At 35.4% G+C, this 50,987-nt stretch overlaps 2 pseudogenes; one reads left to right on the top strand and one right to left on the bottom strand.

Annotated features, from left to right (window-relative positions):
• Positions 1 to 2,522: 2,522 nt before the first annotated feature.
• LOC112480438 lies at positions 2,523 to 2,641 on the top strand (annotated as a pseudogene).
• Positions 2,642 to 18,436: 15,795 nt separating this feature from the next.
• LOC112480371 lies at positions 18,437 to 18,552 on the bottom strand (annotated as a pseudogene).
• Between the last annotated feature and the right edge of the window lie 32,435 nt (positions 18,553 to 50,987).

The raw sequence follows: 50,987 nt of genomic DNA, 5'->3' as shown, positions 1-50,987 counted from the left end.
TTATATTAATTATTTTTATTATTTATTTTTGTTCCTTTTTTATTATGAATCTTGTCATTCTTTTATCCCATCCTTTCTTCACTATCATCCATTTTTATCTTTATTTCCAATGTCAGAACTCATTCTTTCCTCCCTGTAATGACAAATTGACTCTTTCATTAATAGATTATCACCACTTTAAATGTCAAGCTACCTCCCAGGAATCAGAGTTACATTTTATTAATTCCAAATATAATTGTTCAGTTCCTACTACATAGCAAGCTCTGTCTCATATGGGCCTGGCAGCAAAGACCAAGATAAGCAAAATCCCTGTCTTCAGAGAACTTACATCCTTGTAAAATTAGACAATATAAATACAAGTATAACAATTTCAGATTGTGGTAAGTGCTATGAAGAATAGAAAATAGAAAAATTTGGGAGTCAATGATGTGGGTTTTAGAAAAGTCTAGAGAATGAAGACTTTTAAGCTGAAATCTGAATGAATGAAACCAGGCATATGAAGTGCTGGGGAAAGTGCTCAAAGCAGAGAGACCAGCAGATAAAATGGCGTGAATGCACTTGTCAGCACATTGAGGAATGGCCAGGTCATAGGGCTGGAGCCTAGAAAGCATGGGGGAGAGCGGTACGGTCGTGGTTGGAGAGCATTGGCTTTGAGGTCAGATAGACCCACATTAGAATGGCTGACTCTCTTTATTTCATTGGTATGACCTAGGCATGTTATTTAGATTCTCTGAGACTACTTTTCAGAGTTGATGTGAGGATTAAACAAGATAAATGAATGTGAAGGGTCCTACATGTAGTAAATACCATATAAATGGGAGGTGCTATCAAGCCACAAAATTACTTTAAGTTTCTCAAGTGAATGGTCTTAATATAATCATAAATAGCTGTATTTGTAAAGTAATAACCCAAAAACCAGACTTAAAATTAAAACTACTATCATCTTTAAGTTTTGTTTTGTTTTTATATTTCCCTGATGGTCACTGAAAATTCATGTATTCAATCTGCATATAGATTGGGCGGACTAAAGACTAAAGTAAGTCACATCATTTCTGGAAACTCCTCTGGTATCCCAGGCCTGGTGCCCTATACCCGTTCCCTAATCCCCTTGTCTCAGTGCCCCTTATATATCGCTACTAATACAAGCAGTGCTCAGTCACCAGTTTCTCTATCCTCTTTTTAACCCTCTCCACATCCTACTTTGTATCTTTCACAGAATAAAACACTGCTGTTTATAAAGAAATCCCAAGCTAGTCAGTCCATGGTGAAAGAGTTTAAGCTTTCTAGTTAGAACTTGGCTCTTTTGTGCTCGTCTTGAGCTGCACCTGTTGTACAGGTGCCAGTCCAGCTGCTCTCCACTGAAATGGACAGCGTATGAAGTCCTTTGTGCAGCTCTACAGGTACATTAATTATAGACTACCTGGATCCATCTAGAACACTTGGCGGTAGCAAGACGGTAGTTAATGTTCTGTTAAACAATGTCTCCAATAGTGTGTTTTGTGGAGGATTATTAGAGATAGTCAGATAATGGTTTAGTATGATCAGGAGTCATTTGATCACCCCAATTGTGTCCATACTCAATTTTGTTGCAAAATAAATCTTTTTCCTTGATAATAATCCTCCAAAATTGATAATAGGTATCAGCCTTGGAACAAGGAATGAAGAGAGTTATATTTACTGCCATGAAAATAATCTCCAGTCAGGGAAATTCATTAGCATTACTGAAATGTTGGCTTTTGCATGGATGAGCCCCTAGTTCCTCTCTGAAGCCAGCGATCCCAAAGGCATTTTCTTACTTTGATTTCAAATGTGGAAAAACTCAGTACTGCCAAAGATTGCATTTTTTGAAAAAGACGAATGTGAGTAGATTTTTTTTTTTTTTTACCAAATGCAGAACAAACGGAAGCAATTTGAATGACCTATGTTGAAAATTAAAAAGCACTCATGTAAAAGAATCAGCATGTGGATCTTTCATTTAAAAAAGAATGAAGGTAATTAAATCATCCTTTTTTAGTGTGCCCAAGGAAAACCTACTAAGATGAAACCAGTTTGCCAGCTCATTAGGTAAAATACATAAAGGTGGTCAGAATTATCTTAGCTTCCTTAAAGCTCAGGGTAAGGGAATGGACCAACCAGTATAGAAAAGACTGGTCAGGTACATGACCCCACTCCTTGGAGAATATCATCTCTAACAGAGGGATAGCCTGTTTTTCTAGTCTTATTTTTATTTTAACTGAGTAATTCCTTGACTCACGGAGGAGGACGCGGATGATGGCAAGGGCTGGGAGTTTTCTTAGTAGAAAGAAAAGAAACCTAAGGAATTACACTGTTGTCATCACCAGTTCCAGGGAAAACTGGTTTTCGATTATTTAATGTCATTCATCTTGTAATAACAACAAAGAGATATCAAGGAAGGATCTACAAAAGAAAGTTTTTTATGGCTGAGTTTTAGTAGCTCCTTCAGTTCCCTCATCAGGCCCTTAGTAACTAATGAAAACAGCAATTTAGATCATGAAAAAGTAGTCTACAGCCATGTCACCCTGTACACACCCAATCTCATCTGATCTCAGAAGCTAAGCAGGGTCAGACCTGGTTAGTACTTGGATGGGAGACTACCTAGGAATACCAGGTATTGTAGGCTTAAAAATGTAGGCATTAATTAATTAATTAATTAATTAATTTAAAAAATATGAAAAGGGGTAAAGTAGAGAAAACTGGAAAGAAATTTCTTAGGAAGGGAAACAAACAGACCCATGCTAATACTTAATGTAATGCTCATTGTGAACTAGGTCCTTTTTTTGTCCCTCCATGTTTACTGCTTCCAAAGGACATAACCCAAGTTTCATGAGAACAAAGCTGCCTTTCATCCCTTTCAGTAATTTTATTTAAAATTCCATCACATGACTTGGGAAAATATGCTGACTTAAGGGAAATAGCATAACAGTATTCCATTTACCTCTGCACTCCCAGAATCACAAATATAAGAAAAGCATTTTTCTTAAAGTTAAATTTTTAAAGTGTCCATCATAAACCACAATCATATTCCCTAATCATTAGTACCTATCTTTATTGAGTCCCATGTGTACAATTTCCCATAGGATGTTGCCACTGAGAAGCCTCTTACACCTTAGAATTTAAACTAGATCCATAACCTCTTTAGTTTATGGCATAAATAGACTTCCAGATTCTTATCCTTCTACCCTCAGAATTATTTTGGAGCTATTTCTCTTCTTCTTTGTAGAGAATTCAATTCCATTTATTGCATAGAATATGTATTGGACCCTAATAAGTGCATGAGATATAAAGCTAAATAAAAGAACAATCCTACCTTCAAGAGACTCAAGAGTGTGGTGTGAAAGAAAGACACATATGCAAGTGACAACACAAGTTGGACTAAGATCAGTTCTAGCATAGACATGTAGAGTGAAATGACTGAGGAGTAGAGTTTCAACAGGCAGAATGTGAGGGAAAGCATTCAAAGCAACTGTGACAACATGAGCACAGCAAATATAGTGAGTATATTCAAGGAAATGAAAGCGATCAGGACAGGGAACGGATGGTGGAATGTGGTCAGAGATGAGGCTAGAAAGTGGATTCATTGCCCTTGATCAGCACAGATCAGCAATTGTGATTCTTCCTTTACCCTGAATTGTTTTAAAATATTTTTTTATCTTATTCATATTTCCAAGATATTTTTGTCAGTTCATCTCTTCATGTTTGAGCTGTTTAATTAGATTATAAATTCTTAAGAAAGAAAAAAACATGTCTTCTATATTTTTTGTGTACTCCAAATAAGAACAAGTATTGTACACAAAAAGCAGTCTCCAATTTCTTGGTGATTCTATGTTTCACTGCACACATTCCTTCAGTGCCCATGGTTTTACAGGCAATTTTCTTCACAAGTGAGGACTCCACAAAAGAAGTCAACATCTCTAGGAAGTATCATTAGTTACCAAGGTGGGGACAGAGGCAGGAACACAGATGAATAGGAGGTCTGGAAGATTATGACATTCACAATTCTCTGATTATCAGAAAATGGGAAATATATTAAGGTGCTAAGAAACTCCTCCTGCCCAGTCCAACAACCATCTCAAACTAGACACAATGGATTATGAAAGTCCAATTTCAAGATCTACTAAAAATCATCAGCCTGAGACATTTTATTCTTTTTTTATCTCCTCCTACAACAATATTTCACAGTTCAAGTTTTGTCTTTACTTGTCCTTTTTACAATCTTTTTCACAATTTTAAAGAATGCAACATGCATTCTGTGGAAGAAAAAAAAAGACAGGATAGCACCAGATTTACTCTGACCTTTTTAGGGTTCCAAATTTAGTTAGTTAGCCATTTCTATCCTCTTAGCTCTTCAGAAGCTCATGTGTTAGAGAGAACTAAAAATGGCAAACCCCTCCAAATTACCAGCATTTAAAAGGTTAAACAGTTTATTTTTATCCCACTAGCAGAGAATTAAAACTCCAATGTGTTCGGGCTTACCATGACAAAGATCACAGCGAAAATCTAGAAATTATTTGTTCTTAACCCTTTCCATTTACAGACCTCAGATCTTACTCTGAGGGGTTTCTTGCCAAATTTTACAAACTGTTGAACTGTAGCTTTCAGGATGCATCACAAGGCAGCACAGTTGCTACCTTTCTTCCTCAGAGTTGATCATCTCTGTCCACAGGAGCCCAGAGTGCAGGATTCAAAGACCCCGGAATACGGAACTCTCACCAGCAACAAATAAACTCCACCCTCTCAGCTGCTTCAGCAAGCATAGGATTTTTCTATATAGGCAGTTTAACCTCAAATGAACATCCTTATTCAGGTTGATGGATGGCTTTCTCTGTGACCAGAAATAACTATTTTCAGTAATATCAAGTGAAACAAGAAGCAGACTCACATACCTTTCGTGTAAAGAGGCACAAGGGCATACAAAGACAGCCAGGAACTTTGGATATAAATACTTTATCATTTATAGGTTATATGCTTTGCTACTCTCTCTTTCCTCTCCTCTCTTTCTCGGAATATTAACGGCATGAATTGCTTTTCTAAATACCCCACTTTGGGGCACACGTGCAGAAAGTGAGAATCCCAACAGTAGATAGTGGAGGATTTGTCTTATCACCGACGAACTAGGCCTGTGTGAGACTTCTCCTTGTTCAAGAGAAATGGGGTCACCAAGAAACATGGTTTAGCAAAGAAAGGGACCCGTCCAGTACTTAACAGCTTTGATCCTTTCTCCCTCTCCTCCAGACTACTCTCAATTTTCTAACAAAAATAGCCATGGCTTGTCTTTTCTTACCCGTTTCAAAACCTGCTTTGATAACACATAAATGGGTGGCATAATTTCCAAGCATGAGAAAAGTGAGCTATCCACTCTCACAAAACAAAGACAGCCCACTGGGCTGTTAAAAAAATGAAAGAATTAAAAATGGAGTTTTTTGTTTCTAACACAAGAACACTTGGTTTGGCCTTTGGAGGGGTAGTTTAGGCTTTTGTGACCTGCACTCTGAGAGCTAAACTGGAAAGCATAGTCAGAAGGTGTGGTTAAAATACAGGACTTAGATAAAGAAATTCACTACTTATGTAAAAGTGATATTCTCTAGGGTCCTAAAACTATACTCTATTCTCAGAAAATGAAAATGTAAGTGACACTAATGTGTTACATTCCTTGAATGTATCAGCCTTACAAAACCTGGCTAACCTAGGTTTTAAAAAATGTATTTGCTCTCTTCAAGGGATTTTCTTGCATAATATAAAAGTTCTCCTTTACGCCATCTTTAGAGCACAAAGATGATGGGAACACTGGGGAGTCAAATCTTATGTGGAGTTAAGTTTCAAATTCAGCATGTAAGGTGAAAATTACATAGTCAAAATTACCCTTGAAAATCCTTCAAATTATCTATAAAGTAGAGTATACATATTTTTGTATATATAACATTATATAGTAATTTTTATTCATGCTAAATTGTGGGAATTTTAATGCTGGATTAATGAAAGGAATAAAAGGAAAGTCTATGAAATCTGTACAGCTCTGTGGGCATTCAAACTAGGAAAGGCAGGAAAAGATAGAGAATTGTAAATCTGGTTTGTTCTATTCTTTATTCATATTTAGTCTCTATAACCTTAGTACATGTTAATAGAATTTTCTTTTGGCGGGCATTTAATAAGGTTAGTAGAGTCAAATCATAGCCCCAAAATTGCATATGTAGGCTTGTTGTGACTCTCCTGTAATCAATTATGATTTTACACTCCTAATCATTTTATAAATGTATTTGCACCTCTTATGTTATTGGACTCTTATTAGGTAGGTTACAGGGACAGATATGAGTGTTCTCAATTGAAGATGAAAAGATAACCTATAGTTTAAGCCATTTGTTCAAGGTCACTCTGCTCGTTAGGGTAGCACAGGGAATTCAAACCATGGATGAATATGCTGAGAATAGAGGAGAGAAAAAGATCATCTCATTCCCAGTGTAGTGTCTCTTCCCCAGGATCCCCCTGTTCAGAAGGTAGTCGACACAGGAAAAGTGTACCTTTATTCAGGAGACTGTAGGGTGTGAAAAATAAATAAATAAATGCAAAGAGGAGGGAAAGAAAAGCAATTCCTGATGTGGTCACCCACTTTGGAAAGAGAATGAGATTTGTGAATAGGCAAGAATAATATGGTTTTTAAAAAGTTATGGATGGTTTCTGAGAATTCTAGGGAAAAAGAGTAAATCAAATCCTAGTAACCTGGAAATATTTGGATCTTCAGTTACCTAGAAAGACTTCCCCTGACACTGACCACAGCTGAAAGACAAGATTTGCCCTTACTCTTAATACTTCAGAAAATATACCAAGGAGGAAGAAGAAGAAGGAGAAGAATGAATAAAAAAAGGAGGAATAGAAGAAAAACATACCAAAATATATTCAGGACTGGAGCTCACTCAGAACTGGAGCTCACTCAGAACTGGAGCTCACTCAGAACCCTCTCTCCACTCAACTCCTTTATAACTCAACACCCACACTTATGTTAAGACATGTGAAGTAAAGGGAACTCTGCTTTTGGACTATTGAATAAAAACAATAAAAATGGCATTATGAACTAGGCAGCCAAGGGGATTGTGTTTGATAGGATGGTTTTGTTTTAAAGATCCCAAAAGAAAAAGACTAACCTTTGATATTGAGGAAATCCATTTAGAGTTTTATATCCTGCTTTAATTTAAAGAGAAAACAGTTAGTGTTAAGAGTAACCAAAAGAATTTTTTTCCCCCAGATTGAGATGAGCTGGCAGCAGATGCTAATTCATTTTATAAATTAGCAGCAGATTTTTTCATTCTCGTTCCCCAAGTAAAATGGAAAAATTAGTTTTTTAAATAACAGAACAAAACTATGTTTTGATGAAAAAAATAATAAGATAAATACTTTATCACCCAAATAAGCAATTGCATTATAATTTGTCTTAACTTGGAGTTGAAGGGAATCTCTCACAAGTCAATGTTAACCACTTATATTTGTAAGGAGGTAAAGATTGTGTCAACTTTATCAGAGTGCTAGAATTCCTCTGACAAGAAATTGGAGGGGGGAAAAAAACCATGGATGAATATGCTGAGAATAGAGGAGGGAAAAAGAGGAATTAGCAAGAGATCAAGGCAGGGAATTCGTAAGGAAGTGGCCAGTGAAAATTCTACTATGGTAAACATTTAAGAGTTTAAAAAATTTCTTAAGATTTTAAGAACATTTTAAGAATGGAATTCTCTAATGTTCAATTTATCATTTCAATTTCTTCCGTAGTGAAGTTCTTCACTCTCTCCCTATCCCAGCGTGTGTGTGTGTGTGTGTGTGTGTGTGTGTGTGTGGTGGGGGCGGTAAAAGTTAAAGTCTATCATCTCTATGAATGTTCTGCATGAAAGAGTTTTCGGTTGAACTCAGTAAGGGTTGAGTTTCTCATCTTAGTTTTCCAAGTGTAGGATAAAGGAAGCAGATTCTCAGAGGCAATAATTAGCATTCATTTCTTCATTTAATCAGGGATTATTAATGGAATACTCACTATGGATTTGCTTTATTCTGGGCAAGGAAGATAGAACAGTGAACAAAAACACAAATTCCCTTTTCTCATGGAGCTTAGATTCTAACAGGTAAGAAAGATAACAATAAATCAAAATACAAAATAATGTTAGTGAATACTAAGATAGATAAAGAGAATGTTTTGAAAGAAAACCAAAAAAAATGATATATTATGTGCAACAATAAGTATTTACACTGACTTCTCTTCTGAAAAAGGGGATTCAGAAGACAATGGAACAATATCTCTGAAGTGCTAAAAGAAAATAATTGAAAAAATAATAATAATAGTCATTTCAGAATTTTTATCAGAAAAATATCCTTCAAAAATGAGGGTGACTAATTTGAGAAGGCTACATAGTGTATGGTTCCAACTATATGAAGTTCTGGAAAAAGCAAAACTTGGAGACAATACTAAGATCAGTAGTTTCTGAGGGTGGAGGGTAAAGGGATGACTAGAAACAGCACGGAGGAATTTTAGGGCAGTTAAAATACTCTGAAACCATAACTATGAATATCTGTTGTTATACATTTGTTCAAACCCATTCAGTGTGCAACACCAAGACTGAACCCCTTAGATAAATAAGAACTTTGGGTGGCTATGGTGTCTCAATGTAGGTTCATCTATGATTTTTAAAAAATGTGCCTTTCTGATGAATAAAGCTGATAATGGGAAAGACTATGCATGTTTGGGAGCAAACCTAAAACTGCTCTTAAAAATAAAATCTTTTTTTTTTTTTAACAATAAATAGGACTTAGTCTTAAACACCAAATGTGAGGCCATTTTAATGAGCAAAATGTGGAACCTCGAATCTAGTCCTGATGTTAAAAGACCCAAGACCCAATATCCAATGGGAAAATGGAGTTGACAAAACACAGTTAAAAGCTATGCTTAGGAAAATAAAAATAAAACCACTTCCTGTTTATACTTCTAACCAGTTTTTAAATTCTTCAATACATATATTACATATTCTAAAAATGGGGATGAAATAGAAACTTTTACAGATAAAAGAAAACTGGAAGAACTCATTGCCAGTAGACCTGCATTAAAAGTTTTTCAAGCTGAAGGGAAATGATAGCAGATGTAAAGTTAAATCTATATAAAGGAATGAAGAGCACCCAAAATGGTAATTAAGTGTGTAAAACAGGAGATTTTGTTGTTTTCTTACTGAAGTTTTTTAAAATGATGATTGACAGATTAAAAAGAAACTGTGGTAATGAAAGTCAGAAAATAGTAGTTATATTAAGCAAAGGAGTAATGGTACAAATGTTCTATATTTTTATATATAAATAGGATTATATGAATATATATGTTCATTAAAATCCATCAAACTTATGCAAGTCATATCTCATTTTGCTACAGGAAATTCAACTTCAGTAAAATAATGTTAAGATGAAAAACACATGAAGACACAGAAAGGTTTGAGGTCATGTGATGTACAAAGATCTAACAGGAAAATAATAATAAAAGAGTATAGCTACATTAATATTAGTCTAAATAGTTTTAAGGAAAAATCATTATAGATAAAAAGTATGCTATATAATAAAAAAAATGTTTAATATATCAAGAAGATTTTTAAATGCAGCCTCAAAATAGAAAGCGAAAATAGAATTACAGGAAAAAAAATAGAAAAATCTACCTTCAAGTAGGACATTTCAACATATTTTTCTCAGGAATCGATATTTCAAACAGAAAAAAAAAATCAGTAAGGTTTTATAACATTCGAACGGTAAGATTAATAAGCTTGATCTAATGGACGTAGATAGACCATTCAATCCAACAATTGGAGGTTCACATTCCATTCAAGTACAAAGGGTACATTTACAAAGGCCGACCATGTAAATGGTATTTCCTATCCTATTCTATTATTGTATCATGCCACAACTATAGCAAGTCTCAACCAATTCCATTTACACCAATAAAATTAAATTTAGAAGTCAATAATCAGAATCCTATAAGTTAAGCAATCTTTAAAAATGCATTTCTAAATGACTCAGTCAAAGAAGAAATAATAATGGAAATAAGGTTATCAGAGGTGGAAGTTTTGCTATCAATCAGAGCAGAGAAATGGTGTTGTTTTGGGAAAAGAATATAGAGTTTTAAGATTTTTTATTTTGTTTTAGAATGGGATATATAACAGCATGTTTGTGCAGCATGATGGGGCGGATCTTCAGGATACGGGGGAAATAATGCTGCTGGTTGGGTCAGGGGGTGCATAATTCCAGAGACAGTGTCCTTAGGAAAGTGAGATAGATAGAGAGAATCTAGTACACAGATGGAAAGGTTTCCTTTATTGTCCATACATTATAACAAGAAGTAAGGCAGAGGCTGCAGAAACTCACATAGGTAAATGGAGAAATTTGGAGGCAGACAGATTAGAAATTACCATCTGATTGCTTATATCTTCTCAGTAAAATAAGCAACAAAATAATCAACTTATAGTGAGGAGCAGGGATGGGGATGTTGGAAGTTTGAGGAGAAATGACAACGCATATGACCTTTGTCTTGGCAAGTGGGATTTGGACTGGACAGGGAAAATACAGTGAGGTTGTCATTAGGCCCCCTTCAGATTTCTACTTACAAATTTAAAGAGCGCCCAATCAACCAGCCAATGTGTGTCTTTCTCTAGTCATGATAAATTATTCTCATACCTGGATATACCTAAGGGCTGAGATTTTGCCAAAAGAGGAAGAAGGAGGGATAAACCAGCAACACAAAGCCAGAAAGGATCACAAACACGGACAGCAGAATCTAACCTGCTAAGTGTAACACAAGGCTCAGGGAAGGTAATAAACAAGGTACAAGATTGGATCAAATACGATCTGAAGATATAAGTCCACCAATCCATTTCAGAAATCTTGAGAAGCTTTTTTAATTTTCTAAAATGATCCAACATAGACATATCCAAGAGCGATGGCTTCCAAAACTTTTGGACTGTGATCCACTAATAGATATGCATTGTCTTAACCACTTAGACTGTTAAACGACATTTATTAGAGCTTCAAAATATGAATTTGGGGGGAACATAAACATTCAGTCTATAGCATACATATTACACCACAACCCAGCATTTGCATACACACATACACAACACACACACACATACACACAATGGAAAAAGTTTCATGAAGTAATACTTGTCCTGACTTATAGGTACTTGCCCTTACTTATGAGAAATAAACCTTGATATTTCCTATCCTATTCTATTATTTTTTAATGTTGGTAGCCGCTAATTAATTTGATTTCACAACCCTAGCAGGTAGCAATCTAAAGTGTGCATAAGACTACCATCGAATGACTTCAGTCCTTGCTATTCTTTATCTTCTCCTGCTTTCCAAGCTGAAGGATGTGGTCTCAACAGTTTTTTGTAGGTGGGAGATAGCTCATAATCACTGTCCTAATAACAGCCACCTTCCATTTATAAAATGCTTTAAACTTTTGAATGCTGACTCTTACTTTCTTTCCTATGCAACAGCGTGGTGATTTAAGCAGAGAAATGCATTATCCACATTTTATAGCTTAGGAAACTAAGATTAAAAGACATTAAATAACTTGGCCAAGGTCACAGAATCAATTAGCAGCACACCTGTAACTGGTTGTTGTTCTGTCTCCAAATCAGTACGCTTAACTGTGCCTCAGTCATCAAAAACCAAAATGCAGGATGAGACCCACTGAATTCTACCACATTTCTGGGAGACCCAAAATAAAAGAAACTGGTAAGGTAACACAAAGGAAAAAGAAAGGATTCTGGTTGGAAGTCAAAGGAGTAGGGAAAAGTCTATGAGAGGAAAAGTAAATGCTAATTGCCCTATAGAAAAAAGGATATTAATATGTATGTGTATATATACATATAAAGTAGGATAGCTTATCGCCAAGATCATATAAAACAATAAGACCTTATCCTTACTTACCACCTAATTCATATGGGACTAGCACGCAGACTTAAAACAGATGTCTTTATACTAATTATCAAGATAATCTAGGCCTGGTTTTCAACAATAAAACATGAAAAAAAAAAAGGCTATTCAAAAACTCTTGCCTTTTTTAAAAAGCATGCCTTCATTCTCCTTGGTATCATGAAAAATATCCCCTCAGGAAATTAAAAATTATACATCATTGCGTGCTTATCTTACAACCATGTTACATTACAGAAGCACTGAAGACAAAGGCTTAACTGTTTTTAGAGACAAATTTATTAGCTGTAAAAACATAGACTATCTCCTGTTATTCATATACACCCTTCAGATCATAGGCAAAATAAATGATGATAACAAAATAAGCCTCTATTTAAACTGAATAATAGTAGAAAGTTAACAAGCACTAGATCCTAAAAAAAAAACAAAGAAAAGTACATGTGTTTTCCTTACAGCGCTGTCTAATGTTGTTGAAAAACATACACAAAAGTTATCCACCCTAGAAATTGTTTGTTCTGTTTTGTTTTGTTTTTTGCATTTGCCAGCCTTGGCAAAGCAGTTTCTCTATAAGATTTATTAAGTATAAAGTTGGACCACTTCTGTAAGAGATGAACTACTCTGGAGATGCAATAATACTGATCATAAAGTTGTTGCAAAGAAGGTTTTAAGAATGCTTATTGGAAGCCAGTGGATGGGTCAGAACGTAAGAGCTATCTTGAAAAAATCTTGAATTAACAACTTTAGGAAACACCTTCAAGGTGATTTGAAGACAGCACTTTGGAATCAATTTTAAATAACAAAAATTAATTGTCTCCATATGGAAAACTAAAGATTTAATTGCAAAAGCCCTTAATGTTCTCTGCTATATTACAAATCTTTTGTTGCACAGTGTTTTATTATTTTCAACTACTCTCTTTGTATAATCTTGCTCTGTGTTTACTCTACAGTTCCCTTTTGTTTCTTTGTTAACATACTAACTACAGATAAGAAGATTCTATTATTTCAGCTTACTCTGTGGCTCTTAGATTGTTCATTCAGAAGATCACATCACATCTCACCACAGCTGTTGGCAACATGTCTCGCTTGAAATAAACAAACAGATTTCATTTCTTCAATATAGAGTTCAGCTAATTGATTTTACCAGTGAACTCAAACATCATTTTAAAAATCTGAAAGGTTTTAAATCTAAGATACATGAGTATGCCAGTCTCTAATGTCTTTTCCTAAGGTTAGGAAAGGGACATAAATAGCTATAATGCCATTTACACATACAAGCTGGATTTTTTAAACTAATGAATATTCTGCGTTCCATGAATTACTAAGTTCCCACAACTAAAACTGTTATACCAAGTGGAAACTTGGAAGTGTTTTTATTCCCAGTCTACAGGCTTAAGGTCAGGTTACCTGCTTCTGTTTTTTGAGTGACTAGAGTGCACCACCCTGTTGGTCCAAAGCTGGACATATGACGCTGCAAGGCCAATCAAAGGGATTTTTGCTAGAATGTTAGAAATAGGGCATTCCCCCAGCCCCTTTTTTTCTGAAATAAAAGGTACCAAAGACCAAGTAATCCTAGAGCTGACAGACAGGTACCATCTTTACCAGTGCATGGGGACAGCCTGTCTGAGAAGAAAATCAACCTAAAAAACAGCAAAGGGAGAGATGGAAAGAGCCATGCCCCAATAATATTGGTTCAGCACTGGATCCAGCTGTGCTTGAGCTGGATATGAACTTTGAGTTCTGTTTTTACATACCCTGGGTTTCTGTCACTTGCAAACAAAATGGCTCTAGCAAATGTTACAGATACCAAAAAGGATGAAGGGTTGCCATTTATTTTATAGTATATTCACCGAAAGTGACCAAAACAAAAATGGCAAGTTGATTTTTTTCCCTAGCCTCCAATTATGCTCATTTCTCTACTCTATGTCTCCCCTCAGCCCCATGCCACTGCCCTCCTCAAACTCTCCATGCTCTAGTCTCCCCTATCCTGAATCCAAACCTGCTCACAAGCAGAGTAATGATAGAAATCAGTTATATCTTAATGTAAATATATTCACTTAACAGGTAAATATTAAAAGTATTAGAATCATATTAGAGTTTTTCATGTGATTTTATTTCTGCCAACACCACCATTCGATCTCCAAGGATAGAAATCTCAAGCCATATTCCACTCTATTTCTTCTTCCAACCAATCTCAAATCAAGCCCTATTTTCTTTAATTCTTTTGTATTACTTTAACATTTGTCCTTTTATCTCATTCAAATTCTTATCATTTAGCCCTAGATAATTTCAGCTGACTCCTAACTAAAATCCCTATCTGGTCCCCTTCGTTAGAATATTACTGTCAAAATAATATTTCTCAATTACCATTTCATCAGATCATTTAACAATGATTTATTTCATCCTCTCAATTACACATACCTAAAATTAAGATGGAGCATCAATTCTTCTTTCCTTATTCTTCATATGAAGCTGATCATCAAGTCCTGTCAAGTCTACCTCCATAATGTCATCCTTAAATATCTTTTTTGAGGGCTAATATACAGGGATATCATTTTAAAAAGAAAGAAATATAACTAGTCTTTAACCATATGAAATCATACACAGTCTCATTAATAATAAAAATTTATATTAAATTACAGACCTGCTAGAGTATCTATTATAAAAAGGGAAAGGAAAAAAAAAGACGTGTTGAGGATGTGAAGAAATTACAGTGGGACTGCTGTACATGGCTGGTGGGAATGTAAAATGGTGTAGCTGCTGTGGAAAACAGTTTGGCAATTCCCCAAAAAGCTAAACATAGAATTTACCACATGACCTAAAAATGTCACTTCTAGGTATATACCCAAAAGAATTCAAATGGATTCAAACAGATATTTGTACACTGGGTTCACTGCAGCTTTATTCACAATAGCCAAAGGTAGAAACTATCAACAGATGAATAGATAAACAAAACATAGTATATACATGCATTGGAATATTAACCACAAAATCCTATAAAATGGATGAACCTTGAAAACATTATGTTAAGTGAAATAAGCCAGTCGCAAAATGAGAAATGTTGTATGATTCCACTTATATGAAATATCTAGCATATGCAAATTTCTAGACAGAAAGTAGATTAGATTGTTTATCTGAGAAAAGTCAAACCTCTCCTTAACTTTTGAAGAATAATTTCACAGGATAGAGAAATCTAAATGGGTGGTATGTTTTTGTTGTTGTTTGCTTGTTTGTTTTTCTCTCAACACTTAAAATATTTCACACCACTCTCTTCTTGCTTGCATGATTTCTTAGGAGAAGTCAAGTGTAATTCTCATCTTTGTTCTTCCATAGGCAAGGTGTATTTTTTGTCCCTGTGAATTTTTTCACCTTTGATTTTCTGAAGTTTGAAAATGTTATGCCTAGATGTACTTCTTGTTTTGTTTTGTTTTTTGTTTTGTTTTGTTTGGGGGGAGGGTGTTGTTTGTTTGTTTGGCATTTATCTTTCTTAGTGTTCTCTGAATTTCCTGGATCTGTGGTTTGGGGTCTGACATTAACTGGAGAAATTCTGTCACTAGTGTTTCAAATATTTTATCTATTCTTTTCTCTCTTTCTTTTCATTCTGGTATTTCCAGAATGTATATGTTCTATCTTTCTAGTTGTCCCACAGTCCTTAGGTTATTCTATTCTATTTTGTTTTGTTTTGTTTTCAATCTTTATTCTCCTTGATTTTTAGTTTTGGAGGTTTCTATTGCTAAATCCTCATGCTCAAAGATTTTTTCCTCATCCATGCACACTCTACTAATGATCTCATCAAAGGCATTTTTTATTCCTGTTTTTGATCTCTTTGTAAAAGTTTCATGTCTCTTCTTACGTTGCCCATCTGTTCTTGCATGCTGTCTTCTTTATCCATAGAGCCCTTAGCATATTTTAATAACAGTTGTTTTAAATTCCCAGTCTCATAATTCCAACATCACTGCCATACCTGGTTCTGATTCTTGCTCTCTCTTTAAATAGTGTTTTTTGCCTTTTAGTATGCCTAGTAATGTTTTTTTAGTAGCTAGCCATGTTGTACCAGGTAAAAGAAACTGCTACAAATAGGCCTTTAGTAATGTAATGGTAAGGTGTGGGGAGGGGAAGCCTTTTATAGTACTGTGATTAGGTCTCAGTCTTGTAGTGAGCTAATGCCTCTGGACTGTGAACTTAGCAAGGTTTTCTCAGTTTTTTTTTTCTCTTCTCTTAGGTGGGACAGGATGGCTATAGTTTCTGGAGTTGGGTATTTCCCTTCTCCTAGGTCAGTTAGACTCTCATAATACTCTACCAAGTTAAGCTCTGGTTAGTTTCTCTTAAAGGCAGGCCTTATTAACAGTATCAGGCATATTTGGAAATGGTTCTTTTTCCTTTCTTCTAGCTAGAAGCACAAGGAGATTTTTCTCTAATATTTACTCTGATACCTTGGTTAACTTCTTAGAGATAAACTCATAAAAGTGTGGAAAGCTCCTGAAGACTGGGTTCCCCAGGAGTTTTTATCTCTCAGACTTGTCCACATTGAGCTCCCAGCAATTCATCAAGTACAATTCAAGTTTTCCTGTCTCAGGACTGGTTCCACCAGTGGCCCGGTGAGTACCTGCTCTGGTAAGCCATGACTGACTGTATCTGCCTATCTTTCCAATCTTGGGAACAGTGGTTTGCCCTGTGTCCTTACTTCTTTTACGGATCAAAGAAGAATTGTCGATTGTTCAATCTGTTCAGCTTTTTACTTATTAGATGGAGTGACAATTTCCAAGCTCCTTACATATGTAACCAGAAACCCAAATATTCTCGATTCATAGCGTCTGTATTGAGTCAGTAACTTTTTTATGGCATGCTTAATTCAAAAGAAATACTTAACTGTTCTATTTATTAAAGTAGTTAGGCCCAAACAACTTTTTAAATATTTATGTTCTAATATCTTAATAGCCATTTGAAAATAAATAATACAAATCAATTGAGATCAAAGTTAATTTTTTTTATTCTTTATCATAATTATTTAGCAAGGGGATGTGTATACCTATTGAGCACTGCACAACTTCTCAAACCTTAAAACAAGATTGAAATACACCTTCTTCATTTTATATTCCACATAGACTTTCACATGAAACTTGTTTTCTATTACAGCAATCACCAGAATCCCAATTTTATAAAGACATGACATCAGCAAAAGGAATATAGCATAATCTAATGTTAAAACAGTAATTTATCTCAGGCTAGTTGTCTGACAAATATAAAACACTACTGTGTTTCTCTCAAGAATTCAAAATACCCCACAATTTCTAAGGGTTTATAAATGATACATCCACCCAAAGAGTCATATATAGTTGTAAACAGCTGTGAAGAATATCTCTATATCCTCCCATAAGATGATCTTCAGTATGTGTTGCTAAGTAATTAAGGTGAGTAGAAAAGATGTATAAAGCATATTAACCAAAGGAGGCATAAATATGAGTATAAATATATTTTTTCATATTTAAAAGTAGAAGGAGAAACCATAAAGTTATTTCTAATATTAACCTATAGGCACAGGAAGGTAAAAGAGTGTCAAGAGTCTGAGATAAAATCTAGACTTTTCTAAATATACGTTGTTCTTTGACTTAATAATCTTATACATGTTTTAAATAATTATAAAACAATCTTTGAAAGTAATCTCTAAAAATAGAAAGCTAAGTGAAGCAAATGAATTTAACTGCATATTGATTTTTATGTCACAACCACACAGAGAGTAACTACTTACTATAATTTTAAAACAAAAATTAAAAGCTAGTGAGAAATTCTTCAATTGTATGAAGAACTACAAAACACATTAAGCTGTTGTTAGTTATTATATTCCTGGTAGTAGTGTTGATATTGTTACTCTGAGACTATTTTTTGTGTACTATTGTTTAAAACAATTACGTTGGTGTTGTTGAAAACTGGAATTCTTAGGTTAGTAGATAACTGGGAAAGTAGATAAAGATGTAAGCTACATGAGAGTAAAAGAATCTTAGTCCTCAGTTGAGCTGGAAGAATCAGTATGAGTTCACAATATAGTTTATCTTAAAATATACAAATATTTCTTAACTTTACCCCCAAACCAACATCCAGCATTAATTCTCTCCTCCAGAAAAAGGCCAGTATAACATCCTGACTAGTTCATTCCTTTTCACTTTACTGAAGTGTGTGTCCTTTGGGCCCTCCTGGGAAATGGTTAACAGATGAGTTCTCTGGTTTTATATTATTAATTCATTCTAGTATACCCACTTCTATTAGCCTTTTTACCTCTTTCTCAATTCTCAGTCATAATAGTTCTGGTATCTCAATTTCATTTACTGTGGGCTGTTTTATTTCCCCAAGTTTTAAGTAAGCACACAGACTTGTCTTAGGATTGGTTCCTAGTATATTTGTCAGAACATTAAGTTCTGAGTCATGGAAGGATGCCCCATATCAATATACTCCCATTTATCCAGGCTTTTTTTTTTTTTAATGCCTATAGCACCTGGTCTTCCTAGGTGGTTTCCCATCCATGTACTAACCAGGCCCGACCCTGTTTAGTTTCTGAGATCAGACATCGGGCTTATTCAAGGTGGCATGGCCATAGACCATGAACCGTAGCTCCACTGGGGTGCAAACCCAAGATCTTCTGCTTATAAAGCAGACGTGCTAACCACTACACTATGGAACCACATCCGCACTTATCCAGCTTTATATTCTGTCTCTGAGATCCAGTATTTTGCAGATATTTCACCTGGGTTTCTGCCAGTACATATTAGCCAGGTCCTACAGGTTTTTGTGTGACTAAACCCTTTCCTCCCATACAGGGACAATAATTTCCAATTGGGCCATGCTAAGACTTGATCTTAGTTATTGGTTTAGAATAATGGGATATAAGGACTATCAAGTCTTCCCTCATTACCCCAGTTGATATTAACTCATCTGTTCTCTATCTTACCATAGCACTTTGTTTATATCTCTATCTCAGCACCTTACACATTTTGCACAGTAATAAAGTTATTTGAAAAATATCTGTCTTGCTCACTAGATTTGAGTTATTCGAGGGCAAGGACCAAATCATATTAGCATTTCCAAATATTCCAAAACCAAAACAATGATTTAAATACAATTTGTTTAATAAGCAACTATTATTCTATTCATTCATTCATCCATTCGACAAATATTTATTGAATGCCTACTAAGTACCGGGCCTAATGCTAACTACTTGGGATATAACAAAGAGCCACAAAGGCATGGAAGCCACTTCCTCCCTCCACTCCCCACCAAAAACTTTAATTTTTTTTTCAATTAACTAATGAATGAGTCCATTTTTCTGCCCTCTAAGATGTGTATTACCTTTTTTTTTTTTTTGATTCTTCCCCTGCATCATCCTGCCCCATGTAGCTATAATAATAGGTAATACATATTGCACACATACTCCATGTTGCTTATTTCAACTCATTTAAATCTTCGGGGTTGAATTAATAATTCCATTTTATAAATTGGTAACTGAAATACAAGAGATAAATAATTTACACAAAAGTATAGAGTTCACAAGTGGAGGGTGATGGAAAGAGCTGGGACTCAAAACATTGTTTTATACTACCTATGTGATTTTCATTCTTACTATTCAAAATGCCCCCTCAAAGAGTGGTATACTATATCTGCTGATAATAACAACTGGAATGCCCTCCTACTTTTATTCATCCAAACCCTTGAACTAGTAATTGCTATAATTGTATCCCTCTCCATTACTGTGTTTATGTTTTCTGTTGAGGGCATATCAAAATTTGGCTTTCTCTATTTTGAGCTATAGAAAAGATTTTTTACCAGTGATAAAATTTTGATATTGAGACATTCATTCTCTTCCTCATTATCCTTCCTTGATATTCTGTACCTCTATGCACTAAACATTTAAACTTCTCTTTGAAATACAGACAGAAGAAAATTATTAGCAGAATTGTAATAAAGAGCGCCTTCCTTCTTTTCAGAAAAGTTTTGGCTTAGATATTTCGCTATTTTCCTTAGGTTAAATAATAGGTATGGGGATAGGGCAAGGGAGGCTAAAATATTATTGGAATAAAAAGCTAACTGTTCTCAGGAAAAGAATAATTTTTACTTCAATGTAAAGTAAAGGGCAACGGGAAAATCAAATGGGAAACAAAGAAAAGAAATTTTGTTTAATTCTAAAATTAATTTTAAAATCTTAAAATATGTAGCTTAGCAAAGTTACTGATTTTAAAGCCTTTCTAATGTGATTTATATTAATAAATTTTCAAATTCTAAATTGTCTTAGTGATGCAGCCTCTAAGCCGTGCATATATTGAAACTATGTTAAGTATTTTTAAGATTCTATTGTGACGTCTGATGTAGGATTGGCAATATTTAAGTAATTCCAGCCTGCAGCTTATCATCTCAGGCTGTGAACTTATTAAATTTGAAAAAACGTAGGCAAAAGATTCATTCTAACGAGAGAAATCCAGCAGAATGAGCAGGATGATCCAAGAGGTGCTGATGGGTGTCTTTGAAGAATGGTAGTACACCATATCCTAAGTAAGAGTTGAGTGTTTCAGCATATGGTGCTTGTAAACACACATGCACTCTCTTGGTAAAATAGAAAACGGCCCTTGATCACCTAAGCTGTCCAAATGGAAATTATCCTATTGTCTCATCCATCATTGCTTGATTCAAGCACTGTATAATTCATTTCCTACTCTTGGGCTTCTGTATATTATCATAAGAGCTACTGCAATATTTAGTATTTCAGGTTGGAAATGGAAAGTGATGCATAGACACAGTACTTAGTTTGAGATGATTACAGAACACTGTGACTTGTAAAAGGTTCTCAGAAATAAATAAGTTCAGGAGTTAACTTGAAACCTTAACATTAAAAATATTACAGCCAATGGAATTGTCTGCATTTTCTGAGGATGTGGCTTTCTGGTTAGATAATATTGGATTCTGAAGCTTTTCTTTCTCACAGTGAAGTACACTTGAAACTGGCTTTAAAGACTCATTACGTAGGCTTAAAAATCTACCTTTAGGAAAGTGAGTCTGGCAGTTAACCTAGCGTGGAAAGAGAAGCAAATGAATATATACACTCTTCCTATGGGAATTCCAGACCTAAAAAGTAATGTAAAAAGACAGTTTGCTCTCTTCTTCTTCTTCAAAATTACCATAAAATGATAATGACCTCAAGAGTCTGTGTGTGGCCCATCTGATGTGATTTGGGCCTAAGGAAAAGCTAAAGGCTAAATGTATTTCAAGTGGGGGAAAACCAAGATAAACACATCCCTGAGGTCATTATTTCCATTAGTTGACAGACTGTATACAATATTAAAAGCATTGTAAAAACAATGTACACTTTTTCAATGTTTGACTTTCAAAGAGCATTTATCTACACTCAGTTTCTGAACACCAACTCAAAGTAAAAGTAACTTTTATCCTTAGGGGAAGAAATATTTAAAAAAAAAAAACACAATAAACAAATTATGGTGTACAGAGTAGAATAGCTTTAGTTCAGTAAATACTCTAAACACAGTCATGCATAAAACAAGCCATGGAGGCTAATTATAGTGCATGTTACAAATGTGTAGAAGTGTTTAGCAGACAGTTTTTAGCATATTGCATAGTTATTGATCTTTATAAAATATATCCTACCTATTTCCAAAATCAATTTGAGGAAGCAGGCCCAATGCTCAGTATGAAATGAACTACCAGTAAGCTAAGTTTTATTTATCCACACCTCAAATTGATTTGGTTTACAACATAATTTTACTTTGTGATTTTGGTGTGGGCCTTTAAAAATCAACAGATATTGGCCAGTAATATGTAAATACAATTGTAGAAGCTGATTCTATAAGTCTAAAGGCTATAATCCCATTATACACATAAGATTTATTTGATATCTTTAAGTCAACAATAAAGATAATTCAAACAGAAGTATTTATTCTTTTGTGTAGATTTCCAGTATTAGGAAATATCCTTTCATATATCTCTGTATTATTCATACAGTTCTAAAGATTTAGATGATTCACATGACTCTGAAACATAGCCTTCTAATCTTTTCAATCTCTCCTTTCTCTTTGAGCTACTAGAAATGTGTTTCGACTTGATTGCTAGGTATTTCCTGTTTGTGTTTGCTAACAGATTTCAGAGAAGATATTAATAAAATTTATTTTATTTCTATGATACTTGGGCTAGTTTTATTTGTGACTGAGCATGCCATTTTGCAGAAAATGAAGGATAACTTTTCTCCAAAACGCCCATATGTACATCAGAATAGCTAAAACGATAAAGATAGAAATACTAAATGTTGGAGAGGATATAGAACAACTGACACCTCCATGCATTGCAGATGGGAGTGTAAAATGGTACAACTACTAGAAAATTATTTGGCAGTTTTCTCTAATGGTAAATATATGTCTACACTGTGACCCAGCAATTCTATTCCTAGGTTTATTTCTTAAAAAAAAAAAAAAAAAAGAATGCATCTGTCTACAAAATAGTTTACAGTAACACTCTTCTTAATATCCTAAAACTAGAAACAACTCAAATTTTCATCAACAGTAGAATGGATAAATAAATTATGATATATTAATCCAATGAAAGACTATACAACAACAAACAAAAATGAACTAATAGTATATTCATCAATATGGATAAAATTCATAGATATTGTTTTACAAAACACTCTAGATACAAAAGAACATATCATATAATTCAATTTATATAAATTCCTAATACAGGAAAAACTAACCAATGATAATAGGTTTCAGGATAGTAGTTACCTCTTGGGAGATAGGGCACAGATTGAAAAGGAGCATGAAGTGATTTTATGCAGTGAAGAAAATGTATTTCTTAATGTGAGTGGTAGTTACATGGGTTTACATAAGTTTAGAAATATCACTGAGCTTCAATACAACTATTTTCTATGTTTATATGTTATGCTTTAACATAATTAAGACAAAGTGACTTTATTTGTATGTAAAACTTGTAAAGATATGATGACTGTGTATACACAGGCACTGGAGTGCTGTGCTTCTATGTCAAATTTCCTTCCACCCTTGGGAAAATAAAGGAAGTGATGAAAAAAAACAGGAAATTGCGCTATTAATAAATAATGACATCTTAACGAACTATGTAAATACAATGGACAATCTGAATACTCTCAACATCTGAATTCTGCTTGGTGCTGCTTTGGGCCATGAACTCACATCTACAGGGACACTGGTTTACACTCCTCTGCTGTTGAGATTTCTTGATACAAAGTTTGAAAGGGGCTTCTCCACAAAGTATCAAGAAAAAAGGTGGGAGAAACTTTTTGAAGGGCAGGAATGTCAACCCACAGGAGAGATAAATAAAATAATTAGATGTGACTGGACTAGAATTCTAGACCTAAGAAGAATCAAGACCAAGAACTAAGAAAGATCAAGTTTAGGTTTTGTTAGCATTTTAGAGGGATTAAAAATTTACTGACACTGTAACTCAGATACGCACAGGAAACATAGCTTTCTAATTTTGTGTTTAGCTAACATGATCTTTCTCATGGTTCCCTAATTGATGAAAAGCAAGATTAAATCTACTACTAGTCATGTTATTTTAAAACTAGTCTGATTCAATAATTTAAACTGTTCTTCTAGGTAGGCCAATATATGGGGATAGTTGCACAATCTTTCTATTTCCACTCATTCTTTAATTCTTTTGTACATGAGACTAAATGTCTCTTGACATTTGAGTATGTTGGAAAGAAAGGGCTCACATGATCTCCTCCTGCCAGCTAAGTGAAAGAGACTTAAGATCTGGGAGTTGGGAATTGTTCCTCTGGTCCCTTTCTGGTCCCACTTATGGGTACTGGGAGAAAGGCTGCTGGTGCAGATGCTATTGACCAAGGATCCTATTGACCAAGTCCCAAGGATGGTGTTTCTGCTGACAACTGTGGCCAATGAATGTACAAGTCATTTTTTTAAAAAAATTCTGCTAATATTGGTTTATAACATTATATAATTTTTAGGTATACAACTTTGTAATTCAATATCTGTATAGACTATAGCATGCTCACCACCAGAAGTGTAGTTTCCATCCATCACCATACATTTCACCCCTTTTACCCATTTTGCCCCACCCCTGCCCTCTTCCCCTAGGGTAACCACCAGTCTGTTGTCTGTATCTATGCATCTGTTTTACAGGTCATTCTTAATTAGCTTCCTTAGGGCTGAGTGATCTCTCTCGGCTCCTGTTGGCTGTATAACCTACTGAGTTCCTGCCAAGCCCTCTGTTCTAGTTCACTAGTCAATCCCCAGTCTCAGAGCCAGCCCAAGGGACCTTGACTCAATGTTCACTTCATTAGGGAACCAAAGGAAGCTTTCAATTAGACAGACCTTCATCATGTTCCATAACGCTGTTTCATTGTGCTACTCCACTATCTTAATTATGCTGTCCATCCCATAGTGTACAGTGATCTCTTGAAAAGTCTCAAATGTGAAATAAGTCAAATGGCATCTGTCTCTGAAACCTCCTCCTCCTCATTAAATCTCTTCCTCTTGACCAAGGTCTAGAAGGAGATACTCGAAGTGATGTGTACTTTCTACTTCTTTTATCTCTCTGTTCTCAGGATCTCCTAAAACCAGAAGCAGCTGCCTTTTGTTTTAACTTCCTATGTCATATCTTATTTTTGTCAGATAACAGCAATCTTTATGTCTCAGTATTAAAAGTGAAAGTAAATTCTAGTAAAAACTCTGAAGTTCAGCCCACTAGACCTAGATTTTTATAAATCCAATCTGAGTCAAAGGAAATCCTTTCATTCTTTTTTTTTTTTTTTAACAAAGCCCAAATTTCAAGCCTATTGTCTGGATGCAAAATCCTATTTTGATTTTCAGAAGCTGAATTTCAACTTTCTCTTTTTGTTCCTGTAACTTATTCCCCATTTGCTCCCACCTACATTATGCCTATTTTGACCCCAGGCAGATGAAGGGTTGATTTGGAGAAAAACCTTACAGGCAGAACACTCATTTTTAAAAAATAAAAAATTAATCCCATTAAATCTAAGACTCTTCTTAACAGGCTCTAAATCAGGGTGGTTAAGAAAATGGGCTTTAAAATCAAATGGTCCTTAGGTTTTAGATTCTATTCTGTAACTTTTGGGCTCTTTTCCAAATTTCTAAAAGATTTATTGCTGCTGACTAAAACGGAATAGAACTACAGGAGAAAGGGGGAAGTTCCAAAGTTACAATCACCAGCACAACATCATCATCAACTGTCATTCTCCTCCTCACAGCTGCTGTCAACTACCCATCGAACTCCTATTATGTGTTATTTGCTTGTGATGAAAAAACTGAAGCTCCTTGAGGTTATGTAACTTGCCAAAATCATGCAACATGAAAGTGGTAGAGCTAGGATTTTAACCTAGGAACATCTGACTGTGAAACCTATGTTTTATCCATTGCCCATTTCACGGACCGTGAAACTAGAGCTCAGAGATTTAAATAACTTGCCTAAGTCAACACCACCAGTAAATTTATACTTAGCCTGTGCTCTGTCCACAAGACCACACTGCCTCTCAGCAGCAAGCACCATGCCATATGCATTCCTATGCTGCCTCTCAAACACAGAGCGTAATGTTCTGAACACAGGAAAACATCAAAGAATATCAGAGCTGGTAGGAATTGTGAAACTAAGTAGAAATCTCTCATTTTGCACATGTGAATTCTGAAGCAAAGCTACATGGTTAGAGTCAGGTCTAAAACCCAGATCTCTTGACACCATGATCTGCATTCTTTCGCCTTCCTCCCTGCACCGCATTAGATGTTTGTTTATCTTATCCCATTCCAGAGCCTAAGAGAAGAAAAACATGTGGGGAAGAACAGGTGGTGGCAGTCAGAAGAGAGTGGGTGGACCAATCCCTGCAACTCTTAAAAGAAGAAAGGAGCACTGGGCCAGGTCCAAGAAGTGTCCCTGGGGGCATTTTTTTCCCCACATCTCCACATGCAGATCCAAGAGAAGTGCCTGGCAGATTCAATCATAGCGACTCAAATGTCACAGCATGACTATAGAGAAAGAATAATAGTGGAAGCATGCTGGCCAATTTTCAACAGAAGGGCTCAGGATAAGGAAGCTTAAGAAAATTGCTGAAGAGAATGATAATGACAATAATAAAAACAAATAGCTACCATTTATTGAGCACTTATGTGTCTGGCACTGTGCAACACACTTTACATATCAACCTGATAAAGTACAGTTATTATCCCCATTTTATGAGGAGGAAACTGAGGCGTGGCAAGGCTGAGGAACTCACCCAAGGATGCACAGCTCGTAAGGGATAGAGCTCTGGTATGAACCCAGGTCTGCCCTACTTGAAGTCTGGGCACATTAGCCTGTAATATAATAGCAGTCATTAGATATTCAAAGCTGCAATAAGTGCTTGGAATATATCATCTCTTTTCCTCTTCACAAACACCCTGCCAAATGTGTCTCTTCATTTTATAGGTAAGGTAAAAAGCTTGAAGACACTAATTGTTCAAGGTCACATAGTTAGCTAGTGACAGAGCCAAGACTCAAACTCCAGTAGGTTTTATTGCGAAGCTCATCATGACCATGGAAATAACTGCAACAAAAAGTTAACACACCTGGCTAAAAATAATTTTAATGGGAGTTGTCCATTTGACAAGATATTCGTAACTAACTCCTCATGACTCTGATAAGCTGCCTGTAACCCAGGCACTAAAAGAAGAGAAGCATGAGTTTTAGTCATTTTTCCTGTGAATGTCAAATCACTTCTCACCACAACCTTTACTATCCTAAGTGACAACAGCAGACACTTGTGTAACCATCAGCACTCTTAGAATAAAGGTATTCATCCTTTCCCCACAGGCTCTTGATCTAATCTCAAACACTTTTGATTTAAAAAAAAAAAAAAAAAGATATAATGAAATATAAAAACTACATACAGCAAGAATCCAGAAAACCTTTCTCTCCCCAGAAAATTATAGAAAGTTTTCCAATGAAAATCCAGTTCTATAATCCCAAAGACTCTTACTCCACTAGTCTTTACATCTTCCATGTATGAACAATTCACCAAAAAGGAAATAAACATGGTTCTCAAACATCTGAACAAATGTTCCTCCTCAAAAAATCATCACAGATAAAGTCAAATTAAAAAAAAACATGATCAATTTTAACCAAAAAGCATTGGTAAAGTTGTAGAGGGAAACCACTCTCATGCATTGATGGTGGTGCTCCCATTATAAACTCCTATGACCCCTAGGGAGGGCAATTTTCCCACATCTATCAAATTTATGATTTATGTACCATTTGACCCAGCAATCTACTCCTGAAAGTTTACCCTTCAGATTTATTTACACAAGTACAAAATGATCTATTTATAAAGGTATTTATTGTAGCATTGTTTTTAACAGCAAAGATGTGAATCAATGTCCATCAGTAGGCGCTGTTCCCAAATCATGGTTCAGCCATGCAATGGAACACCACCCGCCATAGAAGGAATGAGAAGCTCTTTACATACAGATATGGATCCAATTCTGAGATCTATTGTTAAGTAAAATATGTAAGGTGCAGGACAGTGAATGCTAGATATGACTATGTATATAAATAAAAAGTTAGAAGGAGAAATTTTAAAATACGTACTTATATAAAAATAAAACGTTCATAAAGACATGCAAAAGAGTGCCAAAATTCATTGCCCTTCAGGAGGGGAAGTGGATGTCTGAGGAATAGAGGTGGGAGGAAGACACATTTAATTCGTCTTGTACCTTATGCATTTTCAGCCATGTGAGTACATATCGCCTACTCAAAAAACATTTTTTTAATAAAATAAAAATATTTTTAATTGCTTTCCCCACAGTGGGTAAGTTGCAGAACAGACCAAGAGTAAAAAAAAAAACTAAATATTTTTTCTATATACCTCCAAATTGTCATAAACATATATATTTTTTAAATTTAAACAACTCCAATAAAGATTTAAAAGATATTTTTTCATAATTCCTAACAGTTAATTTTACTATTAACAGAAAACATAAACTATTATGATTTTAAGTGTTCAGAAAAGCTGAAGCAGCTACATTTCTTTTTCTTTAAGAATTAATTGCCCTATTTTCCATTTGGTAAAGGATTATTTGTTTTGTTTTGTTTTCTAGAATATCTTAGAAAGATAGTGATACTTAAATCCAAACTTTGTTTCTAAAGGTTTCAACCTCCCAACAACTTTTCTTTGCACATCACAACATTCTGAAACTTGGTCATCCCTGGCCATGCTCTCATCAAGTCTCCTTCTTAGGAAATGTATCAGTGAAAATCCTACATTTTCGCTTTCATTTGTGAACATGATCCTAGAAAGCTTTTTGATTCTTTAAATGTTTTCAAATGTTAATTGAAGAGCAGAGCAGCTGTACCAAGTCATAAGCAGCATAACTTCAAGACTCTCAACTCCGTTCTTTATGAAGTGACAGACGTTTCCTACAGTCGCAGGAAAATGTGACTAGAGAGAAACTAAATGGCCACTAAATCAACAAAAAGCTCTTTTTTGATATGTGATTATAATGTACATGAAACATAAGCAGTCTCTCGTTAGACATGAACCTGGTAAAATGAAAACTGTGACTTAGTGGCCAGTAACACTAGTATCCCAGCTAAATTCCATGGAACAGGTATATAAGAGAATCAAAGAAGCTTCAGGTTCTGGTAATGTGTGAATACATAGGATAGAATCAAACTTGCACATTATCATATCCTGGCCCCATACATAGACTACATATTCTTTAAGCAAAACATAAGAAGCTGATGAGTGGGACAGGAGGCCTGTATAGAAAGCCTATTCAAAAATGCCTCTTGAGCCAGTTTGTATTAAAAGCTACTTAGAACTTCGAAGAGTAACAATAAGGTAAAACCACTTCACAGGAGATGTAGTAGAATTTTATCTGAAGCTAGTTAGTGCAACTAGATTCCTGCCCAATACTAGCATTGCAGCCCTATCCTACTATCCAGATGGCTAGTATGAAATCATAAAATTTAAAAACTAGAGATTTTTGTTGCTTCATGGTAGAGATATTTGCTATTTCGAAGTATGGTCTATAGTCCAGCAGTATCAGAATTACCTGGGAGCATGAAAGAAATGTAGAGTCCCAGGTCTCCCTCAGACAATGAAATTAGAATCTGCATTTTAACAAGATCCTTAGTTGGTGAGCCAAATATACATTCAAGTTTGAGAAGCACTGGAATAGAGCATGAACACAAAAGGCAGACAGATCTACATTAAAATCATAGCTCTGGCACTTAACTTAGTAAATGAGCAAATTAAATAATCTTTTGAAGCTCTTATTTCCTCATTTTAAAAATGGAAATTATAATAGCTAGCTTATATGTTTGTTGTGACAATTAAATGAGAGCATATATGGAAAACACCAAGCAGACTACTAGGCACTAGGTATGTGTTCCATGAATATTAATGCTCTCTTACTCTTTTTCCCATTTTAAGAGGAAAGAAAAACATGTAAGTAATAAAAACTAAAGAAACTAAACAAAGATTATAACATTTAGAAATTCTTAAAAATCATCCTACAATATAATTGAGATCTCAGTTAGGACATCAACCCATATCTAAGCAAAGTGTCTTTGGCTGATTCCATTAACACAGACTGGAGTTCATGCTCTTACACAGCCATCACTGATATATTCCAGGTTGCATTTTAAATAACATAAACCTATCATTAATGTTATGAAAATATTCATAACATCGTGTGTCCTGCTGACTCATTTTCATATACAAAGACAAATCATATGTCAATATTCAGAAACAAATTTATACTTATATTTTTTCTCTTCCAAATCATATAATCAATTAAAAATATTGCAGTTACTACCTATAAGTTACTTTCTTAGAATGCTTTAAAGAAATAATAACATTAAAATAATAACAGACTAATTGTATTGCATACCTACTCTTGTGCCAAGAACTATGTTAGACTATTTAAATATTTGCAACAAAACTGTGTAAAGAGAAACACTTCAGTGAGTTGTATTGTTATAGAATTATCTTAAAGGAAATAGTGCAAAGATTGAAAAAAATCCTTCTTCGTGGCAATGTAGGAGAGGAAATGTAATTTTTCTCTACCCTTCTGGGTTCTTAGCTGAAAAATCTGTAACACAAGACAGATTAACTAGAGAAAAACAAACAGAAATTTATTAACGTGTATATCTTGTATATACATGAGAGATCCCCAGGGAAAAATGAGTAACTCCTTGAGGTGGCATAGAATTCAGGGTTAAATACCACACTGATAGGGAAAAGGAAGGAGGAATGTATGCCTCTTAGGGGAAAGTAATTGATTTTCAGGAAAGATGAATGAGCTTTTACATAGATGGGAGTATGATAGCTGTGACAAAGTTTGTCTGGGTGCCATGTTGACTATTCTAGTCTCCTCTCATGTGACAAGAGTTAGTCTTCCCTGGTCGATGAAACTCCAGTGGAAGAGATCTATGACCATCAAATTTCTTTTGGAGGATCTGTCTTTAGGCAGATAAGGGAAGCTTAGAGAAAGCCTCTTCCTATATTTGCTGTTTTCAAATGCCTACAGCTCAAATAATCAATATACAAAAGCAGCATATATTTGGGTGGCAGTCCTGAACTGCTATAGTCATATTTTGAGGTGGCATTTCTGTGACCCTTTAGTGAAAACAAAACTAGTACAAGTAGCTGGCTCTCTTCCCATCCACCCCTTCCCCTAGTCCAACCCTGGAGATGCCACAGAAGTGAAAGGAGAGCAATGCCTTTGGTAAGTTAATATAAAGACCAAGAAAGTAGCCTGGTTGGGGTGAGGGAGGAAACAACAGCCTAGAAGGGAAGAGTTTGGCACTGCTAATCAGGAGATAGAAAGGGGGTGATGCTTTAGCAATGCTCATTGTTTTAGCCGACAAGGTGTGAGTAAGTCACTACTGAAAGAATTAAAATAGCAGCCAGCCAGCAGCAGGCAGAAAATATGAAGTAGCATTGAACATTCAATCAGCAAGGTGGCAGCAATGATCAACAGATTTGCCAGGCTCTGAGGCTTTCTCCTCTCACCCCACCTCTCTCAACCAGAGAGCCAGGTAGTTACAAATGACCAAGATATCTCTTAAGAAAAAGAAATGCCATTGCACTGGCTCTTGATAGTGAGGAAATTCTTCCCAACCCACAAACTAAGGTGAGGCTTAGCCCTTTCCCCAACACACACATCATTAAAAGAGGCTAACACCTCTAAAGAATGTGAGCTCCAAAGAAAATTATGACATCATCTCAGAAAAATAACAGCTTTGAAAGAAAGGCAACAAAGTGAAAATCTATGACAGAGAAAATAAAATGAATAGACAAAACCAAATAATAATTTTAAATAATCTTAATAAAGTCTTAGGAAGATAAGGAAGGATAATGCAAACCGGAAGCTGAACAGAGAAGACATAAAGAAAAACCAAAAGGACATACTAGATATACAAAAGATAATATTTAAGATAAAATGAATTTAATTGCAGTAAGGATAAAATGTAACATACTGTTGAGAGAAAAAAAAAATAGATCCAGAAGAAATAATCACTATGAACATATATCAACCAAACAATATATCCACAAAATATATGAAACAATCAGAAATCTGAGTAGATCTCGATCTTTGCACTTTATGATTTCAAGATACTCCACTCAGAAACTGATAGATAAGACTCTGAAGTAAGCAACTGAATAGAAGAGCTAAATAACACATTGTTAATTTTGAATTTATTGATATATAAAACTTTATAGCCCCCCAAAATATATACATTTTTAAAACACATGTGAATATTTACAAAATTAACTATGTACTCAGTTGCAAAGAAGTCTCAATACATTCCACAGAATCAACATCATAGAGATTATAGATTATGTTCTCTTATTATGATATAATAAAATTTAAAGTCAACTCCAAGGATAGATTTTTAAGTCTCGTAAATCCAAAGTCAAAATATCATACTACTGAACAATCATTATATTTAAGAAAAATTATTTTAAAAATTATGAAATATTTTGAACTAAATAGGAATAAAACATCAAAAATTTGGTATGCAACTAAAGCAATACTTAAAAGAAAACTTATAGGTTTCTAAGAAACCACGAAAGCATGAAAACAAATTAGCAAAGCATTCAAATAAAAGTAAAACCAGAAAAAAAGCAATAAGTAAACACAAAGAGTCATGCAGAAAAGAAATAATAAAGATAAGGACAGAAAATCAACAAAATGAATCATTGGAAAAACAAATAGTGAAGTTTAATAAAATCGAAAACTGGTTCTTTGAAAAAATTAATAAGATCGAAAAAGTATGCTAAAACTGGAAAAAAGAAAATAAGCAAAGTGCAGAATAAAAGAAAGAACTCAGACACGAGTTATTTTTTAAAAATATAATAAGGCTAATAATAATATGATAATGGATTGAGAAAACCTAGACAAAAGGAATAACTTCTGGGCAATTATCAAATCCCAAAAATAGTCCTAGAAATATAGAAAACTTGAATTTAAGTTCAAAGAAACTCTCTTTAGACAACCCCAAAAAGATTGTGGCAGATTAAGAGAAAACACTTGCAATATCAAAATCAATAAGGAAGTACTGTTTAGAACACATAAGAAAGCAAAGCTAGACAACAAGAAAAAGACAGGAAACTCAAACAAAAAATAGGCAGAGGAAATGAATTGTTGGTAATCCACAGAAGGAGATAAATCTAATGACTCACAATGTTTGGCCTTAGGAGGAAGAAGAAAAATACAAAACAATTTTTTACCATCTTCATGCTTTACACTCTTCAGATTGTTAAAAAGCGGGGGGAAGAGAGAGAGAGAGTCATAAATTGGCAAATGTGCACACACATGTAAAGGGAACCTTTATGCACTGCTGCTCTAAGTATAGATTAGTGAAGTTATTCTGAAAAGAAATCTGACAATCCTTTCTGAAACCAAGCATCCAGCAATCACACTGAATACATATACTTCCCAAAGAAACCCAGGCATAGCTCTGCAATGGTATCTGTACAAGAATCCTCAATGTAGCCTCTTTGTGGAAGTGGGTTGTTGAATATCACTCAGGGGCCCATCTTTGGCACTATGTGTAAGTAACAAGTGGCAGATAAATATTAAGAAGCAACAAACTAGAAATGCATACAGTAACATGGACTGATGATAAAAATAAATTGTTGAAAGAAACATGTAAGAAAGAAAACCAAATCCATAGTACAAGAGCATTAAGTAAATTTCGAAACATATTTGCAAAACTAAATACTATGTATATTTTAGGGTACATACATAGGTAAGTGCATATATCATTTATGCATTTATATATCAAACACTTTACACTGGATGCCTTTAAGGGGAAGGGAGGGAGATGGCGGTGAGGAGCAGTAAAGTGGGAGACATGCAAGAGTGTGGAGAGATGGCAATGTATTAATTGGGTTTCCTGGTCAATGTAAAACCTGCTTGTGCTCTGCATATGATCCATGGATTTAAACTAAGCAAGACAAACTGACTCTGCCCAGCAGACCCTGCTCAGAGACTGAGGGTAGTTTGCAAATCCTAGAAGGATGAACAGCAATGCAAGAATGAATAAGGATGCTGTCTACCCCTGCAAACCTTGGAGCTGAAGGATGAATACTGGCCACTCTAAGCTAGATGGTAAAGCCAGTGTGATACAATAAAACCTAAAGATTTGGTCTTTTTCCCTGCTTCCTGGCAAAATGTTATAAAACTCTTGGAATCTTCTGAAAAATAAGAGTGTCTTTTGTATGCTATAGTGAGATGACTCCTGACCAGGCCTTTAGATACCTTTAGACACCAAAAAAACCAAGCCATCATTGATGGGTTGGAACTTCCAGCCCATCACCTCTTCCCCCCTACCTCTAGGAAGTAAAAAGGGGCTAGAGATTGAGTTCAATCACTAACAGCCAACACTTAATCAATCATATCCACATTAAGAAACCTCCGTAAAAAACCCTAAATGATGGGGTTTGGAGAGCTTCCAAGTTACTGAACACATTGACGTTTTGGAAAGTGGCTCACTGGGAAAGAACATAGAAGTGACACCCCACCCCATGCTCATACGATGCCCTATGCATCTCTGCCATTTCATTGTTCCTGAGTTGCATCCTTCATAACAAACCAGAAAATATAATGAAATTATTTTCTTGAGTTCTATGAGTTGTTCCAGCAAAGTATCAAAAGCCAGTTTATAGCCAGTTTATCAAAAGTACTGGTGGCCCAGGACTTGCAGTTGGCATCCAAAGTGAGCTCAGTTTTGTAGGACCGAGGGATCTGATGCTAACTCCAAGTTGATAGCGTCAAAACTGAACTGAATTGTTAGACACCCAGTTGGTGTCAGAGAAGTGATGTCAGAGGGGACCACAGAACCAGCCGGATGGTAATCAGTGGTTAGGGAATGAAGGATTTGCCAACTTCCTGTGATAATCACATTTAAAAAAAATAGTTCGGTAAGATTTTATGTCAATCAAATGTATTAATGAAACTCTGGGCTGTAAAGCAATAGCGAGTTTCGAAGATCTCTACCAGTCCCAAATATGTAGCACAAAGGTACGACACATGCCAAAGTGAGATCATATTAAAATTCTAATTCCCTTCCTTTTGTGGCAGCAACAAGAGGCATAAAAGTTACTTATTAAGTAAAATACACTCCCCAGCTCCCAAAATCAGTTTGCGCTGCATTAGACAGAATTTTCTTCTGACCGTAAATTTCCCTAACATGCTGTTCTATCTGCAATTTTACTGACATATCTTTCTCCCTGCATACTTTTCCACTAGATATAGAAACAGCAAATATTAATGGGTCTAATGCTGATAGAGTAGTTTTGTTTTTGTTTTTGTTTTTTCACTTAAGGTGTTTTCATAATAGCAAAATAGCCTCTCCGCATCTCACTTTGAAAAACCTGCTCTTGGCCCAGATTTGTAGATTTACTTAAAGAGCACATGGACTAAAGCCTGCTTATCCAATAATGAACATTTTGGGGCTGCCATTCATTATAACTATAAAGATTCTTTATCTACCTAGAAGTTATGTCCTCTTCTAACTCTATGGGAATTCAGTCATAGGAGAAAAAATATATATTTTTACAAGGTATGAAATGCAGGCCATAAACACAAGTGTGAAAAATGCAACTTTATTTATTATTCCATAATCATTTAGTTTCTACTTTGGGCTCCTAGTGCTCCAAAGTCGACATGGAGTTGTGTCTAAATTCTGGGAGTCTAAGACAAATTCAGAGAGGGTCATGACCCTCTGTGCTGCTTGTGCTCATGTGCATTTTCTGAGACGTCAGCATCCCAGTGGGCTTATGGGATACAATGTCTTATCCAGGCATGCCAGCTGATGATGAGGAATACCCTGGTGCACGTAGCCCCTTCAGGTCTGGCTGTGCTTATTGCTACTTTCACGTCATTCTAGAAGGCACAAGAGTCATTCTGCTGGAGCCCAGAGATCTCAGTGCCACTGACTATGACATCATCTAATCCAAAGATTTGCTCTCCGCCCCAGAACCCTAACCCAGACAACAGCCCACAGTCTCTGGGACACTACATTCCTCTATCATGCTCACTTCTTAATTATTCCTTATGGCTCCTCTCCTCACCAGCCTAAGAGAATGTCTTCTGCTTAAGGATTAAGGAAGCTTGCTCTCCTTCACTGTGCTTCTTTTCAACATTCTATCCATGCCCAATACACAAAGTTGCCCCTGCTATCCTGAGAAAGGGAAGCCAGGTAGAGCCTTTTTGCTCTGCTTTCCAACCTGCCAAGAACTTCCCCTAAGGAAATAGTGCAGAGGAGGACCTTACTTGAAGAGGCAAGGGAGATTGCAAACCACAAAAAAAGGCAGAAAGGGGAAAGGTGACTCCCAAAAGAATGAATACAAGCTTCGCTCTTGAAAATGATATTCCACATTATTACCACCTCTTTCTAAATAACTCACTATGTTCCATGTCTAAAATAGCCCCATGCTTAAATAAGCACTTAATAGGCAATGATGACCAAGAAGAGGAGCAGGCACTTCATAAAATATTGAATTTAAGACAACTGAAAACTGATAAGGATTAGGCATATTGTTCTTTGCATTTCAAGCCATATCACTGGCACATCATTTACATTCTGAAATGTATGCCTGCTAGTATGAGATTCAACGTTAATATCCAAAAATGAGGTTGCTGTTTTCAAACAGAACATGAAAGGATTACACTGAAACTCCCATCTAATTTACTATCAGTGGGACAGAAATAGAAAGTTTGCTATTTGTCTAAGTTTGCGAGATGTACAAACTCAAGAAAGAGTGATTAGTTAGGACTCATTAAGGTGTAACTGGCAGAACTCCACCTCGAATTGGCTTAAAGCCTAAGAAATTTATTTTTCATGTGACTGATATGGACAGAGACAATGCAGGTTTCCTGTTGAAATCATAATGTCGATATAGTTGAGGCCTTGGTCTCTCCAAGAGTGTCTTGCCTCTGTCCTCCTCCTTGGGTCAATTTCATCCTCCAAATTGTTACCAGGGCTAGGTTCATTCACTCCACAAATATTTATTAAGTATCTCTAATGTGCCAGGCATTGTTCTATGTTCTGGGGATAAAGACGTGAACTAGTGAGATAAAGGATACATTCTGGTACCAGAGATGTATAACAAACAGGGAGGGAAAATAGACATAAAATACAATGTTAGTTTGATAAGCACTCTGAATAAAACATAAAACAGGGCAAAAGAGAGTGACAGGAATACTATTTCAGTCAAGGTGATCATGGACGTTTTCTCTGAGGGACAAAAGTGAGGTCCTAATTAAAATGATAAGACTTATAGTGAAAGGGTCTCAAGCAGCAGGAACATCTACTGCAGAGACCCAAGAAGAGGGGCTTGTGTGGCATGCTGGAGGAATAGGATGGGGGCCGGTATATAGTTAGAGTCCTTTGAGCAAAAAGGAGAGAATGTGAAATGGGAGAAGCCAAGACACCATGGCAGGGACTTGGTAGGCGTAGTGCAGATGTGGGATATTAATTAATACAATGATGACAAGAAGCCATTGGAGGTTTGAGCAGGGGCTTGTCTCACATAAGATTTAAAGGACCACTGCATGATATACAGAATAGTCAGTAGGAGTGTTAAGGCAGAAATGAAGAGTAGGGAGTGAATTGGGTTGGATAACGACTTCCCAAAAGATATGTTTAAGTCCTAACCCCAGAATGTGAACTTTTTAGAAAAAAGGTCTTTGTAGATGCAATTAAGAATCTCAAGATGAGATCATCCTGGATATAGGATGAGTCCTAAGTTCAATGACAGGTATCTCATAAGAGAAAGGCAGAGAGAGACTTGACAGAGAGACAGAGAAGAAGGCCTGTCTGAGGCCTTTTGTATTAATTCTAATACTAAAAAATTGCCATGTAAAGGCTGAAATTGGAGTTATGCTACCACAAACCAAGAAACTCCTGAGACCACTCAAAGCTGGAAACAGCAAGGAAGGGTTCTCTCCTAGAGCTTTTGAAGGGAACATGGCCCTGCTGACACCTTGATTTCAGACATCTGGGCTCCAGAACTGTGAGAGAAAAAATGTTTGTGGTTTGAAGTCATGAAACATGTGGCAATTTGTTGCAGCAGCCCTAGGAAACAAATGCAGGAGCTATCGCAGTATCCAGACAAGAGGTGCTGGTGGCTCGGACAGAGATGATAGGGATGAGGATGGTGAAATGTGGTCAGTTGGGCTTACAACTGAATGTGAAGATGAAAAGAATAGTTTCCTAGAAATAATAGGATTTGCTACTCTACTCTCTTCCCACAATCATTAAGCCAAAGTTTTGACTGTTATTTTGACTGAGCCATTCTACTCATAAGTCCTCCCTGTCAGAAGGATGCCATGTAATGAAGGGAACAGGCCTGGATTGTACACCTGGAGTGGACACTGTGTCCTACAGCTATTTCATCTTTCCTAAAGAACCCAAATTTATCTCAACCATCTGCTTCTCTTAAAAGTAGCCCAAAACCCTCAGGGCAAATTGACCCCATCTCCAGGTCCAGGATAGATCCATGTTAGTCCCAGATGGAGGTTCCCACTAATGTGCTACAGAAATGATTACTTTCAGTGTTTAGTCACTGACTTCTTCAGCAGTCACAATGGCCAAGTGAACCTGAGTCAGTTACAGCCCCCAGGATCAGTCACTTCTAGCCCCAAGCCTTCATCTTTGCCCAAGCTACCATGAAATATTCTCATTTCAAATGTGTGTCATGATGGGAAAAAGAAAATGGGACTACTAATAATCCTCCACTCTGCCAGTAATTTGTTTAATAGCCCAAACTTAAACCAATGAGCTCAAAGCATTCTCTGGGTAACTGCTACTGGTCTGGTGTGGCCTTGTTATTAAGTTCTCTCTCTCTCAGAACATGAACAAGGAAGCATGTGCTCCTGCATCTACTAGCAGCCACCTTGTAAATCAAAGTAACCAGCCCGAGGTAAGTGATACATAAAGAAAGGAGAATGATACAGAAATAGATGTGGAGCCCTGATCATACCTTGCCTTCAGCCCACACTCCCAGTCTAGACTTTCAGCTATGAAAACTAACAAATTTCCTTATTTTAAGCTTATTTGAATTATATTTCGTTACTTGTACCTCAAAGTATCCTGACAAATCTAGTACCCTATCTAGATGAGTTGAGTCTTTGCAACATAAAGGATTCTTACTGATATATTGAAGAAGAGAGATTCCATGAGCTTCCATGGGGCCTAACATTGGGATGAAGCTTCCACGGTATGTCACTCTAGTGCTGTGATAAGGAGAAATCCACCCCAGCCTCGATGGGAAGCATGTTCCTACTCTCATCACTTTTGCCCAATACCTGGTGCTGTAGGGGTATGGTTTTCTTTCCTATCACAACACGGATAATACAGTCAAAATTAGCACTGTTGACAAGGTAGAAGGAAGGAAAGAATCCAGAAGGACCAAACAGAAAGATCCTGTATTCCTTTATGCAAGGAATAAAGTATGTCCTTCCTAACTTTCCATATCAGTTTCCCTTCCCTAACAAATATATGTATCCTTAAACTAGCAGATTTGGTTTCTCCTTTGAGAGCCCACGCTACAGCTTCCACATTCACTCTTTTTACTTTGACATGAAATTCTGTAAACAATCTAAGGCAGTGATCATTACCCTTTTGAAAATGAGAACTTTGGAACAGAGCAGTCAATTGGCTCACCCAGGACCCTATTTCTAGCAGGAAAGGCCATATCAGAAGTAAGTTGTATAGAATTCTATTCCATTGCTCTTCCCACTGAATCATGCTATGGCAACTCACTCCACCACCACAACCCCCTTAGAAAGAACTACTATACTGTCATTATTGCTTTGTATTTAAGTAGTGATACTTAAGAGAAAAGAAATATGAATTTTTTTAAGCAAAGAATGATGATAGCTTGCCTTCCTTCTAAAATTCCCCTGATTCAATAACAAAACACTAAATATATGGATGCGCCATCCTTTATATATGGAAGTAATGCTCTTGAAACATTTTATGGGGGCAAGTGCTTTGAGTTACATTTTTATTAGTGATTTCAAATTTACCTCGACTCTACCATTCTATTCTACCTTATCAGAGGCAATGGAATGGCCGAGTTTAGGAACACTGTTTAAAGTGTAAACTGACAATACCATCTCTTTAATGTAATGGCTTAATAGACTTGACCAGTCACCCATGTAACAGTGAGCAAATTTCTAAGAAAATACGAGTAGAATAGGGAACAAAAATTAATATTTATTTAAGTCGAGGAGGAAAGTTAAAAGAAAAAAAAAGTAGTCATTCACACAAATGTTTGTTCAGAACTTTGATGCAATTACTACCAACCACTGGAATGATGGCTGCATGTACCACAGAAAGGAAAGCCGCCACTGAGAGAGGTCAGAATCTAGGTCTGAGATTTCAATTACATCTCAATAGCACTGTCATTTTATATGGAGTGGAGGGCATTGGCTGGAAATGACTACTCGCTTAAAGATTAATTCTAATACACAAAAAATTGCCATAGAATTAACAATCTATCCAATTTTAGCAATGATTTCTAAGACAGTTTCCTTCTGTAACACCACATTCAAAGATCCATAAAGCAGCCTCTTTTGGATTTATTTCACATTCCTCTAGCAGATCCCACAGTGTTCAAAAGAGCGACAGCCAGAATTGGCACAGTAGTTTCCCGTATTTTCCTTGTATCTGAGGAGAAACAGGTTGTAAAGTTCTAATCAAATGCTGTCCTTGCAGGAGCAAGAGACAGAGATGCAGGGAAAGAAGGCACTTCCTGCCAGTCTCCTCTCCCCCTTCACCAGCCCTCATGCACCTGCAATGACCCCCAAACCCCAGAGGCTGGAATAAACATGGAGAGAATCCAATTAATATTTGTGAGTAGACAAAGTAAAATATTCATAAAAATATCAGAGCAACCTGAATTCATGCTTTTTAGTGGGGGAAAAAAATCATTAGGATAATTGACTAATATATGACAAGCTGCAGCTGGTTTGCCTCCTGCTGGATCTTGGGTTTGCCCCGTGCAGAGAAAACCCCAAGAACTTGTTCAAATATGTCACTCATCCCTCTTGTGACAGCTTTCACTAAATAGATGGGGTAGAGAGGCTCTGAATGGTCTTTTTATTTTTTTCCGTCAAATCATTCTGCATTTGCAAAATCGAGTTATTTTCAAATGAGTAGATTTTAACTTTTTACTAAAAGTCATAGCACTATAACCCAGGACAAATATAACTTCCCTGAATTAGTCTAGCAACTGAAGGAGTGCTATCCAGCCTTTTTCACATCTATTTAGCTTTATTGCGATCCCCTGGGAATAGAAAGGCCGAAGGTGCAGAGGCAAGCTCAGAGTTTCCCCATAACCACAGATAAAAATCAACAGGACATGGAGGCCTGAGGGAGAGGGCAAAACCATTATGGCTTTAAAAGGCATAGTTGACTGTGTACATCAAGATAATGAAGAAAAGAGAAGAAGAGTAATATTGGGGCATTGGGGGCTCTTTGTGAGTTCAGCTAAAATACTGATCATTTCCTGTGAGGCCTAAAATTCAGAAGATTAAATGTATTTATGGAAGAAGAGTGAAAAAAAAAAAAACCAACCCATTGCACATGACTAGCAGTGAGGGATTGAAGTGTGGAAATAAATCCAAAGTGCTGCAGTCCAGTGTACTGGCACATGCTGAATTGGAAGAACTGAGCTAGGAATGTTCTCACAGACTGATACTTTTGTAAAATAAATTTAAAATAAATTATTAGAAAAATAATGATGTGCTTAGATACTGTGGCAATACCAGATTTCTATAAAAGTGTAAAATGCTTACTCTTGATTTCTCTGCTGATCTCATCTCCAACCAGTAACACATAGTTCAAAGGTAGACAGTGGTCTATGGATCACACTTTGAATAGCACTAACTTGCTCCACAGACTGATCACAAAGGATTAAACATGCAATGTACCCTTCAACTTGGCAGATGTGCACTTCCATGAAGTGACTTTTCAAAGGCAGACATTCTGGGTCCCAGCTCCCCATAAAAGTCTGAGTACTGGCAACAAAAATAAAGCTTTCAAGTTGGGGGAAAGTGGTGGTAAAGAAGATAAAGGCAGGAATAAAATTCTTAAAAACAGAAATGATACCACAAAAAAATAGTTCAGTGTCCCAAAGATGCCCTTAGAGGAGCAAAGGAGAGCAGGAAAAACCTAACATTTATATGAAACTACCAAAGACCCCGAATTGCCAAAGCATTCATGAGAAAGAAAAACAAAGTTGAAGGCATCATACTCCCTAATTTCAAACTATACTACAAAGCTATAGTCACCAAAACAGTATGGTACTGGCACAAAAATGGACACAGATCAATAGAATAGAATAGAGAACCCAGAAATAAACCATGCTTATATGGTCAATTAATCTACAACAAGGGAGAGAAGACTATACAATAGGAAAATAACAATTTCTTAATAAATAGTGTTGGAAAAACTGGATAGATGCATGCAAAAAAAAAAATAAAATCAATCTGGACCACTTTCTTACACAAACACAAAAATAAATTCAAAATGGATTAAAGACTCAAAATGATAAAAGTCCTAGAAGACAACATAGGCAGTAAATTCTCTGACATCAGTCTCAGCAATATTTATGTATGTATGTATGTATGTATGTATGTATGTATGTATGTATTTATTTATTTATTTTTGGATATGTGTCCCTGGTCAAGGGCAACAAAAGCAAAAATAAACAAATGGAAATACATCAAACTAAAAGTTTTTGCACAGCAAAAGAAACCATCAACAAAACAAAAAGACAACCACTGAATGGGAGAAGATATTTGCAAATGACATAAAAAGGGGTTAATATCCAGAATACATAAATAACATACAACTCAACATCAAAAAAAGCATAAAATCTAATTAAAAAATGAGCAAATGACCTAAGTAGACATTTCTCAAAGAAATACTGATGGCCAACAGACATATGAAAAGATGTTCGACATCACTAATTATCAAAGAAATGCCAATTAAAACCATGATGAGTTATTACTTCACACCTGTTAGGATGGCTATTATCTAAAAGATTACAAATAACAAGTATTGGAGAGGATGTGGAGAAATGAGAACCCTCAAATACTGTTGGTATGAGGGTGGAATGTTGTAACCACTATGGAGTTTCCTCAAAAAAAAAAAAAATTAAAAGAATCATCAGATGTATAAGGAAACACAAAAGACCTCGAATTGCCAAACCATCCTGAGAAAAAAGAATAAGGCCAGAGGTATCACTCTGCCTAACTTCAAATTATACTACAAAGCTACAATAATCAAAACAGCATGGCATTGGCAGAAAAGCAGACGCAGAAACCAATGAGACAGAATTGAGAGTCCAGAAATAAACTCCCATATATACGGACAAATAATTTTCAACAAAGGAGCCAAAAACATACAATGGAGAAAGGCAAGTCTCTTCAATAAATGGTGCTGGCAAAATTGGAAAGCCACGTGCAAAAGAGTAAAACTAGACTGCTGTCTATCACTACACACCAAAATTAACTCAGAATGGATCAAGAACCTGAAAGTAAGACCTGAAACAATAAATTGCATATAAGAAAACAAAAGTACTGAACTCATGGACCTTGGATTTAGAGACAATGTTATGAATTTGACTTCAAAAGCAAGGGAAGTAAAGCAAATATAAATAAATGGGACTATATCAAACTAAAAAGCTTCTGCACAGCAAAAGAAACTATCAACAAAGCAAAGAGGCAACCATCTAAATGGGAGAATATATTTGCGAACAATGCCTCTAATGAGGGCCTGATAGCCAAAATATATAAAGAACTCATACAATTCAACAATTTTTAAAAAATTCAATTTAAAAATTGGCAGTGGACCTGAATAGACACTTCTCCCAAGAAGATATACAAATGGACAACAGACACATAAGAAGATGTTCAACTTCAATAGCTCCTCGTACCCTGATGGTTTTCAGAATGCAAATTGGTACAGCCACTATGGAAAACAGTATGGAAGTTCCTCAAAAAATAAGAATTGAATTACCATATGACCCAGTAATCCCTCTTCTGGGTATTTACCCCCACAAAATGAAAACATTTATCTGCAAAGATATACCTACCCCGATGTTCATAGCAGCAGCATTATGGTGGCCAGGATATGGAAACGACCAAAGTGTCCTATGATGCATAATTGGATAAAGATGTGGTACATATATACAATGGAATATTACTCAGCCAAAAAAAAAGATGAAATACTGCCATTTGCAACAACATAGATAGATCTTGAGATAATTACGCCAAGCAAAATAAATCAGATGGAAAAAGTTGAAAACCATATGATTTCACTCATATGTGGGATATAAAACTGAAAACAACAAACAAAGATGACAAACAAACAGAGACCAGTGAACACGGACAGTGGATTAATGGTTACGGGGGGCAGGCGGCGGGGGAAGGTAGATAAGGGTAAGAGGAGTCAAATATTTGGTTGATGGAAGGATATTTAACTTTGGGTGGTGAACATACAATGCAATAAATATATGACATATTGTTGAACTATACACCTGAAATTTATTTGATTTTATTAACCAATGTCACCACAATAATTTTTATTTAAAAAAATTAAATAGAACTACCATATGAATCAGCAATCCCACTTCTGGGCATTTGTCCAAAGAAAACAAAAACACTAATTCGAGAAGATATAAGCACTAGTATGTTCATGGCAGCATTATTTACAATAGCCAAGATATGGGAGCAACCTAGGTGTCCATCAACAGGTTAACAGATAAAGAAGACATGAAATACACACACACACACACACACACACACACACACACACACACACCTACAATGGAATATTATTCAACCATAAAAAATAATGAAATTTGTCATTTACAACATGAATGGACCTAGAGGATATTATACTCTACGTGAAATCGGTCAGACTGAAAAAGGCAAGTACCATAATGATTTTACTTATGTGTGAAATCTAAAAAAAACAAACAAAGCAAGCAAGCAAAATATAAACAGACTCATAGCCACAGAGAACAAACTGATGGCTGCCAAAGAAGAGGGCTGTGGGTGATAGATGGAAAAGGTAAAGAGGAATAAGAAGTACAAACTTCCAGTTATAAAGTAAATAAGTCACAGGGATGTAATGTACAACACAGGAAATACAGTTAATAATATTATAATAACTTTGTATCATGACCTATGATTACTGGATATGTGCTGATCACATCATAAAGTATATAAATATGGAATCCCTAGGTTGTACACTTGAAACTGATATATTGGTATGTCAACTATACTTTATTTTTAAAAATAAGTTAATTAATTTTTTAAAAAGTCTAAATCAAATAAGTAATGAGAAGACTGCCCATAACAGTAACTGTGAGATCAGGAGGCAGATCACTATGGAAATTGTCTGGGTGGTGGTTTTGTCTAGTATCTGCCCCAAAGCCACAGTCTGAGCCTCCGTGACTCAAAGCAGGGTAGTGTTGCCCAAGGCTCTATAGAAATGAGGACTTCACCATCAATACCTGCCAGAAGGCTGAAAAGAGAGTTCAGCTTATTACATTTATGCAAGAAGTTACCCATCATTGCCCTGTATCTATTTTTCTGATATCTTGAGTCACATGTTATCTCTTAATTTTACTTATGTGTTTTGAAAGCTTCGCAGCTTCTCCATTTATTAAATCTTCTTTTTGCTTCTTCCCAGAAGCTCCTCTTTAAAAACACATAAACAGTTCAATGCGAAAATTAGCTGTGGTTGATTTATAATTCATTCTAGAAGAGCAGCTTTTAAAAAGACAGAGGGAATTAAGCTGTGAGTTAGGCTTGAGAGATGTACGTGCCTCCCTCGGCTTTTGAATTAGATGTGTTTAATGTGAACGTGGACACGAGGGCTGTGGGTAGTGGATAAAATCTATTGGCCCTGCTGATACTAAACATTCCAGCTGCGAGTGAAATTCATTTTGGAATACATAAAATGAATGAGCCTGGACAGGCTTTGAAGCATCGTTAAAAAGACCTGGCCTCTCCCTACCTTCATCAGTCCACCAGGTATCTCTTCTGTTGAAATGCTGCTCTTTCTCAAAGAGAAGCTCAATCCCAAAGCCCTTCATTGTAGCCATCAGTGGAAAGTAATTTTGAAATTTTCATTGTAGTCCCTATTGAGGACCAACACTCCTTCCAAACACTCACTGGTATTTTCCACCTAGTTAGCAGGTGATGCTCCTGCAGCCCCACATGAGGAAGTTTTAGCCTCAGGTGGAGAACTAATGCATTGAAGGAGTCCCAGACTTCAGAGACTTGAGAGATGGAAAGAGTCGGTGTTGTTCCTTCATCTACATTGTTTTAATTGGTGTTAGCAAAGCTACAAAAGCGCACAAAGAGAAGGTTTGAGCAGAATTCTGTTAGGAGAAAAATCAGGCTAGAGACAAGAAGGTGAAAGGAATGTCAAAAAAAGTAACTTTAAAGAATCTGCTTCAGCAATTTACCTTTGATTAGAGTAAAAAACACTTCCAACTGCTATGTATGAGGCAGTGTCTGGCAAATTTATTTTATTTTTTAAAAAGTTCAACATTATTTTAGTAGACAAAATTAATATCTATAGGAAAAAAAATCCTGCTTCTATAATAGGGCCATGCTTTCATATCTTCAGTTCAGAAGAATTGCCCCAAAGGATGATACCCCTGGTTCATGCAATCCAGGATTCTAAGTTTGATAGTGACCCCCCGGGACATGCCTGAAAAACCTTGGATGTGCTGTTTGAGGTCACCCTGAAAGAGTAGACAGGTCCTAGCTTTTCCAAGGAGTGTCTGTCATTGAGAAAAGTGTGAAAACCCTATTGAAGTCCATTACCATCACTTGGTGTTTTCATATATTTAAAAGATTGCTTTCTGCTATGTTATTCTCATTCTTATCTGTATACTTTGCTAATATTTTGAGATTTAATAAATAAGCCAATTTTTTACCTTATGCATCCCTTTCCAGAATTTATAGATTTAAACCATGTCTCTTTAAAACCTTCAACTCTCCAGGATTTGAGAGGAAAAAAAAAAGTATTTTTAATTTCTCCACACATGGCATCTGTCATCTCATTTTAGTTGCCCTTTTATGGAACCTTTCTGGTTCCAGTACTCAGAAATTAAATATACAATTTAACATTGTGACATAATTCTTATTAGCTGCATCATTTGGGGTTGTTCTAATTTTACAGAGTTGAGGTCTCCCTACACTGTACTAAGGTCTTCATTTCCTATAAGCAAGCTAATCTCCCTCCCGAGCACTTTACTTTCCAGAGTAGTAAGAGAACTACACACACACATACACACACCAGTTCTGTTCTAGGAAGTTTCGCACACAGTATCTCTTTTAATCCTGAATCGTTTCTATCAGGCATATTTTACCATCCTCATTTTACAGTCACGGAAACTGAAGTTCTAAGAAGCAAAGTAAATTAACCAAAATATACCACTAGTAAAAGGTATAATCACAATGTTAAACCAAGTATTCTAGTCTCTTCATCTATTTTCTTTATTGCACCAAGGAAACATGGACAATATAATAAATAATTAGAGAAAAATGCCATGACACCACTCGCCAGATCAAAAAATAGAATATTGCCAGCAACTCAGTTAAGCACTCCATGAGCCCCTCCAATGATCACCAGCTTTTCTCTCCAGAGGTAATACCACCTCGATTTCTATATTAATAGTTTTGATTCTTTATAGTTTTATCAACACTGAATGCATCCCTAAACAACATAATTAAGTTTTTGCCTGTTTTTTTCAATGTACATGAATGGAACCATATAGTAAAAATTATTTTATTCTTGCTTTTCTTTCTAAATTTGCATATGCATTGTTCTCAAGTCTATAGTTCATTCATTGACATTGTGTGATAGTCTACTCTTTGCAGGACTAACATTCAGGAACATATCTTTCCCACTGCAATTATTTTCAGTCAATACAATGATATTCTGATTGGGTCTGCTCTCATTCTGATTGCTTAGTGCCAAAGTCATAACAATTTGAACACCATTCTGCCCATATGTATATCACAATACATTTATTCCATTCTATTATTGAGAGATATCTATCTCTCAATTTTATCTGAATATTTACTATTATTTATTTCCATGATTAAAAGAGGCTTAAAAGAAAATATCTTCCTCATCAGAAAACTCATTTTTCTGTCTATATTTAACACCCTTTTACTACCTATATATAATTTACATACATTAAAGTTCACCAGTGTGAACTGTATATTTATGGAATTATGCAACAATTACCACCACTAGCTAATTCCAGAACATTTTTATCATCCCCAAGAGAAGCCTTCTTATCCACTAGCATTCACTTCTCACTCTTCCTCACCACCCTGGGCAACTAGATATTTACATTCTGTCTCCATGGATATGCCTGTCTTAGCATACCATATAAATGAGATCATATAATATGTGATCTTTTGTGACTGACTTCTTTTGTTTAGCATAATGTTTCAATATTTATCCATGTTGTAGCATGAATTAATATTTCATTTCTTTTTATGACTGAATAATATTCCATTGTATGGATATACCACATTTGTTTTTACATTCATCAATTGATAGACATTTGGGTTCTTTCTGCTTTTGGATATTATAAATAATGTTGCTATGACAGAGAATATAGTCAATAAGATTGTAATAACTGTGTACTGTGTCATATGGGTACTAGACTTATTGGGGTGATCACTTCATAAGGTACATAAATGTCTAATCACTATGTTGTACACCTGAAACTAATATAATATCATATGTCAACTGTAATTAAAAAATAATTAAAATTCTAAAAATAATGCTGCTATGAGTATTCATATACGAGTTTTTGTGTAGCCATATATTTTTATTTCTCTTGGGTAGATATCTAGATAGAATTGCTGGATCAGATGGTAACTCTATTTTTAATATTCTGAGGAACTTACAACTGTTTATCAAAGTGGGTGTACCATTTTACATACCCACCAGCAACATGTAAGGGTTTCAATTTCTTCACATACTTGCCAACACTTGTCTGCCTTTTTTATTGTAAGCATTCTAATGGATGTGAAGTTGTATGTCATTGTAATTTTGAAATTTGCATTTCCATAATGACTAAAATATCAAGCATCTTTTGTGAGCTTATTGGCCACTTGTATATCTTCGGAGAAATGTCTATTCAAATCATTTGCCTATTTTAAACCTGATTTACTTGTGTTTCTAGTATTGAGTTATGAGTAATATATATATGCTGGTGAAAGTCTCTTATCAATATATGATTTGCAAATATTTGTTTCCATTATGTGAACTGTCTTTTCACTTTCTTGGTAATATTTCGTGAAGCACAAAAAGGTTTTAACTTTGATAAAGTCCAAATGATCAATCTTCTCTTTCATCACTTGTGATTTTGGTACTATATATAAGAACTTATTACCTAATCCAAGATTATGTGTTTTGTCTAAGAGTTTTATCATTTTAGCTCTTACATTTAGGTTTATGGCTCAGTTTGAATTAAATTTTAAGTATGGTGTGAAGTAGAGGTCCAAATCTATTATTTTGCATGTAGATATCCAGTTTCCCCAGCAGCATTTCTTAAAAAGACAATTCTTTTCAAACTGAATTGTATTGGCCTCTTCATTATTATGTAAAATTAAAAATCAGTAAAAATATTGTTTATGAGTACAATTTGTTATGTAAGGCAACTATAAAAATAGAAAAATTTTAACAAATATATGTTTTAAGAGAATAAATGTATATGTTTTCATTGAATAAATATATATATAGATACATAATATGTAAACTAAAATGATGATGGTAGTGTTAGCTAGAAATATTATTTCCTGTGATTGGGGTAGAAGAAAGGGCTATTGAGAAATCATCTAAAATACTAAAAGAAAAATCTCTTGTAAAGCAAGAGAACCAATTTAAAGTATATAAGAGTGATGTGTCATGATGCCTGGAACTTATTTTAAAATGATAAAATAGATTATACACAGTGAGAAATGTAAAAAATTTTGGCAAATGTGTAAAATGTTTCATTTGAAATTAACATTGTAGATCTAAAATGGTTGAATATCAGCAATTCTACATGGTTCAACCTAATAGATTAAGTGTATATTATCAAATCTAAATTAAGTTTGCTCAGTATTGGGACTACTGGAGTTGTTTTCATACCTTATTGTAGGAGAAGCCTGCTCTCTGAATTGTAGGATGTTTAGAAGCATCTCTGGCTTCTGCCTACCAGGTGACAGTAACACCCTCAATTGTGCAACCAAAAATGTCTCTAGACAGTGCCTAATGTCCCCTAGGGGCAAAATTTCCCCCAGTTGAGAACCACTGATCTAGAGAAATATATAAGAAAGTATAGATGAAAAGTACTTTTCTTTCAACTTTTCTTTAGGTTAATATTTTTTCAAAATAAAGAGTTAGAAAAACAATAAAATAATATACAGTAATGATTTATATATTCATAATATTACTAATTATTATTAATCAATAATTTATAAAACTTGTTCTGGCACCATATTTTGATGATTTATTTTTTTTACAATTTTAAAACTCCTAAGCCTTTAAAGGATTTAATTTATAGACTTCTCTAATATTTTCACTTGATTCCATACCTGAAGCAGAAACTCTTTACTGTGCCCCTATTCACCTGAGCTATAGAGAACACAATAGGACAGAAAGAGAATTAACATTTATTGAATACCTACCAAGAAAATTTGCTGGTCCCTGGCCTTTCTCTGTTACAATAATAACACAAATGCCTTTTATGTTCAAACACATTAAAGTTAAATATTGAACATTTTATTTTTAAAATTCTTACTGAACTACTGTATATTAAGGATTAGTCAACTCCTCTTTTTTTTTTTTTTCCTCTGTGCCCCCATCTCTCTTGGCTCTTCCTTTACTGCCATATTCCTTTCTCCCTGACCCCACTCTCTCTTTGGAGTCATGAAGACACTTTACTTCCTTGGAAATCATTCACAATTTAATGGAAAGAACACAATAGAACTGCATTCTTGTTCCATCTTTACCATGTTCTCACTAGGTGCTATTAGAGAATTCTCTGAACCTCAGATTATTTAGGTTCTGAGTAAAATGGAAATAATAAAAAGAATACATATATCAAGATTTGTTGGGAAGCACAAACAAGAGAAAAGCAAAAAAGTGCTTTGTAAGCTTTAAAATATTATAAATGATAGATTATCGTAGTATATACACTGCCCATTAAGCTTTAGCACAAGGCAGGTAGGTGTTGCTTCTTTTCTGCTCAGGCAGAATTCCTTTATGTTTCTGCCTGAGTAAAATTTTCATACTTCATAGTTATTTTGAACATCATCAAGAAAAAAAAATGAAGAATAAGAGGAAGAAAATCGTTGAATGCCAAGAACATCCCCAAAGTAAACAGTCATTCTGTTTAAACAGGGAGAAAACAACACTACTCTACTCAAAGC

The sequence above is a fragment of the Pteropus alecto genome, unplaced genomic scaffold, assembly GCF_000325575.1.
Source record: "Pteropus alecto unplaced genomic scaffold, ASM32557v1 scaffold103, whole genome shotgun sequence".
Classification (NCBI taxonomy): Eukaryota; Metazoa; Chordata; class Mammalia; order Chiroptera; family Pteropodidae; genus Pteropus; species Pteropus alecto.
Note: the sequence above shows the minus strand (reverse complement) of the source record. Positions and strands in the feature narration are given on the sequence as shown.